At 44.0% G+C, this 69,794-nt stretch overlaps 1 protein-coding gene across 2 annotated transcripts; it reads left to right on the plus strand.

The window, feature by feature from the left end:
* Window positions 1-33,291: 33,291 nt before the first annotated feature.
* PPP1R3B (protein phosphatase 1 regulatory subunit 3B) lies at window positions 33,292-48,617 on the plus strand. Of its 2 annotated transcripts, none has more exons than XM_003271422.4 (2): window positions 33,292-33,520; window positions 43,210-48,617. In XM_003271422.4, the coding sequence occupies exon 2, from the start codon at window positions 43,227-43,229 to the stop codon at window positions 44,082-44,084; it is 858 nt and encodes a 285-aa protein (XP_003271470.2). In that variant the 5' UTR covers window positions 33,292-33,520; window positions 43,210-43,226; the 3' UTR covers window positions 44,085-48,617. The 2 variants fall into 2 exon arrangements, with proteins under 2 accessions (XP_003271470.2, XP_003271469.2); XM_003271421.4 differs by lacking the exon at window positions 33,292-33,520 and adding an exon at window positions 34,171-34,304.
* Window positions 48,618-69,794: the final 21,177 nt, after the last annotated feature.

A 69,794-nucleotide genomic window follows, 5' to 3' on the forward strand; every position in this document is an offset into this window, starting at 1 on the left:
TTTAAAATTTTTGTACAGATGGGGTTTTACTATGTTACTAAGGCTGGTCTCAAACTTCTGGCCTCAAGTGGTCCTCCCACCTCGACCTCCCAAAGTGCTGGAATTATAGGTATAAGCCTCCACGCCCAGCCCTTTATAATATTTTTTAGGGAATTTTGGCTTTTAAAAATGGTTATTGCATAGAAAGATCCTCTCTTCTTTTATTTCTCTGCTCCCTACTCCCTTTTTAAACTTGAAAAAAAAAACAACCAAACAAAGTATTTACATTGATATTCATTCACACATTTTTCTAAGTCCTTAGGGATATTCAGATGAACATTTTGGTGTTAGGGAAAATAAGACTTTCTTCCAAGCCTTTCCTTGAAAAACACAAATTTCCATTCCACATTGCAGCAGGTGATGAGACAAGATGGTGGCACCTTAGCTCACGTAGGCAATGGAGATGAGAGACTGTCATTGGTCTGATGTGGCTGGAAGGCTGCCTGACAGCAGGGCCTTGGACCAGATGGCTCTCCAGTGACCTGACTCTGCTGTACTGCATCCCCAAGTGCAGGGGACAGAATTAGAGCAAAAGCTATTTACAGACAAACACTACTGTAATGTCCTATCAGATGACTTTCATGCACGTCCGTGTGAAAAGACCACTAAACAGGCTTTGTGTGAGCAATAAAAGCTTTTAATCACCTGGGTGCAAGTGGGCTGAGTCCAAAAAGAGAGTCAGCAAAGGGTGGTTGATTATCATTAGTTCCTATAGGTTTTGGGATAGGCGGTGAAGTTAAGAGCAGTATTTTGCAGGCAGGGGTGGATCTCACAAAGTACATTCTCAAGGGTGGGGAGAATTACAAAGAACCTTCTTAAGAGTGGGGGAGATTACAAAGTACCTTCTTAAGGATGGGGGAGATTACAAAGTACACTGATCAGTTAGAGTGGGGCAGAAACAAATCACAATGGTGGAATGTCATCAGTTAAGGCTATTTTTACTTCTTTTGTGGATCTTCAGTTACTTCAGGCCATCTGGATGTACACATGCAAGTCACAGGGGATGCGATGGCTTGGCTTGGGCTCAGAGGCCTGACAATGACGACATTGTCCATGAACAGAGGGAGAGACAAAATAGACAAAGGACTCCTGAAATCATGAGTCAATGATCTGCACATTAGTATAAGATCTGGATGAGATATTTAATCCCCACTTTCTGTGATTAGAAACATACCCACACACACATACACATCCCCTTAACTCTGAAAACAATAGAACCATGCTTAGAATGCCACCTTCTATCCCTAGAAAGACTAGCCAAGAACACCCGAGCCAGTGTAGGCACCCAGGAAAAAAGCCTTTGAAAGGAAGTCACACCATCAAAAGCCTTCATAGACCCATTGCATAGCACTAAAGGCAGCAAGTTTTGTTTGTTTGTTTTGTTTTGTGTTTTTGTTTGTTTTGAGACAGAGTTTTACTCTTGTTGCCCAGGCTGCAGTGCAATGGCACGATCTCAGCTCACTGCAACCTGTGCCTCCCGGGTTCAAGCACTTCTCCTGCTTCAGCCTCCCCAGTAGCTGGGATTACAGGCGCCTGCCACTGTCAGGCCTCTGAGCCCAAGCTAAGCCATCATATCCCCTGTGACCTGCACGTATACATCCAGATGGCCTGAAGTAACTGAAGAATCACAAAAGAAGTGAAGATGTCCTGTTCCTGCCTTAATTGATGACATTCCACCACAAAAGAAGTGAAAATGGCTGGTCTGTGCCTTAACTGATGACATTACCTTGGTGTTCTGGGGGGGGGGGGGGGGTGGGGGGGGGGGGGGGGGGATCCTGTTCTGGGGGGGGGGGGGGGTGCTAGGGGAGCTTGAGGATGAGCGGGGATTACCTTGTGAAATTCCTTCTCCTGGCTCATCCTGGCTCAAAGGCTCCCCCACTGAGCACCTTCTTACCCCCACCCCTGCCAACCAGAGAACAACCCCCTTTGACTGCAATTTTCCTTTACCTACCCAAACCCTATAAAACGGCCCCACTCCTATCTCCCTTCGGTGACTCTTTTCGGACTCAGCCCCCCTGCACCCAAGTGAAATAAACAGCCCTGTTGCTCACACGAAGCCTGTCTGGTGGTCTCTTCACATGGATGCGAGTGAAAGCCACCACACCCAGCTAATTTTTTGTATTTTTAGTAGAGACAGGGTTTCACCGTCTTGCTCAGGCTGGTCTCAAACTCCTGACCGCAGGTGATCCGCCCACCTCGGCCTCCCAAATTGCTGGGATTACAGGCATGAGCCACTGCGCCTGGCCAGGCAGAAAGTTTAAAATTGGATTTTAATGCTATTTAGGAAATGAAGAGTGAGGTGTGTAAAATGAAAATAAATCTTGGGACCCCAGAATCACTAAGCGAAGGGAAAAGTCATGTTGGGAACTACGGCAGGCAAACCTGCCTCCTATTTTACTTCTAAATAAGACTGTTAGAAAGATAAAAAGCTACATGCCTCCCTCACAGTTTGCCCACAAAGGACAAAGGACAGACAGAACTCAAAGTGATTCCTCTGAGGCCTGCCTGAGGCAAATGCATATCTGATAGCTTCCTCTGCCCTATTGTTTTCGTAAAAATGCAGATTAACTGAACCAGACTACTTTGTGTATTCAGTGGAAGGTTGATCAAGAACTCAAAAGAATGCAATCTCTTGTCTCTTATCTCCCTATGACCTGCAAACCCCCTGCTTCAAGTGTCCCACCTCACCGGATTGAACCAATGTACATCTTACACACATTGATTGATGTTTCATGTCTCCCTACAATGTATACAACCAAACTGTGCCCCAACCACCTTGGGCACATGTCGTCAGAACCTCTGAGGCTGTGTCGCAGGTAAGTCCTTAACCTTGGCCAAAATAAGCTTTCTAAATTGACTGCTACCTATCTCAGATATTTGGAGTTCACAGGTGCAGTGCCTCCACAGAGTCACCCTGGGCCACAGGAAAGATCTGAGTGGCAGGTTTGAAATAAATAATATTCACTTTCTTTCTTAGATTTCAAAGTGCATCATCACTGTGTGTGTATGTGTGGCTGAGAAAGAACGCAGTGCTGTCTACCAATTCCCTCTGGGCTCATAAGCAAGTGCTTGTTTACAGGAAAAGAAAAAGTGGCTCTTTAGAGCCTTATATTGATGAAATGAGCCATACTAAGTGTATCATTGATCAATTTCCTGACAGCTCTGAATCAAAAGGTCAGAATCAAAGAGAGAAGGAAACTGGCTGGGGAAGAGCCAAGCAGACTTGACCCAGGTGCTAAGTGCGAAGTCGTTACCTCTCTGGATTCCCTACAGTGAGGAAACAGAATCCCATTTGTCACCTCCTGGCACTTATTTCTGGACTCATAGATGTTTGTCACCAAAAGGATGCTGAACAGTCTCTAGTACCTCTTTATCATTTTGTTAAGGAGGAAGCTGACCTCCAAGTAGATTTTGGGATTCCTATGAATTTCTCATAGTCTTAACAGGCAATGACTAAGTGACAGAGCTCAGGTGTCCTGGGTTTCAGCATGTGCCGTGCATAGCAACAGGGAGAGCAGGGGTGTCAGGGGAGAGAAATGAGCCCCAGTCTCATCATGTGGCAGTAATGGGGGATGCACCTTTTCTTACATTAATAGAGATGAACAAACACTGCTCTAGTACATTCACATTTTAATCTTCCTGAAAACCGTGCTTTCCCATTTTGAAGATGCAGAAACTGAGGCTCCAAGAGCAGAAGTGACACCGAAGTCACCTAGCCTGTAAGTGACCCTAAATTTTATGCTGCTGCTTCCCTTTTCTTGTGCGTCCCTTATTTCAAGAAATAGACCCGAGGTGCAGGTCCATTTCCTACCTAGACATGCAAACCTGACAAACACAAAAAAAAAAAAAAAAAAAAGAAAGAAAACCAACAGAAAGCACTTTATATCTATTCTTGACCAGCCATAGTGAGGCTAGCCCATCACACACACACACACATTCACTTAACTGTTAAAACAATTTAACAATATTTAGAATGCTTGTCGTACATCAATTTCCTAAATGAAGGTCAATACTTACTAGTATAAATTGAAGTGAAATTCTTCAAGGAACGACACGATTCCATTCTGATTCGAAGACTATTGCTACTGCCATATGTTTCTTTAACTTTTAAGAATGTCTTGTCTTTTTGTTTTGTTTTGTTTTGTTTGAGATGGAGTTTCGCTCTTGTTGCGCAGCCTGGAGTGCAATGGTGCGATCTCAGCTCACCGCAACCTCTGCCTCCAAGGTTCAAGCGATTCTCTTGCCTCAGCCTCCCTAGTAGCTGGGATTACAGGCATGTGCCACCACGCCCGGCTAATTTTGTATTTTTAGTAGAGACGGGGTTTCTCCATGTTGGTCAGGCTGGTCTCGAACTCCCGACCTCAGGTGATCCACCCACCTCGACCTCCCAAAGTGCTAGGATTACAGGCATGAGCCACCGTGCCTGGCCAGGAACGTCTTAAACTCACATTCTTTGGTAGAAGAATAAGATTAAGCTGCTATCATTCCTGCATTCTACTGGCAAGTGTCCATACTTTAAGCTTTCTTTTTAAGTTATGGCTTATCTCAACTTCCCTGGCTTTTCCTGTTGGAAATGAAAGCCTGACTCTAGGCAAGCTAGAAGCGCTGGTGTGCAGCACATTTGCAGCCTCTTTGCTCCAGAGCAGAGAATTAAAACTGTCAGATGCAGCCCCTGTGAGGCTGGTTCCCGGACGCCGGCCAGGACAGCAGCAGTGACTATGAACCAGGGTGCTTGGTCTCAAAGCTGTGCTCAGAGCAGATTTATATCATGTAAATGATTGTTCTAATAAAGAGATTGGTACATTAGCCAAAACTCAAGGACATGCAAGATGTATTAGGCAATTTATAGTCCAACAAGTTTCCTGTGGCGAAGGCAGTAGAGAAACATTCCCAAAATGAATGTCATTTTAATTCTTAATCTAAAAAGAATTATCATAACCACCACTGGTTTTCCCCACTAAAATTAATTCTGCATTATCATCTATAATGGAGCAGGACACTAGAAATCTGTGATGACCTTCTGTCCCTGTTGACATGAAGAGTTCAGCACCTGCTCAACAGTGCAATCACACCTCTCAAATGTACAAAAGTTGCATTAATTCCTTGGAATTATATAAGCCTAGGGATCTGGCATCATTGTTTAGACTCTTTCAGTATATGCTCGATCTATAATAATTGCCATGGTTAAAAAGAATCTTCAATGCTTGTATATTTTTAACTGCATTTAAAATAAAAAGGAAATGGAAAAATATTTTATTACCTGCAGAACCATGATTCCAAGTAACTGCAGTGTTATTAAAAATGGTGCAATAAAATTCATAGTAAAAAAACATAATTACCAAAAGAAAAAAACCTGGGCATGGTGGTGTGAGCCTGCAGTCCCAGCTACTTGGTAGGCTGAAGCAGGAGGATTCCTTGAGTCTAGGAGTTCAAGCTGTAGTGTGCTATGATCATACCAGTGAATAGCAACTACTCTATCCTGGGCAACATAGCAAGACCCTGTCTCTTTACATTGCAGTAATATAAACATTCAAGTTTTTTAATTAGAAAAAAAGAGGCACAGAAGTCAATACAGGTGATAGTGGCTTCCGCTGGTAGAAATTACCAATAGTAGATGATACTCAAGACCTTTCTGTGTTCCACTCTGCAGAGTATTGTCTATCATCAAGGCTGCTGCTGGCCCCTCTAGGAGCTTTTGTGTCCACTAGAAAAAGATGTTCCTCTGGCCTGCCACAGCCTGTGGAAATGCTCGCTCTAGGGGGCAGAGTGCCAGCCAAGGGTTACCCCACAGATGAAGGAGCCTTCAACTTAAGCCAGAACTTTGTGCAGAATGCAAAATATGCACCCCTCTGCTGGCCCTGTCTGTAGAAGTAAAGAAGTTAAGAAACAGATCAATAAATGACGGTCTATTGATGTGATGAAATACTAGGAAGTCATCAAAATTGTGTTTTAAAGAATGTTTAATAGCCAGGTGTGGTGGCAGGCGCCTATAATCCCAGCTACTCAGGAGGCTGAGGCAGAGAATTGCTTGAACCCAGGAGGTGGAGGTTGCAGTGAGCCGAGATCACGCCACTGCGCTCCAGCCTGGGTGACAGAGCAAGACTCCATCTCAAAAAGAAAAAAAGAATATTTAAATATTTAAACTGCTCTTTAAATATATCAGGGAAATATTTGTCATAGAATATTAAGTTAGAAAAGTAGATTATAAAGCCAATGATACAGTGTGATCTCAACTTTATGAACTAATTATCAGTTGTAAATAACACGAGAAGGTTTAGAATAAATGTTAATTATCATCTCTGGATAGTGCGATTGTGGCTAACTAATGATTTTGCTATTGATACATGTGTGCATTTGAAAAATTTTCTTCAATGGGCAGGAATTATTCCTATAATAAAATAAATTATACATAATTTTTAAAATCTATGATTCTATCTGCTTTTCAGTCAGGGAAGTAATACCATCTACTTACTTACGTTGAGCCATATTCTTTCCAGTTAAGAACACGTTGGGATGTTAAAGCCATAAGAAAGCAATTGATTATTTCTCCAAGGCTGTGATCTCCTTAAGGATGTGCAAGGAACTTATGGTGGTTTAAAAAGAAAAAACTTGCAGCTTAAAGCAGGAGGTAAGGGTTTGAATTCTACTTCCAGTAGCCATTAGCATATGACCTTGGAAAACTACTTAATGTCTTTGATTCTGTTTCACCTTTTACACAATGGGGTTAATCTGCCTATCTTAAAGATTGCACTGAGCATAAAAGGAACTCATGGAACCATAGCATAGGGCCTGGCACTTAATAGATACATAATAATTGCAGTCTTATTACAATGATCTTGTATACCACACGTCCCCTAGCCCGCTGCTTTGCACATATTAGGGGCTGAATAAATGATATGATCAATGGGTTGCGTTAGACTTTGAGGAAGTCTGTCAGTTTCAGGAAATCCAAAATGTTATATAGCTGGGTAAGCCCTACAGAAGTGGCCTTATTAGAACAGACCCTAGGTTGTGTTAGCGAGCACAGAGCCTCTCTGACAGATCACTTCTCTACTACCTGTGTGTTTGGGCACTTGTTACGTGTGCTGATATATGGTTTCAAACTCCTGGGGCTCTTTGCCCTTCATGGGTGGACCTTTAAAAGCATGGTTCTCTCTATGTGGGAAAGGAAACTCAGAGCTTATGAACAAACCTGGACGTGAAGTCTTACAGCAATCTCCAAGGCCAGCACTTATACTAACCCGATTAATACGAGAGGGACCTCCACTGGAAACTCAACTGAATAAGCAGATTTAACAGGGGAAGGACTTTTGTAATGGTGCCAGGAGGGTATAAAATATTGGGCCTGCCTCTCCCTCAGAACGCAGAATTAGAGTATGTGTATCATGTGGTCAGGAAGCGCAGACGGACAAGACTTAGGAAAAGCTAGGTAAGCTGTTCAGAGCCATAAAACAGCTTTTGTAGCTCAAGAGATTCCATTTCTTTCTTTCTTTTTTTTTTTTTTTTTTTTTTTTGAGATGCGGTCTGGCTCTCTCGCCCAGGCTGGAGTGCAGTGCCGTGATCTTGGCTCACTGCAAGCTCCGCCTCCCAGGTTCACGCCATTCTCCTGCCTCAGCCTCCCGAGCAGCTGGGACTACAGGCGCCTGCCACCACGCCCGGCTAATTTCTTGTATTTTTAGTAGAGACAGGGTTTAACCATTCAAAGGATGGTCTCGATCTCCTGACCTTGTGATCTGCCTGACTTGGCCTCCCAAAGTGCTGGGATTACAGGCGTAATCCACCGTGCTGGGCCTTAAATTATTTCTGTGCTGCTACTTAGATACGTAGACTCAGACATTTCACCATAGAATCCTAGCAATTTTTATATCATCTCTGTGTTCTCTCTTTTCCAGTCATTTTTGCTTATGTTCATTTTTGCTTATGTTCATTTTTTAAAATATCAGCTTATCTGAAAAAGAGTGATCAGCATTACGGGACATGAGCAGAGCTATTCCCCCAGGCCATCCTGACATCCCTTATCATGGAGTAAATTATAGATGGGGAGGCCACTTCCCCCAGGAAAGGGATGTGTCAGGACAGGCAGGGTTGGGTTCACTGTAAACCTAATGAAGTCAAGTAAGGCCAGGCACGGTGGTTCATGCCTGTAATCCCAACACTTTGGGAAGCCAAGGTGGGAGGGTCACCTGAGGTCAAGCGTTCCAGACCAGCCTGGCCAACATGGCGGAACCCCGACTCTACTAAAAATACAAAAATTAGCCGGGCGTGGTGACAGGCATCTGTAATCCCAGCTACTTGGGAGGCTGAGGCAGGAGAATCACTTGAACCTGGGAGGCAGAAATTGCAGTGAACCGATATCGCACCACTGCACTGCAGCCTGGGCGACAGAGAGAGACTCTGTTTCAAAAAAATAAATTAAAAAATAAAGTGAAGGGACCTCTCACTTACCTGGAACTCTCCCTTTACAAAATTTTGTATGATGAATGTATTTGCTTTCCTGCATATAAGGCTCCCAAACTCCATAAACTCCAAGCCCCACAGCCCTGGATCTACCACTGGTGACCGGGCAAATCAAATGACAGTGACAAAGGACAGACTGGCGGAGGGATTGGGGTTTGTCCGCATGAGGGGGTGTGGTTTCTGCTGGAAGGTTTTGGCATTGCTTTAAGGTTTTAGAGCTCTTCTTGTACAAACCCCAGCACAGCAAGAGGTTATTATTGGATTTGTATGATTTTATCTATTGATGATTGATATCTGAACAAAGCAAAAATGTTTCTTTGGTGTCGGGTGCAATACTGATTCAGGCCATCCTCAAGATAACATGAAGCAGGACTGGAGCCTCAAATAACAACCTCTCCCTAAGCAGCACTGAAGAAGCCTAAAAAAGAAAAACAAGAAAAGGTAGGCAGTGTCTCCAGGAGCCTAGCGCTCTTTGATTATAACCCACTGAAGCCACCTGCGTCCTTAAGAGGAGCGGGGTGCTCAGGTGGACAGCTGACTCATTAGAAACTGGGCCTCATGTGTGGCGTGGGACACTCCGTTGTTGGCATATCATTTTCTCTTCCCCACGTGGGCAATGCTGTGGTGGGTCTGTATGGTGGGGAATGAGGGAAGGGCTGGTGAATATCTTAGAATAACAAACAAAACCCTGTACAGGATTTCTCAAAACACTAAGCCTTTGTTTTCATTGATTGACTGATTGATTGATTTTTTTTTTTTTTTTCTCTAGAGATAGAGTCTTGCTCTGTCACCCAGGCTGGAGTGCAGTGGTGTAATCTCAGTTCACTGCAGCCCTGTACTCCTGGGCTCAGGGGCACTGATTCATTAACAAACTCCTGCCTTTGGAATATTCTGAGAAACTCTTAGCTCTGCCTTTCAGGATTCTAGCTGTAGCATTAAGAAGAGGGTCTTATGGAAAACAAAATAAGCAGGGTAAAAGGTAAAGTTGTTTTTTGTTTTTTAGAGATGGGGTCTTGCTCTGTTGCTACAAGTATATGCCACCATGCCTGGCTAAATTTTTTTTTTTTTTTTTTTTTTTGTGGAGACAGGATCTTGCTATGTTGCCCAGGCTGGGCTAAAAGTTTTATATTCAATATTATTACAACTAAGTATTTTATGTACCCAAGAAGAAAATACATTAAAACACTAACAATAGTGGTATTAGGAGGTGGGTTTTTAATTTTCTAAACGTTCTTCAATATACATGTATGAATTTATAACATAAAAGGGATGTCATACACTTGGAAGGCGTGCATTTTATTAGTTTTTGTCCCCAGCACTTGGCCTACTGGAAAGCAACCAATACATACTGTTTGAAATGAATAATCCATACATAAATGGGTTACTGGCCTTCTTAACAGCGCTTAGTGGAATCCACTGAATTTGCAAGACCAGCCTGGTAGAAGACAGCTGCAGCTCTCCTCACACTATTTTAATCAACCTTTCCTCCATCTAATTATTTTTGTGGCCATGGGGTCCAGTAAGAAGGTAAAAACCTGCAGACTATACCATGATGCCGCTTCAAGTGACAATAACAAAATTCATGATTTTCTAAAATTGCTAGGATATTTTGAATGACCCTGGTTCTTATGCTAAGTTGATGTTTAATTCTTCAGCTTTAAAAACATTATGATTAATCATTTGCACAACGGAAAAATATGCCTCTTGTTTCAACCAGATAGGTCAGTCAGTAATCAAGTTAAGCCAAGTCAGTGACATTAAAATTCTGATTTAATTCTGACCACCTGAGGGTCGTCTCCATGGGATACTTTGGCCTGGTCAAACTTGTGTATATATGTTAAATACTGGATCCTGCGAAGAGAAGGAAACACCTGTCTTGGGGTGGGGGGTGGAGACAAGCTGGCACGAGGCTTATTCAATTTTCCTCATCTTGCTAAGATCAATGGAGGTCACCGCCCTGGTGATGTGGAGACCATGCCAACCGCCTCCACTGCTTTTTTTTTTTGAGGTGGAGTGTCCCTCCGTCGCCCAGGCTGGTGTGCACTGGCACGATCTTGGCTCACTGCAACCTCCACCTCCCGGGTTCAAGCGATTCTCCTGCCTCAGCCTCCCAAGTAGCTGGGATTACAGGCATCTGCCGCCGCGGCCAGCTAATTTTTGTATTTTTGGTAGAGATGGGGTTCTGCCATGTTGCCCAAGGTGGACTCGAACTCCTGAGCTCAGGCAATCTGCTGGCCTCGGCCTCCCAAAGTGCTGGGATTACAGGTGTGAGGCACTGCGCCCAGGCCTCAAGCTCTTTTTAATCTGTTTGTCTCCTCTTGTCGTGTTAGTCCTCTCCCCATACCTTTCTCCCTCCCAGTGCTCCTCTGCCTTGAGTTGGTTTCTCTCTGCTTCTGGCTTAGGCCTGGTGCTTATGGTTGGCGCGTGGCCACTGTCATTCCCTGCAAGCCACACACCAAAAATCCACAGTCCAGGTGAAGAGCCATGCAGTTGAAAACATCCCTATGGTAAATCTGGGGACTTGGCCGAATCTTGTTTATTCCGATCAAACCACACAATGCCTAATGTAGGCATGATTTAGCTCAGCCCCTGGTTTTGATGTGAGGCACTTGCAGCCAACAGGTTGCCTAAGCAAAGCCAGCCAGTTTATGGCAGCATTGACCAGGAGCCCAGTGGGAGCCCTAGGGAGCTGGTTCCTTCTCTTCCAAGTAATGAGCAACTCCCATCATCCATGGGTGACTCTGGAAAATCTCAAGCTCTCTCTGGTGGTTCAGCAACTGCTCATGTCCCTCAAGGTGATGTTTAATGGCCTTTTTCAGCAACAGGGGCCATCTGCCATAGATATGCAAAGGCACTATTTAGTAGGATGCTGATAACCAAGAACTCACAGTAGGACAAAGCTGGCTGTATTTTCTAAAATGGTCATAAAATGTCCAGACCTTCATGCTATTCCAAAATCCTGCAGTTCTCCGATCAAGAGGTGGAGTCTTGGCCGGGTTCAGGCTCACGCCTGTAATCTCAACACTTTGGGAGGCCAAGATGGGAGGATTGCTTCAGGCCAGGAGTTTGAGACCAGCCTGGGCAACTTAGGGAAACCCAATCTCTACAAAAACTTTAAAAATTAGTCGAGCATGGTGGTGCACACCTATAGTCCCAGCTACTCAGGAGGCTGAGGTGGCAGAATTGCTTGGGCCTGGGAGGTCAAGGTTGCAGTGAACCATGATCAGACCACTGCACTCCAGCCTAGGAAACAGTGAGATCCTGTCTTAAAAAAAAAAAAGGAAATGAAAAGAAAAAGAAAAAAGAGTTGGAGTCTACATCCTCTCGCCTTCACCTGGGCAGGCCTTTGCGACCTCTGAGGGTGCGTCAAAAAAGGCTGACAGTTCTCCCTCATGTCCTCTCTCCCTCTCTCTTTCTCCATGTGCCTCTGGAGCTCTAAGCTGCCGCAGAAGAAGCCATACTACTCTGACATGCAGAGACGTAGAGACAGAGAGAGATGTCAGACATATGAGAGAGTGAGCCTTCAGGTGATTCCAGTCCCAGTTGCTGTCTGACTGCAGCTACATGAGAAACCCCAGTAAGGGCTGGAGGTGAGAACAAGGCACACACATTGTGGCTTATGGAGAAGGGGATGATGGACTGGAATGAAAGCTGTCTTTACAGAGGAGGTACAACTCGAATTGGGTCTTGAGGGATGAATAAGAGCCCACCAGAAAAACAGAGGAAGAGGCTCTCTGGGTAGACATAGCAGCCTATGAGGCTACAGATGAGGTGTGCGACAGCCACCAGAAGATGCAAGGGTTCCTGGGGTTGGAAATAAAGGACTTCATCTGCAGAGTTAAGAAGAGACAGCAGCAAAAGGAAGCACCATATGATATTCTTTTCTTTTTTTTTTTTTGGAGAGAGAGAGTCTTGTTCTGTCACCCAGGCTGGAGTGCAATGACGTGATCATACTGCAGTCTCAAATTCCTGGGCTCAAATGATCGTCTCACCTCAGCCTCCAGAATAGTTAGGACCACAATTATCCATCAGCATACCTGGATAATTTTTTTTAAATTTTTCAGTTGAGACGGGGGTCTCACTTTGTTGCCCAGGCTGGTCTCGAACTCCAGGGCTCAAACAATCCTCTCATCTTAGCCTCCCAAGATGCCGGGATTATAGATCTGAGCCACCACGCCCTGCCAAAATGTGACTTTCATTTGAGAAAGCTCATCCTGACTGCAGAGGAAAGGGCGAGGTCGGAGTGGGGATTGGTAGAAATATAGGCAATGCTGTGGAAATACTCCAGGTGAGAGAGGATAAAAGTACCAAATTAAGGCAGCAGCAGTTGAGATGGAGAGAAAGTGGCAGCGGGGAGAAGGGAGGTGGCTTGAAAAGGACGTGGTCACCTGCTAGGGGTGAGAGGGAAGAAATCTGCGGTGGATCCGGGTTTGCAGCTCAGGCAACAGAGTGGTCAGTGGTGTTATTCACGTGGCTTCAGACTGCAGGAGCATGTGCCGGGTGGGAGGCACATGGACTCCTGCTTTTTCCACCGGTGTATGAGCTTCTGGGGACGACGTATGCTTCTCATCAGCAACAGAGGCATTTTTAAGTCCAGAAAAGTGAAGAGCCTTGGAATAGCAAATAAAATGATGAAAGAAGAGGGTGATGAGCGAATTTGGAGGGCTACCACCCTTTGAGAAAGGAATAGAGAAAGCAGACCCTGGAAATAAGAGTAGGAAGAGCAGAGGAGCCGATGACAAGTCTGGGACCCAAGAGCCAAGGGGCATACCCATCCCTGGGCTAAGGAATCAGCTCTGAAGGAAGCTCGCCTCTGGATGGAGTCTAGATGTTTCTCCCTTGCCTTACTGTCTGTCCTTCTGCAGCTATTTAAGGCACAACATTTGAAGAAATGTATGACCCAGCACCGATCTCTGGTTTATCATTTAGGGACAGTCATAACTGTTAAGTTTTTCAAGTTAACCCATTGACTTTAAATGGTTTTGGCCAGGAGTTTGCTTAATTCTTTAGGTAGTCGTCAGAATTTTCAGTAAGAACACACTTAAAATGCAGGAAGGAGAGTGTTGTGGCCTTTGGATGTGGCCCAATTGATACAGTAACCAGATCTGCAGGTATATGCAAATTCCTCAGGGGCACACAGGACCAGAGAGCTTGCACATTTTTTAGAATACTAAGGAATCCTGAGAGCTGCCAGCACTTAATTAATATTGATGCTCCCTTTCCTAGAAATGCTGGGCTTTGAAAGCACCTTAGATGTCATCAACTGCAACCTCTAAAACTTACAGACTTTGGATGGTGTCATTAGAAGGCAGGGGCCAAGGGACTTTAATTCCACTGCAAGCAGAACAAGAAGAGAAACTTGATTCTATGCAGAGCTGACCTCCAGGTGGATATAAATTATTGATGAGGACTCAGTCTGATGAATTTGGGGGTAAAGATGGATTGGCTGTAGATGAATCACAGACTTTCTCTCAACCACAGCGCCCGGGGCTGGGACTGTCATTTTCCAGATGAGGAAACAAATGACCACGGAAGTCAAGCAACTTGCCAAGGTCAAACCCAAGTTAGAGCCAGAGCTGGGATGATTCCTGGGGCTGACCCCTTGCTGGGCTCGTTTCCTTCCGCCCGCCCAGCCATCTCTGGTTTTATCTGATGTGTCTGATGTCAAACGTCATGAATGTGGAAAGCAGAAGACCTTGTTCTAGGCTGACAAATGCTTGCAGTTAGGGAATTTTTTTTTTTTTTTGTCAAGCTTTTCCAATGTCTACCAAATGCACCTGTGGAATATGCAAACAAAATTCCTGCTGCATCTGGGACAATGTAATATATCTTAGAAACTGAGTGATTATTGTGTCCTTAAAACAGGTTTGGAAAATTAAATAAAATTTTATCCACAGAGAGAATGTAATTGTGAACTGCCTCCCAAAATCTAATTCTTTTATTTCTCAGGATATGGATTATAGCACCACAGTGTGCTACAAGGAACTCACCAATTACAGCTTAAAACTTCCAGGCTTGGCCAGGTGTGGTGGCTCACGCCTGTAATCCTAGCACTTTGGGAGGCCGAGGCAGGTGGATCACCTGAGGTCAGGAGTTCGAGACCAGCCTGGCCGACATGGCAAAACCCTGTCTCTACTAAAAATACAAAAATTAGCAAGGCGTGGTGGCACACCCCTGTAATCCCAGCTACCTGGGAGGCTGAGGCAGGAGAATTGCTTGAACCTGGGAGGCAGAGGTTGCAGTGAACCAAGATTGTGCCACTGCACTCCAGCCTGGGCAACAAGAGCGAGACCTCATCTTAAAAAAAAAAAAAATACTGGTTCAGTGCACCCTTCAGCAGGTATCTGGATGTCAGCCTCTGCTTGCAACCGTGCACTTTGACTGCTGCCCTGCTGCTGCTCCTTCTCCTCAAAACTTTCCCTGCTCCACAAGACCCCTTGTTGATTTAGCCCAGTGCGCTTTTTTGTTTGTTTGGTTGGTTGTTGTTGTTTTTTTTTTTCTTTTTTGAGACGGAGTCTCACTCTGTCACCCAGGCTGGAGTGCAGTGGCACAATCTCGGCTCACTGCAACCTCCGCCTCCCTGTTTCATGCGACTCTCCTGCCTCAGCCTTCCGAGTAGTTGAGATTACAGGCGTGCCGCCACACCCGGCTGATTATTGTATTTTTATTAGAGAAGAGTTCACCATGTTGGCCAGGCTGGTCTTGAACTCCTGACCTCAAGTGATCCACCCGCCTTGGCCTCCCAAAGTGCTGGGATTACAGGCATGAGCCACCGCATCTGACCCCCAGTGTGCTTTTTACAGGCTTTGTTTAAAAAAATGTAAAAATCAGGAAAGAGAGAGAGAGGCTTCTCTGTCTCTTATATTGAAAATGGCTCCCACACGCTCTCTCCTCTGTGCAAGCCTTTCTTCTCTTGGCTTCCATAATATAGAATAGCAGAGTTTTTCTCTCAAGGACTAAATCTGATGATTTAGAATCACTTACTAGAGCACGATGTGGAGAAGGATTTTGAGGCAAGTCCAAGCTATGTGGAGAAAACGGATCAATTAGTGATGTCTGCAGTGGGCAGACCATGTGGAAGATGGCCCCTAGGATAGAGAGGGGTTAAAGAAGGAAGACAGGGAAGAGACGGAGGCCAATGGTATGGTGCACTGCCGAGATTCCCCCTCAGGACTGAGGCCCTCACTCTCCCAGCTGTTGGGAGTGTTGCTGGTTGATGGCTGTTAGCTGAGTCTTGAGCCAGGAACTGCGCTCAGCAGCAGAGAACAGCCTTAACCCAGATCCCAACCTGGGGCATCCACATCCACTGACTAATCAATAGAGGATATAAAGCCCTGACCCCACCTTGGCCTCAATAGGTCAACCCTGAAGGACTATCCCAGCACCAGAGCTTCCCGTGGGATCCTGTGAAGCTTTAATGGCACCACAGTTCAACAACTACCTTCTATCCAGTCCTACTTTCTTCTTCATAGGTGGTGGTCTCAAAGGAATTCCCTAATAAACTTCTTGCAGGCAACTGCACATGGCAGGGTCTATTTTTCAGGTGACCCCACCTAAGACAGCTAATAAAGTTGCATCTATAACAAAAATAATGCTGTGAGCAACTGAGGCTCAATTCTTCCAGGACCCCTCAAAAAACTGTAAACCTCAGCAATGACCTATCATGGAGCCAGAAGGCTGGGGTGTTTATCCAGCAGCTTCTGTCCTTCACTGGTTGAGGATGCTCCCAACGCTGTATTGTCCTGGCACTTCTAGCCTATCTCTAGGGGGCCAGCCCAGAGAATGCTGTCAGGCAGAGATGCTGGAAGATACCAGCTCAAGGGGACTTGTCTGCAGGCAACTCTAAGAGTGGACCAATGGGATCTGGGCAGAGAACACCAACAGCATCTGCTACAATTCCCCCTCCCCAAGAGTCGTCTATGGCTCCCCATTTCCTATAGCAAGGATCAAGCTCACAGAGCAGTTGTCAGCCACTGACGTGACTGGTTGGTTGGAAAAATGCAGCATTTTGACATTCTAAATTTAAACAGGGCAATCACATTCACAGACTTCACACATTTGCTACTTACGCAACCTCTAAAAACTTTAAAGATCTGGACACTTGGTCTAGAAAGTATGTCCAGATTTTTTTGACTACACACTTGGCAACATTTGTGACCTGTTATCAAGCGAGCTTTCTAATCCTGTGTTCTTCTAATCTACTTCCTTCCACACAGATTGGTCAATCTTGTGTGTGTGTGTGCGTGTGCATGTGTGGTGTGTGTAAAACAAACAAAATTCTAATCATGCAATACTCTTCCAGAAACTTTCCACTGACTAGATCAACTTCAAATTCTTTGGTAAGGAAACAAGGGCTCCCACTATCTGGCTAAACCCTTTACAAAGATATATCATACATAGTCATGCCATCCCTAGGTACTCACGGGGGATTGGTTCCAGGATCCCCGCAGATACCAAGATCCTCAGATGCTCAAGTCCATTAAATAAAATGATGTAGTATTTGTATACAACCTATACACATTCTCTTCTATATTTTAAATCATCTCTAGATTACTTCTAACACCTAATACAATGTAAATGCTATGTAAATGGTTGTTATACTGTCTTTTTAATTTGTATTATTTGTATTGTTGTATTGTCATTTTTCTATTTTTTGAATATTTTTGATCCATGGTTGGTTGAATCAGAATATTTAGAACCCATGCAGACAGACAGCCATTGTGTTATATATTATATATAAAAGAATATATCTATCTTACCCTTTACTAGGAGAGCCAATCCTATAACTCTCAGTCTAAGGCCGAAGGCCTGGGAACCAGGAGGGAGAGTCGGTGCTGGTATAAGTCCTAGAGCCTGAAAGTCTGAGCATGTGATGTTGAAGTTGAACCCAGGAGGATAAGGAAGAGGCTGCTGGGGAAGGAAGATTGCAATCAGAGCTATCCATTCCCCACGCAGAGGGCGGGGAAGCTACAAAGGCTGTGTTCACACTACGCATCAATAGATACTTAGCACACCTAGGGCAGAACCTTTAGCCTGGGTCCCCCCGAAACAGGCTGAATGTCCAGCTTCCACGTAGTGTAAACAGCAGCAATGCCAAGAGACATGTGCGTGGAAATGGTGGCCTTTAAAATCTTTGAAGTTCTTGGGGAATGTTGGTGACAGCTGGACATTGAAGAGCCTTTGGTGGCTCTCAGGCTGCTTCTCATTGATTGGAGGTGTCTCTAGGTCAGCTCACACAATTTTCGATTTTTATGGCTTAGTAATAGCTTGTTGTCCATTTTCAAGGATTAAGCCAAGTGGCGTTGATGTGATGATTACAGACATAAGTGCCCTGCCCATTACTGCAATTAGCACTCTATTAAAACGTACAGCATTTGTACAGACAGCCTGAAGCTTCATAAGCTAAAAGGTAGGGCAACATTAAAATGTGGCCAGGAACAAGGAGACTGTATTTTTCTGAAGAGGGCCAAGTTCCCTAAACAGACCTCTGGCCAACATATGTGACTTGGCAGAGACGCATCTTTGCTAGAAAGGGCTTTTGTGAACAGCTTTCCATTTTACCATCTACACAGTAACCAACTGAAGGCCATTAGTCATTCCATGCAACACTGCTGTGAAACATGTGAATAATCTCACCATATTGCAGTTTGACAGAAGTTATAATGCAGGTCACTGACAGATCTGAATTCCAAGATTCGACCTTTGATCTTTTGATGTTTCTCAGCATCTTCCAGACTGTTGTCTGATATCTGCCTTGAGAGGCTTCAGGAGAAGAGATATGTTGCCAAGCCCAGTAGTTAATGTTTGGTTTTATAAACAATTAAACAACCATCTGTTGGTCTGCTTCAGCGGCTGTGAAAGCAAGGCTTAATTGCTGTAGGGATCAAAATGGACATGATACGTTTGGGTGACCGCATTTTGGGTTCCTCCAGTAGTTCCAGTCATCGTACTATTAAAGAACTTAACATATGGGCCTGTAGTGATTTGTTGACAGTCATTCCTCTCTCCAGTGGTGAGCATATCACTGCAGCAATCCTGGCTTGTCCACTCCACATCCTCAGCCCTGACCAAGCATCTGGCATGTAAATTGCATCAAATCAATGAGTGAATAAATGTGGATACTATAAAGATAAAAATCCTTTATGTTTAAAAGAAGAGTTTTCCCTTTAAAATCTGCATGAAGTGTTCATATGAATGGGTTTCTTGCTAGCACCTGTGCTGGTGTAACTGATGCACTTGTGCCTTGTCCCTGTGTGTCTGTGTTTGTGCAAGGATGGCCTATTTTGGTATGTCTTGGTTCCTTTCTGATAAGCCTTAAACTGGTCCGTTGAATCTCTCTCATTTGATTCTGCTTCTTCTACTGTGGTTTGGCTCAGTGCTTGGGTGGAAGAAGGCATTCTTCTGCCTGTCCTGCTATAGAAAAAAAATTGCTCAGCACATAATCTGTTAGTTTCTCTCCTTGTTCTCTCAAGGCCTAAGATTGCACAGAATTGAATCATGCATAATGTATTTTCCAATTCTGTTAGGATTTCCTTCCTAAAATTTCGCTCATGCTCACTGCTATGATCTGAATTTTTGCATGCCCCCAAAATTCATATGTGGAAGTCCTAGCCCCCAAGGTGATGGTATTAGGAGATAGGGCCAAGAGGTGGTAATTAGGTTATGGGAGAGCAGAACCCTCATGAGTGAGATTAGTGTCCATACAAAAGGGGCCAGAGAGAGCTCCTTTGCCCCTTCAACCACACGAGGATACAGCAAGATGGCACTGTCTACGAGGAAGCAAAACTTCCCAAGACGCCAAAGCTGCCTGCACCTTGATCTTGGACTTTCCAGCCTCCAGAACTGTGAGCAATAGATGTGTGTGTTATTTACAAGCCACTCTGTGGACAGTATTTTGTTATAGCAGCCTAAATGGGAATAAGACACTCATCTATATTCATTCTCATCTCTTTCCCACCTTTCCATACACTAAAATGCAGGGTTGCAAGAACCATGAGATCTTGGGTCAGTTTCTGAAGTGCCAGGTTAAATAAAGCTAGCCAGAGTCCCACAATACAGGATTCCGCTGAGCCTGTTTTTAAAGAAAATTTTAAGTTTAATTTTTAGTCCTGGGGTACATGTGCAGGTTTGTTACATGAGTAAACATGTGCCATGGTGGTTTGCTGCACCTACCCACCCATCACCTAGGTATTAAGCCCAGCATACATTAGCTATTTTCCCTAATGCTCTCCGTCCCACCACCACATCCCCCAACAGGCTCCAGTGTGCTGTTCCCCTCCCTGTGTCCATGTGTTCTCATTGTTCAGCTCCCACTTATAAATGGTTTTTGGTTTTCTGTCCCTGCTTTAGTCTGCTGAGGATAATGGCTTCCAGCTTCATCTATGTCCCTGCAAAGGACATGATCTCATTCCTTTTTATGGCTGCACAGTATTCCATGGTGTATACATACCAAAGCTCTAGAACCAGAAATACCATTTGACTCAGCATTCTCATTACTCGGTATATACCCAAAGGAACATAAATCATTCTCTTACAAAGATACATGCACGCCTATGTTCACTGCAGCACTATTCACAACAGCAAGGACATGGAATCAACCCAAATGCCCATCAACGATAGACTGAGCCTGGTTTTGATCCCAGAATACTTTTGTGATGACCTTCTCTCAAGAATAGCGTCCTACCCAAGCACTTTGGAGAACAATAGCTTACTTGGCTTGTTGTTTTTCCCTGTTTCTTTACATGATCACACCTTTTCTCCAATGTTTCTCTAGAAACAGTATTTTTCCTGGGTTTTCCTGTATCTAATTTTGGTCATCTCTTAATCAAAAGTGTTGTTTAAACAAATAGGTATTCAATACACTGATAAAGGTCTTTAGGGCCAGGCGCGGTGACTCACGCCTGAAATCCCAGCACTTTGGGAGGCCGAGGCAGGCGGATCACGAGGTCAGGAGATCGGGACCATCCTGGCTAACACGATGAAACCCCATCTCTACTGAAAACACAAAAAATTAGTTGGGTGTGGTAGCGGGTGCCTGTAGTACCAGCTACCTGGGAGGCTGAGGCAGGAGAATGCCGTGAACCCAGCAGGCGGAGTTTGCAGTGAGCCGAGATCGCACCACTGCACTCCAGCCTGGGTGACAGAGCAAGACTCCGTCTCAAAAAAATAAAAAGGTCTTTAAATATTTGCCAAATAGAGAGAATTAGGAAATCTTGAGGCCCCTGTGCCCTGTAAGGAAGGTGGCCACGACCCATGTCCTGCTTCCCCTGGGAGAAGGAGAGGTGGGCATCTCTGCCAGTGAGTGGCACAAGTGTAGAGTCTTCTGACTCACTGTTCTGTAGCTGGAAGTGGCCACAAAGGCACTAGGCACATTTGTCCCAATGGAGGTTTTTCCACAATCCCTATAGAACCCTAAACTCGGCCGGACGCAGTTTATTACATGCCTGTAATCCCAGCACTTTGGGAGGCCGAAGTGGGTGGATCACCTGAGGTCAGGAATTCGAGACCAGTCTGGCCAACATGGCGACACCCCGTCTCTACTAAAAATACAAAAATTAGCTGGATGATCATCCTGGCTAACACAGTGAAACCCCATCTCTACTAAAAATACAAAAAATTAGCCAGCCGTGGTGGCGGGTGCCTGTAGTCCCAGCTAGTCGGGCGGCTGAGGCAGGAGAATGGCGTGAACCCGGGAGATGGAGCTTGCAGTGAGCCGAGATCGCTCCACTGCACTCCAGCCTGGGCAACAAAGCAAGACTCTATCTCAAAAAAAAAAAAAAAAAAAAAAGATAGCCGGATGTGGTGGTGGGCACCTGTAATCCCAGCAACTCGGGATGCTGAGGCAGGAGAATCGCTTGAACCTGGGAGGCAGAGGTTGCAGTGAGCTGAGATCATGCCACTGCACTCCAGCCTGGGTGACAGAGTGAGAATCTATCAAAAAACACACAAACAAACAAACAAAAAACCTAAACTCATGACCTTCCAGTGATCTGGGAAGCCTTGAAATTTTCCTTACTTGTTTCTGCAACATATCATCTTATTTATAAAAATGCCAGATGACACATATTCATGTTTTAAATTAGTGTAAATTCAAATTAAAGTTAATTTTTGTTTTGGCAAGATGTCATTGAGGCTGGTATGATCCCCTCCGGGAGGAAATACTCTATTTTGAGATCTAGGGAGTTCTCAAGGCACAAAGGTCAGTGGGACATAGGATTCACAGCCAAGATGACAAACATTCCCCCCCTCCTGATCACACTCTCTCCTTGCAAGAGTCACTTGCTTCACACACCATGTGACAAGTGCCAGTCCTGGCTGGGGGCCCTGCAGATAAGAAGACAGGGCTCAGCCACTCAGGAGCCAGCACTCCTCTCAACTCCCACAAACCATGGACCCAAGTGTGACACACTCTCTGCACATTGAGCTCTGGGCCCCCAGGTGTGACAAAGCCACAGATGTCAGTGATGTCTAGCAGCCCTGGCCTCAAAGTATTCACCCACACTAGACAAACTTCTCACAGCAGTTTTGAATAAAATGAATTCCTTTCTGGTTTACTATAGAATTTCCCACCTCCACTGTGTTTATAGCAGGCTATTTGTTAATTTATTTCCCATGCTGTTTCAGGACGTGGGTGTACTTGAGAACTGTTTAGGGTAGAATTTTTTTCCATGTGTGGCTTCCTCCTGGAAACAGAGATATTTGACATCTGTTCATCCATTGTGTGGCCTTTCCCTTGCACCCCACACATACCTCAGAAACCTGCCTCCCCAAGTGTCCCCTCTCATGGTTTTCCTCTCTACCTCCCCAGACTTCCTTCCTACCCGCCCTGCAGCAGCCATTCGGGGAGGCTGTAAACCTCCCCTCCTGCAGCCAGAGCTGTAGCCACCATGAGTAACCTAATTATCCTCTCTTTACCTCCCGCCTGTGAATGAGATGGTTGTCCTAGCAGTCAAATTGAATTAAGGGCTATGTTTTCAAAATCCCAAATTTATTCTTCTGAGGCCCAGTGATGGCCCTATAATTCAATCTAGCAGACTGGGGAAGAAAGCCAAGGTGTCCCCACAGTGAGACCATCACTCTCTTTCATCTGCTCACTCAGAGCTGCAGCCTCATGTGGTATAAACAGCCTAAACTTTAGGGTCAGATCTTACTTCGAATCAAGATTCTGCTACTCACTGCTGTGTGATCTTAGGTGAGTTACGTAACTTCTCTGAGTTTCACTTTTCTTACCTATGAAAGGGGGTTAAACAAAAATACCTCCCTTTCAGGATATTGGTGTCAAGTATGTAAAGTGTTTTGCAGCAAGAATACTCAAAAAGTAATAGTCCTTACTGTTTAGATTGAGAATGTGGCACATAAACAAATAGTAATGAGCTGACCAGAGGGTTTTCACCCGTGGAGGCCATGGCTCCTGCTTTGCTCAAAAGGCACCAGCCACTTTGTCGATGGCAGAGACAACGTCTCACCTGGGTTGCTGACACTGCCCACAGCCACACCTTCCAAGGCTGATGCACATCCCCACAGCGTGCCCAGTACATCACGAGGCATCATCTTGGAGACTTGAACTTGAGTGTCTCCTCACCAGTAATGACCCGACAATGAGTTTGTTCTCACCTGGTACCAAGTGAACTGGTTTTCTAAGCCCTGAACACACCATCCTGCCCTCCTTACTGCTATCTTATGTAGGGGAAGGGAGAGAGACCATCGAGACCCCTGGAAAGGTGACATGGTTTGGCTGTGTCCCCACCTAAATCTCATCTTGAATTGTAGCTTCCATAATTCCCACGTGTTGTGGGAGGGACCCGGTGGGAGATAACTGAATCACGGGGATGGTTTCCCCCATACCGTTCTGGTGGTAGTGAAGAAGTGTAAGGAGATCTGATGTTTCTATAAGAGGTTTCCCCTTTTGCTTGGCTCTCATTCTCTCTTGTCTGCTGCCATGTAAGACATGCCTTTTGCCTGCCGCCGTGATTGCGAGGCCTCCCAAGCCACGTAAAACGGTGCTGTGAGTCCATTAACCCTCTTTTTCTTTATACATTACCCAGTCTCGGGTAGGTTTTTATCAGCAGAATGAAAACGGACTAATACCAAAGAGCTCCAAGAGAGAGGAGAAAGTCTCCACAAAGCCCAGCGGACACCTGCTTCCGCATGTAGGTTCCGAAGCCCTCGCGCTCTCTGGCAGTCTTTCCTGAGCAGGAGGCAGGTTGGAGAGTGTCCTGTACCTTCCAGAAGCGGGCTTGGTCATGGCCGAGGTAAAGGCAATGTAGGGGAATTATTAATTTCTTTTCTCCGTACTTGGAAACACGTATTTGACAATAACAACTGGTGGATAATAAACTCCGTACTAACCAACACTGGCTATGGATAATGTAGTGGCTATCGTGTAGATCTGCCCTGTGCCCGTTTCCTGCTCATTCTCCTTAATTTACTGACAGAAAATGTTCCTCAACAGAGTGGTGAGCATGTAACCAGGCTGGGTCATCCCTTTGTCCACAGTTATGCAGCCATCAGTGTCCCCCCTGGGAATTCTGTACACTGACGACAGGTGGAAGTTGCCCTCTATCTTCTCTGCTCTTTAAGTGGGGTTGATGTTGGCCCAGAGATGCGAGCAGCCATGCTCCTTGGGATATGGAGAAGTTAATCCTAGGCCCAATTCTGCCCCTGCCTTCCTGGTATTTGGTTATGAACCAATTCATTTCTTCTTCTGGTTTGTTTGATTAGGCTAGTTGGAGCAGGGCTTCTGTCTTTTGCAACCTAAAGGGTTATGACTCCCCTAAGGAGAGAAGCTATGAAATCTACAAACGCAGGAGATGATTTTGCCCCTTGAATTTGGACCAGTGTTTGATGAAAGGATGTCAGGTGTCATGAGCCAAGTCTGCTTGCTTAGAAAGGAAGTTTTTGTTACTAGAGCCCTTAAAAGTCAAACTTTTCTTTCTTTCTTTTTGTTTGTTTGTTTGTTTTGAGACAGGGTCTCACTAAACATCCCAGGCTGGTCTTGAACTCCTCAACCTCCTGAGTAGGGGGGATTACAGGGGTGAGTCACTGTGCCCCTGCCCAAAGTCAAAATTTCTAAGAACTTTGAAAAACTGGCTAAAGCATGTCTTCTGTATCCTTGGACTTTTCTATAACGAATACCTTGAGTTTTCCATGGCTCTGAGGTGCTATGTTGAAGGTGTGCCTCTGCATATTGTTGGAAATTCACTGACTTTTTGATTACCGGGCATTAGCTGGCCTTTGGCCATTCCACAGGCTTCGGGCCCTGCCACTCACAAACTTCTTCATCGTGGTGAAGATGGGATCACTTGGGCCTGCCAATAGATCTTGTCCATCAGTGTCAGCCTGGTGGGTGATGCAGAAAAACCAGGAGCCTAGCTGGTCCTAACACGAATCGTATCTGAATCTGTGACTCTAGACAAGTGATGGCTCTTTTCTGGGTCTCTTTTTTCACCTGTAAACGAAGGATGCTAGCCTAGAAGATGTAAGAGGCCTTTTGACTCTAATAATCACCAGTTTTTCAATATAATTCATAAATCAAAGTCTTGGCATTTGGAGTAAAATTAAGGGACAAAGACTTGCTATGTGGAGCTCTACCACCTGAGCAAACACTACGCCCACAAAGTAGAAATTCCCAGGGGCAAGGCAAACAATAGGACCACCCTTGCAGTGGGAGATGAGGTTAAAGAAGTCACTGGGAGACAGACCTCTTTTCTCAGCAGCAAATAACACTCCCACTGCCAGATTAGAGGATCGTTACAACCAAAGTTAAAACACACAGAGAGATGGGGAGGCATAAAATTGGCATTTACATACAACTTTAGAATCTCATCAAGAAACTAAATTACCATGGTGGATAAGATACAATAACTACTCTTTTGAGTACTAATCAGTCTGATTGGTGTTTTATGGTAATAAAACTAGGGGGTATTAGGAACCAAGGTCATTTGCACATGAAAGTCGACTTGGCTGAATATGAAATGCTTTTAGATGCTACTCCATTGTTTTCTGACTGTAGTAGTACAAAGAGGTCAGAAGTCAGTCTGGTATTTGTTCTTCCGTCAACAACTTGTTTGGGGTTGGGGGTGGTATTTCCTGTGTGGATACTTTTAGCACTTCTTTTTTTTTTGTGGTCTTTGTAACTAAAAAATGTTGTGAATATGTGTCTAGGTGTGGGTGTTTTAAAATTGATTTTATCTGGAATTTGTGAGCCCAGTCAATCTATGTACTCCAGTCTTTTTCCAGCCTCAAAATGTTTTCTTCAACAAAGTCATTATCACTTATTTCTGTTGTTCTGGTTTCTGGATTAGTAATACTCTTAAGCCTTAAACTGAATTCCCATTCTTTATATTTATCAGAATCTATCACTTTTCTTGGTTAACTATTTATGTTCGCTTATCATGTCTAACTCTATGCTCTTTTCCTGTAAAAGACCTCTCAAGGTTCACCTCCAAATCAACATTTCCATTTTCTACACTGTCAATTTTGCTTCTTTCCACCTCCATGAGGGATTTTAATTCTTTGATCGCATTTTTTTTTGCCATCCATTCTTATCGCATCTCTCTTTGTATCTTGTCTTCCTAACTTTTCATCTTACCTCTGTGTGTGGTTTTCTGTAATTCATAGACCATCTCTTCCTGCAATCCCAGATGTTTTTAAAATTTTCTTGTGTTTCCTGTAGTAAAACTGTTTTACAGGGGGAATTTGGCAAACTGGTGATGCCCCTGGAATAGTCACCATGCACTTGATAGTTTACAAATGTGTCAGCATGTAAATTTGTGCTTCATTCTCGTATACCCCAACATCTTACACTGGAGGGAAAGGCAAGTCTTTGTTTTCCAAGGTCTTGGCTCTTTTAGCCCCAAAGTGGTGCTAACAGCTCCTTCATGTTCCAGGAGCCTCTGGAGAAACTGCTTCCATAAACCATTTGGGAATTCTGGGCCCTCCCAAGAAGGGGCCAGAACTGTCCAAGAGTGGGGGGACCTCCAGCCTGGTACTTCTGTGGAATTATAGAAAGATCCACCCCAGGAAGGGGGTGAATCCCCAGAGTCTGTGAGCTGTGGGACTGAAGTTCCTGCAGGTGGTAGGACACCCCATCTGAGTGCAACATTCCGGAAGAGGCTTCTCTCTGGGGGTGCATGAGCTTCCTGTCAGGCCTGCCAAGTGGGCATCACCAAAGCCTGCCTTGAGCAGTAGCTCCAGTGGGTGGTGAGGACCTGACCTGCGCAGAGGCTGGGCTGCAGAAGTAGCAGTGCTAAGGGCTGTAACCACAGAGTCGAGGAACAAAGGGCCTGTTCCCAGCTGCATAAGCCACATAAGCCAATTGACATTAAGCTTCTTGCTGGCCTTAGTAGGTGGAGGGTTAAGATCCAGATTTCACTGTATTTAGAATAATCAAGAAATGTGACGTTTTTGCACTTGGGTTTTGTGGAGCAAGTCATCTTGATTATACATAAATACTGTTCCAGGAAATCCTCAGAATAACGCTACAAGCAGGCATTAGTATTCCCATTTTGCACATCTGGAAGCAGAGGCACAAAGTTGGCAGGTAATTTCCCCCAGGTCCACAGCTCACTGAGGCAGAGTCAGCATACTCATCCAAGACCACTAGGTGACTGAGATCTTACCCTACACTTCATTATCTCTAGGGCATGAGGGTTATGTGAGCCTTCAGATTTTGTCTTTCTTCCTAGGAATTTCAGCAGGAAGTTAAATCAGAAACTTCCTCACTTGTTTTGCAATCGGTTCCTTCTTTTCATAAACCATGTTTTGGGATTGTTCTCAAAAATTGACAAACGATGCTGACTTATAAGAGGGGAGAATGACAAATAGAATTGCTTATTTACTAATCTTACAAAATTATAAGAGAGAAATTTCTAGATTTTATAAACTAAGGAGGAATACTTTTAAAAAGGAGGAAAGAAGAAAAAAGAATAAGGGTTAAACTCAAGGGAGAAAGGATAAGTTAGTTCTCTTTTTGGAGCAAAGGGCCACAAGTACAATAAGAGACAAACAATCCCCCACTTGGGAGGATTTTGCATTTGACAATGACCAAAGAATTAACAGAAAGAAAATGGGAATGGTGCCAAATATCTTTGTTAAGGCTGAATATATGGTTATAGCAATCTCTAAGGTTTAGACGGAAATAATGGCAAAGTTTGGCTTTGTATATTTTATAGTCCTGGCTATCTACCAAGTAAGACTCATACTAATAGTGAGTTATCAGGTTGTTGTTTTTGGTGAAGAATAATTGTATAACAAACTCGAGTAGCCTTTATAACAAATGCGCTATTGTCCTGTGCATTTTATTATATAGTAGGTGAAATAACCTCATTAGACAACGGCTGCCCCTCTGCCCTCTGAGATGCGTGTCTCCTCAGGCACACAAGCCAGGCGAGAAGCAGTGAAGGAATAATCTCAACGTGTGTGACCTCCTAGTTTTAACTGCTCTATTTCAAACTCCAAAATAGCCTGTGGCTCTGCATGGAGAAATCTTTAACATGAGTTTTGAGAAGGAAGAATGCAGTCTTTAAGTCGTGATTCCCTAGAGGATATCAAATAATCGTAAGGAAAACCATGAAGTCAGTTCACTTCTGACTCGAAATTTCACAGAAAAAGAGGAGTGACAGAAAATCAAAGGCTGATGGAAAACATAGTGGTGTATACTTAGGACTCATTGTACATAAATACTTAGTTTGTTTTCCTTCATCTTTCAAGCGAATCGTTGCTTTCTTAATATAAATATATGTCATTGTATGGTTGTGAGTATGATCCAGGCAGTTTTGTAAATATCAGGATGGAACAAGCTGAAATTGCTTATACCTACTCTGAAGCGCTTGCAGTATCAGTCATTTGATTCCAGAGGCATGCAAGAGAAACACCCCAGACCTAACGCGCAAGGCATGCAATAGCCAAGTGGTTAGTTACAGTCCTAAAAGCAGCTTGACATATTTGTTTTCCTCACAAAAATGCAGGCCACTTGTCATGAAATTCTGCATGCAATTTTAGTATGCCTTGCGTTATATGTATATAAAGTTACATGTTTAAATATAATTTATGACCACACTAGTTATGAACAGAGGATGAATAAGCAAAGAATATAAATATATACTGGTTCTGCCTAATGGTATTTAAGCCTTTGGCAAGGTGGCATTCCCTGGTTTCTAGCCTCTCCACCTTCTCCCTGACCAGCCACCACTTAACATCATTTAAGTCGACAATATGGGTTATGAGGCCCTTATTCATAATACAAATTGGCTGTGTACTCTGAGACTCAAAGCTAAAGCACTAGATAAGGTGTGCCGCTATTTTTACCCAGGCATACAGTAAATGATTCATTCGTAAAAATTCTCATATGGCTGTTTCCAAGATGAGATATAATTTTCCCCAAGTCCACAAACCAAGACCTTATTGAGATTATTTAACTTAATTTTCCCCAGCAGCAAGAATGAAAGGTCAATACTAAACTTTCGAAAAGGTTAGTATTCAAATCTGGCAATATGCATCCAGCCTGAAGACTATCTATACTCTGTAGGAAATAGCCAGGAATGTGGACAAAATTTAAATATGAAGATGCTTATTGAAGCATTAGTTTGGTGCAAAAGTAATTTTGGTTTTTGCTCTTGCCTTTAATGGCAAAAACAGCAATTACTTTTGCACCAACCTAACATATTTACAATAAAGAAAATTTGGGAAGAAAAACCTAAATGTCCCACAATAAGAAAATAGTTAAATAAATTATGATCTCTCTATGTGAAAGAATATTATGCAGCCATTAAAAAGCATATGGCAGGAAAACTGTAATACTAATATACTCAAAGTGAGAAACAGTCATGAATAAAAATCAAGATATTAAACTATATCTACACACTATGATTCACATAATATAATCTTTATGCACAGACTAAACACTGAAAGAAAATACAGTGAATTATATTGGTAGTTATCATTGGGTAGCACTAATTCTATTTTCATCTTTATATTTTTCTGTATTTTCCACAATGTCTAATACTAATACAATCACTTTGAACAACTTAGGTTTGAACTGCGTAAGTCCACTTACATTTGGATTTTCTGCTGCCTCTGCCACTCGTGAGACGGCAAGACCAACCCCTTCACTTCCTTCTCCTTCTCAGCCTACTGAAAGTGAAGACAACCAGGATGAACACCTTTATGACGATCCACTTCCACTTAATGAATACTAAATATATTTTCTTTCTTTCTTTTTTGAGACAGGGTCTTGTTCTGTCACCAAAGCTGGAGTACAGTGGTGCCATCACAGCTCACTACAGCCTTGACCTCTCCAGGCTCACGTGATCCTCCTACCTCAGTCTCCTAAGTAGCTGGGATTACAGGTGCGCGCCACAATGCCTGGCTAATTTTTGGATTTTTTGTAGATACAGGGTTTCACCATGTTGTCCAGGCTGGTCTTGAACTCCTGGGCTCAATAAATCTGCCCACTTTGGGCCTCCCAAAGTGCTGGGATTATAGGCATGAGCCACCATACCTAGCCGACATATTTTCTCTTCCTTATGATTTCCTTAAGATTTTCTTTTCTCCAGCTTACTTTATTGTAAAACTACAGCATAGAATACATACAACATACAAAATATGTTTAATTGACTGTTGATGTTATTGGTAAGACTTCAGGTTGACAGCAGGCTATTGTAGTGAAGTTTTTGGCGGGTCAAAGTTATATGTCGATTTTCAACTGCACAGGGGGTTGGTGCCCCGAGCCCCCACATTGTTCAAGAGTCAACTGTAATCATAAAAAAGAATAAACAACAGAAATCAAAGAAAATATATGACGCTCACATAAAGCACTGCACAATATGTGAAGTTGTAGAATAAAATCAGTTCTGTAGTCACACAGATTTCAAACAACTGATCCATTTATCAACCTCACTCTGGAACTCAAAAGCCCTCAACGGTAAGAAAAAATGCCCTAATGGGCTCTAGGAGCTTTGGTGTGTAAAATACTCAAGATCTTCTCACGTGCTAAGGACACATTGTCTGCAGACAGAGGCTTGTAGAGTTCCTTTGTAAGTATTCCTCTGCCTGTCCCCATAAAACATGACCTTGCAAGTCAATGTCAGTCAAATCTGAAAGAGGGGCAGGGGGCCCCAGGTAACATAATGCGCCAGAACACGTCTGCGGCTCTGACAGGTGCAAACAACTCCACTCGGCTAAATATAAATTGACTTGGGCAGTTTGGAAGCAGTCTTTCCCACTTGCTATTCTGATCAAGCAAAAGAATGTTCTCTTCTTTAGTTCTGACTCCCAAGGCTGGTTATTTTTATTTAGATTAATTTTGCAGTCATTTTCATTCAACAAGAAGCAAGTTAGAACTCAAAAAAAAAAAAAAAAAGATTTCTCTTCCAAAATCTCCAGTGAGAATAGGACTAGCCTTGAGCTGTTTTTGAAATGCATTCAGTTGAGAAGGAGGTAAAACATTCGCAATCCTTTTTAAAACTTTCTGGATGAACAGAAAGCTGATGTGAACACATGTATAAAGGAACATTGTTTAATATTTAAACCAGAAAGAGGACCTAACTTTTAATCAGCAGAGTGGAAATTCTTTGGATACTTACCGAACTCTGCGTCTTTGCCAATTCCTGCCATGTTCCCTGACATGACCCTTTAACTCTAACTCCTCCTCCAGGATCCCAGTGGTCACATGTATAGGATCATCTTCTGGTCATCCCCATTCCCCACCCACTCTGCTGCTAAACACACAGGGTCTTCCTCTTAACTCCCCTAACACAGAGACTTACCTTAACATACATTTATCCCAAATCAATATTTTTTAGCCTATGAGCTCCTCAGGGGTAAAATTATATTTCACCTATTTTTCCACGTTCAGCACCCTGGCTTAAGGAGTTTCCTTAGTAATATGTTGTCGAATAAACAAATACATGAGTGAATGAAGAGATGACTGAAGAAGCCACACATGAGCCTAAATGCAAGGAAAAAGATGGACAGTGCTACCACTAATAGCCATGAAAAAGAACCGTTCATGGAAGAAGAATAATTTACTATGCTTAGCCACTGCTGTTTTCTGGTTCCGTTTTTTTTTTTTGGTTGGGGGAGGAGAGTTATTAAATAGAATTAAAGCTGAAACCCAATGGCAAATATAATAGAAAGAACTTGGTGTGCATTGACTGATGCACGAAGCATTGAAATTTTCCATTTTCACTTTCCCTCTTTGTTGCCATAAAATGAGAGTGTGAGGCAAGATCGTGTCTGAGGGTGGGTCCAGCTCTCAAGCTCTGGAGCTCTGGACTGCTGGGTCTCCTGCTGAAGCCGGCCTTTGAGCTTGCATCTCAGTTCTATCCTGATGGCAAAGACTGTTCTCTTTTCAAACTCATAGATGCCACCCTCCTGCCTACTAAGGCTGTGGTGTGCCACGACTAAGTTTAACCCCTCTCTCCTGGTCTGAAATAGTCATCTAAACCACAGGGGAAATTATTGACTACGGTTTCCTAGATCTATGCAAGAAAAATGCTTCCAAACCCTAATGCCACAAAGCTGTATTTACTTGTCCCAACTCTTTCCCGGTGTGGTTCGGATTACCCTTTGCCTGCATACATTTTGCAATACCTGTTGGCTCTTCATCTTTGCCCACTCCTCCAGCATGCTCACTACACCTGAGAAACTTAGCCAGTACTTGGCTTAAAAATCTTCAACCTACTCATCACCTAACAAGAGAGGGTTTAAAGTTGGCAGAGGGAATATTGCACAGAAACGCTATTTGCCAACCACCTACCAATAGCTGATTTCACAAGTGGTCTCTTATCAGATCTGCCCATCAGAAAAGAAGGAAGAAGATTAATGATCACTCTTCAGACACCACGACTTCCTCCGGCGAAGCTCTCTGTAGAGCTAAAGGTTTGTATTGGATTATTGTCACCGATTACTGTTTTAGGCTTGCATTCCTAGTAAAATTGAAGCGGAGCCTATATCCCTTAGAGTACAAATTCCCAAATGCCATATTCAACATAATGAGTTTTCAGAAAGCTAAATATATCCAATGGGAAAGACTGGCCTTTACATCCTTCCTGCATTTCGTTGTTACTGCTATTAAAGAGTACTTTAAAAAATAAAAATATAAGGATAGTAACAGAGGACGGCAGGGTTTGTTTATTTTCATGTCTTTCTTGGCAGTTTAAAAAGTTGGCAATCCTATATCAATTTCTAATTTTTTTCTAAAACTTTGCTGGTCATTAAAATTAGAAAACTGGTAGCCTTATGCCTAAAGTGGCTAGTTCAGATCAAGTTCCATGTAAACTGAAGAAAGGAAGAGCCTCTGATTCAAACTCTTTAAGGTCATCATTTTTTTCTTTTTCTAAGATCATTTTCTATAGATCTCAAGGTGCATAATATGTATCATGGAGGCCCTTTAGATTTAGGTAGTGATTATAATCGATTCAAGTCAGGAAATTTCTTCTAAAGTATACCTACCTGTGAAACCCTTCATATCTGGGGCGCTCTGTGCCACGGGTGTCAGACTTTTGCAAAAGCCCTGTCATTCTAACGGGACGCTCTCCTGTAGGAAGTTGCCCTCTGGTGCCCGTCCTTGGGCTTCTGATGAAACGGCGACCCACCACCCCCTTCCCAGACCCTGGCCCGCAGCCGGATCACTCCGGGCGCGCTGCCGATCACGTGGCGAAGTGGTGCTCCCCAGCGCCGTGGCTGCGCGCCCACTGGTCGGTGGCTGGAGTCCCGGGCGCGCCCATTGGCTGCGGGGGGCGTTCACGTGGAAGGGGGCCTGGGATGGAACCCGGGGTCCCGAGAGGTGGCCAGAAAGTTAAAGGGGGCAGCGCGGCGGCGGGGAGCTCGAGTCTCGGGTGACTGCTGGAGGGAGGAGGTGAGCGCGCAGCTCTCGTGCACGGACGGACGTGGCCGCCCGCGGGGGGCGCGAACCCGAGCCCGGCGCCCAACTCCTGCCGTCACGGCCGCTGTCCCTGCTCCCCCAGTGCGGATGCTGCCGCTGGCTGGCGCGTCTGCCCTCCGGGCTTATGAGCTGAACCCGGTACGTAGCTCCCCTAGCCTCGAGTCCGAGTGAAGGGCTGGGGACAACAAGGCGAGGGCGTGCAGCGGGGACCCGTTTGGGTTCCTGTCATCTACATTTTCACCGTGCGACTTACACTGGCACACCGGGGCTGGAAAACTCTAGGGAGCTGGCCCCAGGGAGCTGTTGCTTCAGCGTGGAGAGGGCGATCCAGGGACCCCAGCTGGGAAGCGCCTCCCGGGCCCACGTGCTCCACCGCGCTGCTGGGCCGGGCTGCGACCGTGACCAGGGAGCTGCGGCTGCGGCGGCTGATCCCTTTGCCACCTGTTGTTCTGGCTTGCAACCTAGCGCAAGTTCCCAGCCCCGGGTCCCGAGAGGTCTGGAGACCTCTCCAAAGTTGGGTAATGGGATTTGGAGCTTAAGGACAAGCCGCTTCGTCTCTCTCTGGGCCTTAGTTTCCCTAAAAAACGCGAGGAAATATACTTGGTAGGCTCTCAGGCCACCGAGGGCGACGGGACCTAGGACGATGCCTGTCCCGGGCCGGCGGAGGCCAGGCGGCCGCGCGGGGGTGCTGGTGTCGCGCTGCTTGCTCCGGCCGGGGTTGCCCCTTTGCCGGCCCCGCCCGGGTGCGATAACGGGCTCCTCCTCCTCGTCGTCTTCCTCCCCCCGCCGACATCTCCGGGAAGCCAGCCCAGGCCCTGCCTCCCGGACACACCGACGCTCACGTAGTCGCCCTTGCCACAACCCTGCAGGCTCTCCGATGCGGCGAGAGAGCTGGGGAGGGGGCTTCTCCGCGGCCCAAAAGGTGGGTGCAGCGCCAGGCCAAGGAGGCTTGTATGGAGGTTGGGGGCGGAGTACAGCCCTGGCCAAACTGGACGGAGGGGAGAGGGTCGGAGAGTTAACTTGAGGGATCCTCCAGCCTGGAGAGCACTGGCCTGTTCCTGCCTCTCTTTGGAATCCAGAAAAAGGGGTGTGGAAGGCACAGTAGATGCAAAAGAGGGAGTGGGGGCCGGTAATAACTTACTGGAAGATTTGGGGCCTGTCAGAGCATTGTTTTCTGAAAAAGAAGAGAAAACAGCGGAAAGACTAGACTTGAGAACTTGGAGACTTGGAAGGTGTTGGAACTTGTGGTCTGAGTGGCGGGGCCTGCCTGGGAGACCCAGGGTGCAGCAGAAGAGACAATTAGAGCTTTGGTCTGGGAGGAAGAGGAGGAGAGGAGGAAATGTTTCCTTGCGCAGAGTTGTCGAGGAGCCAAAACTAAAGTGAAGACAGCTGGAGGACTTACCACAAAAGTACAGTTGAGGTATTTAGGGAAAAAAGTTAGTGGGAAGAGAAGCAGCACCAGGGGTGGGTCGCAACATACAATGTCAGGGCCAGCAGGGACCTTGGAGGGGTCCTCAAGCCCAGAGCAGCTGAGCGACTCGCTCAAGTAGCAAAGCAAGGTGCAGACATTCTTAGCCTAGTGCCCTGTTTTCCCTCGTACGTTTTTAGACGGCAGGGGCTGTGTCATTTGAACTTGCCTCTTTCCTAGAATATGCAACCGCATTCACAAGTATCAATCTCCAAGATGCTTTGGATGATGCGGACACGATCGAGGGGTACACGGAGGCTTTAACGCTGTGAATAGGCCCCCATGGTCTGAGTACAAAGGGGAAAGACATGCACTCTCTTCATGCTGGATCAGTGAAATCTTTTGGAAGGGAACACAGAATTGTTGGAGGGAGGTAGATAGCCATGTCTTTAAAAATGACAATTATAACCTGGTTGTGAATGTCTACTGAATGCAGTTTGGCAGCTTTCAGTGTTCCTGGTGGGTTGCTTGTGCATCTGATTTTTTTGTTTGGTTTTGTTTGTTTGTTTTGAGACGGAGTGTCCCTCTGTCGCCCAGGCTGGAGTGCAGTGGCGCCATCTCTGGCTCACTGCAAGCTCCGCCTCCCGGGTTCACGCCATTCTCCTGCCTCGGCCTCCTGAGTAGCTGGGACCACAGGCGCCCGCCACCACGCCCAGCTAATTTTTTTTTGTATTTTTAGTAGAGACGGGGTTTCACCGTGTTAGCCAGGATGGTCTCATCTCCTGACCTCGTGATTCGCCCGCCTTGGCCTCCCAAAGTGCTGGGATTACAGGCGTGAGCCACCGCGCCCGGCCTTTTTGTCTTATCAGGAGAGAGAGAGAGAGAGAGAGAGAGAGAGAGAGAGGGAATGAGAGAATGGAGGGGATAATGTCGTGGCCCTGATACAAAAAAGATTTCCTCCCTATGAAAGGTACAGCCAGGAAGTCAGTAGCTCAGCTGCCTGAAACCGTGAAGGTCATGGGGTTATTTTCTGTGCAGGTCTATAGTTACCACCATGGCCATCTAACCTTGGCCAGCTGTCTTGAGAAGGTGTGTTGTCATGAGTGGAACAGAGAAAGCATTTATGCAAAACTATCTCCATGATCTGTTAGGGTTTGCCCTGTCTTAGCCGTGAACACTGAAATCTACCCTCAAGCATGGCCCATTCTGTCACCAGGGAAACTGACCCCTGACCTCTGAGGCATATCTATGGAAGCAAGTGTTAGAATTCATGCCGACCTGGGAGCAGCACTCATACACTCTTATTTTTATCCTGCAACTGGTATCAGATCCTGAGTCCTGCTCTCATGGTTCAAATATATGCCCATAACTTCTGGTTCTTTTTTCTTCCCCCTGGCCAACTTTGGTGACTCATATTCCCTGGCCTGGGAAAAGGACAGAGCTGGAGCAGCCAGGGAGTCTGTCAGGAGAGGAGGCTGGGCTGCAGCCTGGTGCTTCCTGTGTTGGAACAGATCATTTTCATGTCATTTGTAAAAGAAGCACCTGTCCAGGTGCCTTCTTTTCAGGACCTTAATATTACCTTGCACATCTCAGTTGCTAGGAGTACTTCTGCATGGCGGCAGCCATCCCTGTCACAGTCCGCTGGGGAGTTCCTGAGTAGGTCAGGAAAGCCCACACCAAACCAGCACTTCGGTGTGCTGATTCTTGGAGAGTGACCGGGTAGATAAAAGCTGGAAGCTATCTGTGGGACAGGCAAGGTGACTGACAGTCGAGTCATACCCCAGATTGAGGCCACACAGGTTAATGTCCTCACCTGCAGTTATGGTGACACACAAAGTGAAGGGATTCTAGACTGGGGTTGCTTGTGCAATGTCCCTGGGGTAGTAGTCCTGCTGGTAACTCTTGGGCCATCATAACCTTACTTTTGCCTTTCATAGAAGAATCTTGCAATAGCAGTTTGGCTCCTGCCAGTGCGGGCAGCATTGTTTAATTAGCTCTGGCTCTGACTAGAGCCTGGCCTCTCCAAGCCGGACTTCTTCTGCTTGTTCTTACAGCTTGGTGATAAAAGGGATCTCAGGGGCAAATTTATGCCACTGGGTTGAAACAGTGAAACTCTACCAAGGTCTTCAGCTAAGTCTCTTCAGCGTGCGGGATTAGAACTTGGGACATTGGTTCTAGTGGGCTGTAAGTGTGTAGATTCTCTGATTGATCATTTTGCTTTGGAATTCCGTTTCCACAATATCTTGAGAGTTTCCAAGCCTTTTTCTAACACGCAGGAAAGCACGTAGGAGGTTGGTTTGCAGGCTTGTTGGAGGTGCAAAGAGAACTTGCAGATGACCTGTGCTGACAGGTAAGGAGGAAGCTGTGAAGAGGAACCCCTCCTCCCTCAGTTCACACCCAGATTTTTCAGGATGGGTAGAGTGGGGGCACTGCGATGCCAGACATAGCCTCTTGTTTGGTTTTTATACTTGTTTAAAAACGAGGCTGGGCACGGTGGCTCATGCCTATAATCCCAGCACTGTGGCAGGCTGAGGGGAGCAGATCATGAGGTCAGGAGTTCGAGACCAGCCTGACATGGTGAAACCCCATCTCTACTAAAAATACAAAAATTAGCTGGGGTTGGTGGCACACGCCTGTAATCCCAGGGGTAGTGGCACTGCAGTCCCAGCTACTTGGGAAGCTGAGGCAGAAGAATCACTTGAACCTGGATGGCAGAGGTTGCAGTGAGCTGAGATTGCGCCACAGCACTCCAGCCTGGGTAACAGAGCAAGACTCCGTCTCGAAAGAAAAAAAACTAAAAATAAGACAAAACAAAACAAAAACACTACCTGTGTTAAAGTTAGAGCTGACGGTATAATTCCAACACAGTTTTGCAAGGGACAGGATTAACTAAAATTTAGATATTTTGTAAGTATAGAATTTTTTTTTTTTTACAATGAACCTGTTAGTCAATCCATTGAACCTCTGCAAACCTACCTTGCCTAATTCAGTCAAAACTTTCCTTTCCCGAACAGTTACATGGCTATAAGAACAGATAATTGAAAGCAAATTTGCCCTTAAAATTTTCACTAGATTGATTTTCTTAAAGGGGAAACAGTGAGACAGATATCCTTTAAAATGAATGTTTAAGCACCTGCATTCTGGCCATAAGTTATTGTTTTATTTGGTTCTGAGTATGTGTATTTCTCTGACTGGCCATCTGTAAGGGCTTCTTGCATCCCAGGGAAGTGCTGTACTTTTGGAAAAATGGGGTCAACTCTGATGTGTTTGTCCTTTCACCTTTTTTTTTTACATGTTTGGTTAATCACAATCAGAAGGTGAAAATGAGAGATTATTTATAGAACTGAACCAGTGGTCCCAGCTCTTTACAGAAGACACTTGGCATGTTGCCTGTCACTTCTCAGGGTTGGCCATGGCTGCTCGAGAGTGAGTTCCCCAACACGTCATCACACATCTACACCTGTGCCATAAGGAGGGGAGATAGGTTGAGGGGAGATAGGTTTGGGGACTCATCTAGATCCTGTGTTCTGTGATTCTCAGACTTGAGATTTTAATCCTAGTTTTGTCACTCATTTCCTTAATTTAGTCCATTGAAACTGTCAAATCAAAATATAAATTTGCCATGGTAATTAGAATGATAAAAAGTGCTCAGACTTTGGGAGGCTGAAGCGAGAGGATTGCTTGAGCTCAGGAGTTTGAGACAAACTTGGGCAACATGGTGAAACCCTGCCTCTATAAAAATTGAAAAATTAGCTGGGCATGGAGGTGCACACCTGTAGTTCCAGCTACTTTAGAGGCTGAGGCGGGATGATTGCTTGGGCCCAGGAGTTTGAGGTTCCAGTGAGCTATGATCGCACCACTGCACTCCAGCCTGGGCAACACAGCAAGATCCTGTCTCAGGAAAAAAAGTGCTCAGCTTTAGTGAGGCAGTAGTGTTGGGATGGGTTTTTGGATATCTTAACATATTTGAGGATTTTTTTTAGGTTCATTTTGTTCTGATGATAGAAGCAATATTATTTTAGAATATATAAGACAATACAAACCGGGATACCAGAAATTCCTCAAATCTTGTCACCTAAGTATTCTGATTTTAAATATATATCTCTAGTCTTTTTTCTCTGCATTTACATAATACAGTTGACCCTTGAACAACATGGGGTCTAGGGGAGCCTAGCCCCCACACAGTCAAAAATCCACATATAACTTTTGACTCCCCAAAACCTTCACTTCTTTTTTTTTTTTGAGACGGAGTCTCGCTCTTGCGCCCAGGCCAGAGTGCAGTGGCGTGATCTCGGTTCACTGCAAGCTCCGCCTCCCAGGTTCACGCCATTCTCCTGCCTCAGCCCCCCAAGTAGGTGGGACTACAGGCACCTGCCACTGCGCCCGGCTAATTTTTTGTATTTTTAGTAGAGATGGGCTTTCACCGTGTTAGCCAGGATGGTCTCGATCTCCTGACCTCATGATCCGCCCGCCTCGGCCTCCCAAAGTGCTGGGATTACAGGAGTGAGCCACGGTGCTCAGCCAACCTTCACTTCTAACAGCTTACTGTTGACCAGAGTCTTATCAATAACATCAACAGTCGATTAACACATATTTTGTATTTTATTTGTAACATATACTGTATTCTTATAGCAAAGTAAACTAAAGGAAAGGAAGTGTTAAGAAAGTCATAGGAAAGAGAAAATACATTTACTATTCATTAAGTGAACGTGGGTCATCATAAAGGTCTTCATTCTCATCCTCTTCACATTGAGTAGACTGAGGAGGAGGAAGAGGAGGAGAAGGGGTTGGTCTTGCTGTCTCAGGGGCGGCAGAGGCAGAAGAGAATCTGAGCAAAAGTGGACCCGCAAAGTTCAAACTCATGTCATTGAAGGGACAATGGCATTTTTCCCCACAAGTCTAGTTTCTACGTACAATTTTATCTTCCCTCTCTCTCTTTCTATCTCTATAGACATAAATATAAATATACTATACTTTTTTTCATTTCATTGAATCTTTTTTAAAATAACGGCTTTAATGATGATATAAAATTACATCACATGGGCTGGACATGGTGGCTCCCGCCTGTAATCCCAGCACTTTGGGAGGCCAAGGCAGGTGGATCACCTGAGGTCAGGAGTTTGAGACCAGCTTGGCCAGCTGGTGAAACCCTGTCTGTACTAAAAATACAAAAATTAGCTGGGTGTGGTGGCAGACTCCTGTAATCCCAGCTACTCGAAAGGCTAAGGCAGGAGAAATCACATGAACATGGGAGGTGGAGGTTGCAGTAAACCGAGACTGTGCCGTTGCCCTCCAGCCTGGGTGACAAGAGTAAAACTCTGTCTCAAAAAAGGAAAAAACAATAACAATAAAAATAAAAGTACATCACATGGATGTGGTATATTTAATTGAACCAGGTACCTGTTAATGGTCATCTAGGTTATTTTGTCATCTTTTTTCCCCCTATAATGTGGCATTGAACATTTTCGTATCTTAACCTCTATATGTTTTTAATTATTTACTTAGGATAAATGTCTCTATGTGATATTAGAATAAAAAATGATAAAAAAAATTAGAAAGGTGGTGCCAATTTAAACTAATGAAAATGTTTGCATCGGTTGGACACAGTGGCTCATACCTACAAATCCCAGGCATTTTGGGAGGCCAAGGTGGGAGCATTGCTTGAGTCCAGGAATTCAAGACTGGCCTGAGCAACATAGTGAGACCTCATCTCTACAAAAAATATTTTTTAAAAAGTAGCCAGACGTGGTGGCTCGTGCCTGTGGTCCTAGCTACTCGGGAAGCTGAGGTGGGAGGACCGCTTGAGCCCAGGAGGTGGAGGCTGCCATAAGCCATGTTCATACCACTTCACTCCAGCCTAGGTGACAGAGTAAGACCCAGTCTCAAAAAAAAAAAAAAGAAAAAGAAAAAGCTTGCATTATCTTTTCAATTTTTTTCCTAATTCAATAAATAAAAAACAGACATTGTTTTTCATCTAAATTTCTTAAATTAATAATAAGGTTGAACATTTTGCATATTTATAGGCCACTTTTAAAATTTTTTTCAAGAATTTTCTATTCATGTTCTTTGCTTATTTTTCTATGTGGAATATTTGACTTTATTATTGCTTTGTAAGAACACTTTACATATTAAGGTATTAGCTCTGCTGCTATGCTTATTGTAAAATATTTTCACAGTTTGTCTTTAGTCTTTTTTTGTTTTACTTATCATTTTTACTTATAGAAAATATAGTTTTTGTTAACTCAGATTTATTATCCTCTTTTAGCATGATTCTATTTGCTTTTTATTCTTATAGAGCTAATTTTTTACTTGTGGAAAAAACAAATATTCACCTATATTAAAGGCTTACAAATACGAAATTGCTGGTTGTTTTTATTTTATTTATTTTTATGTTTTGAGACAGAGTCTTGCTCTGTGGCCCAGGCTGGAGTGTGTGATCTCTGCACACTGCAACCTCCACCTCCCGGGTTCAAGCAATTCTGCTGTCTCAGCCTACAGAGCAGCTGGGACTACAGGTGCCCACCACCACGCCCAGCTAATTTTTGTAATTTTAGTAGAGACGGGGTTTCACCATATTGGTCAGGCTGGTCTCAAACTCCTAACCTCAAATGAACCATCTGCCCAGCCTCCCAAAGTGCTGGGATTATAGGCGTGAGCCACCACCCCAGCCTGCTGGTTCTTTTTAAAAGAGTGGTATCCTGAGATTTAAAAACCTACCATAAGCTTAATGAAAGCAGGTTTGTGTCTATCTTCACTATTGAATCCCAGTATCTTGCTTGATGCCTGGCATATAGGAAACACCTAATCCTTATTTGTGGGATGAATCCATTTCTTTTTATCAGATTATAGCAAATATAAAGCCACAATAAGATGTCACATCACACCCGTTAGGATGGCTATTTTCAAAAAGTCCAAAGAAAATAAGTATTGGCAAAGACGTGGAGAAAAGGGAACCCTTGTCTCTTGCTGGTGGGAATGTAAATTAGTACAGCCATTATGGAAAACAGTAGGGAGGCTCCTCAAAAAGCCATAACTAGAACTACTATATGACCCGGCAATCCCACTGCAGGACATACATCCAAAGGAATTGAAGGCAGTGTATCAGAGAGTTATCTGTACTCTTATGTTCATTGCAGCATTATTCACCAAGCCAAGATACGGAATCAATGTAAGTGCCCATCATTGGATGAGTGAATAAAGAAAACATGGTATATAAACACAGTGGAATACTATTCCACCTGAAAAAAGAAGGAAATCCTGTCATTTGTGCCAACGTGGATGAACCCGGAGGATGTTAAGTGAATAAGTCAGGCACAGAATGACAAATATAGCATGATCTCACTTATATGTGGAATGTGAAAAAGTCAAACTCATAGAAACAGAGAGTCCCAGTGGTGGCTACCAGAAACTGGAGGTGGAGGGACTGGAGAGGTATCCTTTGGCCAAAGGATACAAAATTTCAGGTAGACAGGAGGAATAAATTCAAGAGATCTGATGTACAATATGGTGCCTATACTTAGTAATGATATGTTATATACTTGAAAATTGCTGAGAGTGGATTTTAAGTGTTCTCACTGCAAAAAAAGTGTGATATAATGTATGTTAAATAGCTCGATTTAGCCATTCCACAGTGTATACATATATGGAAACATGTTGTACACCATAAGAATATACAATTTTTACTTCTCAATAAAGTGTGGGCAGAGAGGCTCACACCTGTAATCCTAGCACTTTGGGAGGTCAAGGCAGGATCATGGATTGAGCCAGGAGTGTGAGACCAGCCTAGGAAACATAGCGAGACCTGTCTCTACAAAAAATTTTAAAATTAGCCAAGCACGGTGACTTGTGCCTGTTGTCCCACTTACTTCGGAGGCTGAGGTGGGAGGATCGTTTGAGCCTGGGAGGTCGAGGCTGCAGTGAGCTGTGATCGTGCCACTGCGCTCCAGCCTGGGCGCAGAGCGAGACCCTGTGTCTAAAAATACATAAATAAATAGTATCCCTCAGGACAGCTATCTGTGGAAGACACCTTTTTAGTCAAATAGGTTTGGGAAATTTTAAAACAGTATATGCCCTTTTAATTATCCTCTGTGGCACATTCGCCAACAGAAGGCCCCAAGAAATGCTGACCAAAAAAACCTGTGCATTTAGTTTTAAAACTAGTGGGTTTCATACTCTTTTGTTTGTTTTAACCTTGAACCACCCCCCGCCCCCCACCGCATCTCGTCCCCCGACAATATAATCTTCCCTCAAACCTGTGTTGTGCTGGACCACACCGGGGTTCATCCTGACCTGTCGCTGTGTGGGCATAGATAAAAGGAAATATTGTTTGCCAGTCCCTGCTGGAATAATGCCTTCACACATCTGTCTGATCTGATTGCTCCGCTGTTTTCTTTCTTCTCTTCCCTTTCCAGGGTTCTAGCCTATTCATCTAGCCCCATGATGGCCGTGGACATCGAGTACAGATACAACTGCATGGCTCCTTCCTTGCGCCGAGAGAGGTTTGCCTTTAAGATCTCACCAAAGCCCAGCAAACCGCTGAGGCCTTGTATTCAGCTGAGCAGCAAGAATGAAGCCAGCGGAATGGTGGCCCCGGCTGTCCAGGAGAAGAAGGCGAAAAAGCGGGTGTCCTTTGCAGACAACCAAGGGCTGGCCCTGACAATGGTCAAAGTGTTCTCGGAATTCGATGACCCGCTAGATATCCCATTCAACATCACCGAGCTCCTAGACAACATCGTGAGCTTGACAACAGCGGAGAGCGAGAGCTTCGTTCTGGATTTTTCCCAGCCCTCTGCAGATTATTTAGACTTCAGAAATCGGCTTCAGGCCGACCATGTCTGCCTTGAGAACTGTGTGCTCAAGGACAGGGCCATCGCCGGCACTGTGAAGGTTCAGAACCTCGCATTTGAGAAGACCGTGAAAATAAGGATGACGTTCGACACCTGGAAGAGCTACACAGACTTTCCTTGTGAGTACGTGAAGGACACTTATGCCGGTTCAGACAGGGACACGTTCTCCTTCGATATCAGCTTGCCTGAGAAGATTCAGTCTTATGAAAGAATGGAGTTTGCTGTCTACTACGAGTGCAATGGACAGACGCACTGGGACAGTAACAGAGGCAAGAACTATAGGATCATCCGGGCTGAGTTAAAATCGACCGAGGGAACGACCGACCCCCACAGTGGACCGGATTTGGGAATATCCTTTGACCAGTTCGGAAGCCCTCGGTGTTCCTATGGTCTGTTTCCAGAGTGGCCAAGTTACTTAGGATATGAAAAGCTAGGTCCCTACTACTAGTGACTGCAGGTGACAGGGCGTGGCGGAGCTGCCGCAGACAAGCCTAGCTCTGCTCACTGTGCAGTGGAGATGGAAGGCCAGGAAGGAGCAAAGTGGAACTTCCATGAGGCCCAGTTTGGGAAAATAAAAGGATCCTCTTCACTTCTTTCTTAAACCAGCAAATCCAGCCAGGTTCAGATTACACAACCCGTGTCTCACTCAAAGGAGCGGTGGTGGCTGGCTCACTTTCGCACTGTGGCAGCCACGAGAGTCTGCAGGTCTGTGCTGGAAAGGATATGGATGGGAATGAAGCCTGTGCCAGTGCTGATGAAGCTGGAGGAGGCTCTCCTTTGCTCTCCACTCAGATGTGGGACATCAGTCGCCAAAAGCCGCTCAGCCCCAGTCACCTTGCGTCGGACCTTCACTGTTCATCGTGTTCATTTTTGGGTGCTCTCTGCCAGCCAGGCCTTTCCTGCAAGCTGCTGTGCTTCCCCGTCCACGTGTATCTCTGTGCTGTGACACACTGACCTGACCTACATTTCCAATGCAGCTGCAGAAGAGAAATGGGATTGGCTCTTGTTTTCTGCAAGTTCATCTTTTGCATTTTATGTTCTTCCACAATTGATCTGACGTTCAGGAAAAGATAATAAAGGCAAATTAGTTTGTGGGTGAGACAGGCATTTCCTCCCCCATCTTCTTGACCCCACAGATATATTCCAGCGGAGAGCAACACACCAGTCATTGAAACCCACTGGCTCCTGTGCGGTGTCACAGATTGCAGGGTTCTGACAAGGCAGGATAGTCATGAGTGGGGACACTTTCAGCTTCTCCTCTTGCCTTCTGGGGGAGCTTTCTAAGTCCCCACAGTTACCCTGAGTCACCGGAAAAATCTGATTTTTCCCCGGAAAGCTCAATGACTTTAACTTGCTTGGCTGGTTTGTCTCGTTCTTTATGAAAGAATTTTGGGGCCGGGTGCGTTGGCTCATGCCTGTAATCCCAGCACTTTGGGAGGCCAAGGCGGGCGGATCACGAGGGCAGGAGATCGAGACCATCCTGGCTAACACGGTGAAACCCCGTCTCTACTAAAAATACAAAAAATTAGCCGGGCGTGGTGGCCGGCACCTGTAGTCCCAGCTACTCGGGAGGCTGAGGCAGGAGAATGGTATGAACCTGGGAGGCAGAGCTTACAGTGAACTGAGATCGCACCGCTGCATTCCAGCCTGGGCGAAAGAGCGAGACTCTGTCTCAAAAAGAAAAAAAAAGAGAGAATTTTGAATCTCCTTTCCCGAAGAGTCATCTTTTCTGTTGTGTTTAGGACATTTGATTTGCATATCCAATATCTCCTCGAAATCTTCAGAAAATGGTTTTATCTTGACTGTGATTTACAATATCTAGAACACTTTACCAGCACCCAGGGACACGGACTCGGGTGTTCTTATTTATGGTGTGTATGTAAACAGATAGGGGAGAAAAACCTCACCCAAGTTCTTATACGTTATTTTAAATGTTTGCCAACTCTGAAATTTCAGAGATTCATTGTTCTTAACCATATTGGACTAAAGTCTGTTGGTTAGTGCTGTTGTAAAAGAGACCTCCGGGGTCGAGCATGGTGGCTCACGCCTGTAATCCCCGCACTTTGGGAAGCCAAGGCGGGCAGATCACCTGAGGTCAGGCGTTCAAGACCAGCCTGGCCAACATGGTGAAACCTCATCTGTACTAAAAATACAGAATTTAGCTGAGTGTGGTGGCAGGCGCCTGTAATCCACCTACTCGGGAGGCTGAGGCAGGAGAATCACTTGAACCCAGGAGGTGGAGGTTGCACTGAGCTGAGATCATGTCACTGCATTCCAGCCTGAGCGACAGAGTGAAACTGTGTCTCAAAAGAGAGAGAGACCTCCGGGACAATCATTATCAGATAGACCCCAAACCTGTGATTTTTCTTGGGCAAGATTGGTGTTTACTTAGGGGTGCTTTAAAAATATATTTTTACATGTGTATTTGTAGGAAGTTTTTTTTTTTTTTTTTTCTATTTTTGTTTGGTTTTGGAGTTTGGTTAAATGACTATTTTATTTTCTGTTTTGCCTGATCTTACTAAAGTGAAGTTTTCCTAAGGCAAGCAAGAAGAGGAATGGAAGCACAGTTGCCTGGATTTGGAGGCACAGCTGTCAGGCTTTTCAAGCTAAGAGTCTTGTGCTTGGATTTTCCAGATTAATTTGAAAAGACCTCCCATTTGTGGCTTTGTACATAACTAACAGGCAGATATTGAGTGCCTTGGCTCCTAGAGTTTTGTGGTTGGGTTAGGTTGTTTTTGTTGTTTTGTTTTGTTTTTGTTGTCATTTCTGAAGTTTAAGATGCCTTGACTTTTTAAATGCTCTTAAGGCTATTCGATGTAATTCTTATTCCTAAAACTGGCTGTTCTTAGCCTGAAATCTAATGCTTTGTTTTTTGTACCTCTCCCAGGTGGGTAACACTCTAGGATTACATGATAATGTAATTTTAGGGGAAATCACATTTTTACCTTATGCTGTTACTGGGCAGAACCACGTTTTATGTAAACATACCAGACGTCGGGTAACAGACAGTACTTTAAATGTTACAAATTTGGTGATCAGAACTATTAACAGCGTAAATCGAACTCACATGGAAGCAAAACTGATTTCATGTAGGTCCTGAATTTTACTTTGCATTAAGAAGTGCCCTCCCCACAATGCAGGAAAGGCACAGAGTGCACTGTCATTGACATGTTACCCGACTAAGGATCATTCTGTGTTCATAAGAAAAAGGCCTGAAGTGACTCTGTTGAATAAAGTCAGTTTAATTTTATCTAATAATGATCTTAAGACATTCCCATGTCAAAATTTGAAATATGGTAGTTCAGTGATAACTATCTCTTCTAAAGCAGCCATAAACCCTCCCCACTACCCATCTTTCTCCCAGCTCACCCCGGCTTTTTTTTGCTGGGGGTGCTGGATGCAAGCCCCCAGCCAGCACACCTGGGATGCTCACCCCGCCGCACAATTCAGAAGGCAAGTCCTCACCTGCTTGCAAAGACCCTTCTTCTCCAGTAAAAGAGTCTACTTGCCTGAGCGTCCTTATCAGGGCTGTCATTCAGTGATCTATGGGGGTCTGAAGAATACTGCCTTCCATCTGTCTTCTGTTTACCACTCGCTCCTCTGCTACCCACCTGCCGCAAACAGTCTTTTTCCTTTTGGCCCAGTTCTGTCCCGTGAAATTCTCAGATGGCCTCAGGAGCTGCACTGATGGATTCTCTCCTTGTTTGACAGCTCATCATCCGTAGATAAGCCTACACACTTCAGAGGGTGGCAGTTTTCTTACTTGGAGACTTCACTGCACCTTACTTGTAGATTTGCCTTCAGACAGCTCTTGGTTATGGTAACAAGTGGCCCCCGAGTCCCAGAATCTTTCCTGGGTTGCCCCAGAAAGACCAGCCACCTGTCACAGGTGCAGTTGTCTGGGAATAGGGAAGCAACTTCATTTTTGTTTTATATTTATTCCCTCAAGTGCCCTGAAGAGCATTTGCAAACTGAGTACAATAAATAAGCTGGATTATACAAAGATATTTAATAACTAAGCTTTCAGTATCTATTGAAAGACATGAAGCATTTGAGTGGGTTTCTTTATTTAAAAGATTATTCTACTGGAGCTGGTGAGAAATAATGGAGCCGTGCAGTTCTCCAGAAATTAAAACAATGTCAGAGTCAATGGTAGAATTTAATTTACCTTTAAGATTTCATTTTAATGGTGGTAAAATTATATATTTGGAACTGTTCGGAGATTGCTCTGTGGTTTTGATCTTTTCAAACCATTTTCTTTTTGAGAAAAGGCATTAGTTGTAGTCACACGGACATTAAATGGGCCATATATGCTTATCAATCAAAAAAGTGTTCATTTTTTTGGAACTGCCCATTTTCTGGATCTTCTCTCTCAATGGATAGGGGATGAAAACCTTGGTTGCCTTTTATTTGTTTCCTCTTCTAAAATTTCTCACCTGAATGTAGTCCTGGGAGAGTCCCAATCACATCTCTCCTGACATGTTCACTGAAATCGGAGACAAGAAGTTACATGGATAATGGGATCTTGCAGGGTCACACAAAGACAATTTGGCAGCTTATCTTAATTTCCTGCAGTGAGACAACACATCTGGAACGGAGAAGGACAGCTGTTGTTACAGGCAGTTTTTCCTGGTCATGGCTGTAAAGCTGTGCAACCCACGTTGTAAAGCCGTGAATGTTTTCAGTCTTGTTGAGGAGTTTTTAGAGACTGCTAGGCCTCTGAGGGCTTTGAGAGTGCAGCTGTGATGGTATTTCACTTTTACTTCAATGTGAATGTAGAACCAAGGACTCATCTTCATTTTATACCTAAAAGTGCCTTGTCAACAAATTTCTGCATGTTTTAAAAGACAAATATTTTTGTACACAGAGTTCAAGGGGAAATGCACTTTAAAAATCCCAAGAATGGATGTTCTTTGTGTGGTATGAGAGGTTGGTTTGTATCTCAAAAGCAAAAATGTAATAAAGGAAGACAAAACAAAACTGAAACTGTCTTTCTATTCTTAGAGCCAGAGTAAGTGGAGAAACATTTCAAATCGGTATGTTTCCACATGTACATCTTAGGTTTCCAAAGAAAAAGCTTGGAAATGGCTGAGTTAAAGGTGCAAGGCAGATAGGAGATAATTGCTTTAGCATAGCTGAGAAGGTAAGTGCTAGGGAAGAGATACAGGAGCTTGTGTTATTCTGCACCCATTTTTAATGATCCTAGGTCACAGGCATTCTTACCCTGTCGTTTGCACTTGAAGTACAGTCCAGACAGATGTATTCAAACAAAAGCAGGAAAACTGTAAATGGCTATCATAGCTTTCAACTGCTTGAGCAAACAAACTGTAAGCAGCAAAACAAAACAGCCCCTGATAGGTAGTGGATAGTCACCCTAAGTGAGATTTCCAGAGCTGCTTTTTTCCAAAGTTCAGGACGAGATGCAGGCAGAGTGGGGTGGGAAGCTGCATCTAGAAGTTCCATGTCAACAAGTCCTCAGCCACCCTGGGGAAGTGGGCGGTGGCTCTAGTGGAAAGGCAGAGTGTATTAAAGTTTAGCAGCTAACACTAAAGTGAGCTCCGTACATAACTTTCTCCAGATTTTTACACTCTGCCCACAATTTGCCTTCACAGACATGGGAAGGATGGAAACGTTAACTCTGGTTTTTGTGAATGTCTGTTTGAGGTTCAATGAGGTATTAATAATCATTACCTAATCGTAAGTTGTGAGACTAACACCTCAGGAATGTCTGGAATAAAAACAACGTAAGAAAAAGAAAAACACTTTTCTAGAGCAATGTCTCCAGAATGGCAAATGTCCAGCTCTGAGTAATTCAAATGAATATTGACCACTCGGCTTCCATATACAAAGCAGTGCCAGGTGCTTTTCCCGCAACCCCCACAAAGGACATTCACATGTTCTGGGTAACGCCTCTGGTGAGCATGGGGAGCCACTGGAAGGTATTGGAATTCAGGAAGTCTGGCTTCCAGTCCAAGCTCTGCCACCGACCTCTTTGGCCTCCCATCTCCTGTTAGTGGCTCTACGGAAGGGGCCCTGAGCATGTTTAGTAGGAATAAGGTAACCAGAGGCTCTAGCAGTGCCCTGAATGCTTTTGAGAGTCAGCCAACATGTTAATTTGTAAGAGGTTTCTAAATTTAGACTCTCATAAGAAGCACCTTATACACTATTTGTGTCCTCTCCAGGAATCACGGGAGTGAATCACATTCCAGACACTTGCTTGGACTTCATCACATCCTCAGTGACTGGGCTGGAAGAAATATCACAGAGCTCTCTTTTTATGGGTAAAGAGAGGAAGGTGGCTGGGCACAGTGGCTCACATCTGCAATCCCAGCACCTTTGGAGGATCGCTTGAGGCTAGGAGTGTGAGACCAGCCTGGGCAACATAGTGAGACTCCATCTCTAAAAAAAAAAAAAATAATAATAGCTGGGTGTGATACCGTGTCTGTATACCAGCTATTCAGGGGGCTGAGGCAGGAAGATGACTTGAATCAGGAGTTCGAGGCTTCAGTGAGCTGTGATTGTATCACTGCTCTCTAGGCTGGGCAACAGCGTGAGACTCTGTCTCAAAAAAAAAGAGAGAGAGAGAGAGAGAGAGGGAGAGAGAGACAAATGCCCTGAGTGAGTTTCTTCAAGCCCCAGAGTCCATCAGTGACTGAGCCAGGAGGACGACACAGGTCTTTTTTCCAAGAACTGTCCCTGTGAACCAGAATCAACCTCATAGAACTGAGACCAAGATGATGATTCTCAAAAGTTATCCCTCATGCTGGAGAGATACAGTTCCCAGGAGAGGAGTGAACACAATTGTTTTTCTACAGGAAAAGCCACATTCCTCCCGAGGGCTTCCTCAGCATGTACTAGGACCACAGACCGCATAGAAGTATGAAAGTTAGAATGAAATGATGTGGGTCTCTGAGGGCCTGATTAAACCTCAGGATAAACTGGTGGAAGGAAACCACCAAGGGAGAATGGCTACAGGGGCATTCCAGGAGAGAGGCAGAATTCTTGGCCACAGCGTTCCCTTCCACCAGAATAGAAACACTGTGTGGCAAGGAAAGGCATTAACTAAACCTCATTCCTTCTTGTCACCTTCCCTTGGAGGAGAAGAGAGAGAGGGAACCTCAACAGATGCCTTTTGCTTCCTGCATGGGATTCTCTGGTAAGTTACATGCTTGCATTGATATTGTTCATTCCACAAACACTACTTTGCCTCTCCAGCACTGGGGGACCCGGGGCTGGGCCTTCGATTTGGCAAAGGTAGGATGAGGATACAGAATTGTCAGCATTCTTTGGGGCCAAAGACATCGATAATGATCCAAGATCCCAGCCCTCTACCCAAAGCTACAAGATCAAATGGCCAGGTTAGGGGTTGGCACCCTTTATCCTGTAAAGAACCAGGTAGTGAATGTTTCCGGTTTTGCGGGCCACATGTGATCTCTGTCACATATTTGTTTTTATTTAAAAGCCCTTTAAAAATGTAAAAACCGGCCGGGCGCCAGTGGCTCACGCCTATAATCCCAGCACTTTGGGAGGCCGAGGCGGGCGGATCACAAAGTCAGGAGATTGAGACCATCCTGGCTAACACGGTAAAACCCCGTCTCTACTAAAAAAACCAAAAAATTAGCCAGGCATGGTGGTGGGCGCCTGTAGTCACAGCTACTGAGGAGGCTGAGGCAGGAGAATGGTGTGAACCCGGGAGGCGGAGCTTGCAGTGAGCCGAGATCACGCCACTGCACTCCAGCCTGGGCAACAGAGCGAGACTCCATCTCAAAAAAAAAAAAAAAAGTAAAAACCATTCTTAGCTCATGGGCCATACCAAAGCAGGACCAGGGCAGACTTTGTCCCTCAGGCCATGGTTCGCCAACCCCAAGCAAGAGTCACATAGGAAGAGAACTGAGAGCAGACTTACTGAAGTCTTGAGGCCACAGGTTATTTTCAGTGGCTTGCTTTCTTTTCTTTTTAAGATGATCATATAATTTATGATCTAAACTGGGATGCTTTCGAGAATGAGTGAGGCTCCTGTGAGTTAGCCGGGAGCATCCGGTGTATACTAGGAACACCTTGGGCAAACCTGACGGCACGATCCCTGTCCGAGCTCACCTCTCCTGGTCCTTTGGGATCTTCTTAGACCTCTCGAGAGCTCGGAAAGCCCAGGCTGCTGTGCTGGGAATCAGCTCTGGCTGGATTGTCCTCTTTTTGGATGGGTTATCATGGAGTGGTGAGCCGGGAATCAGTTCTGGCTGGACTGTGCTCTTTTTGGATGGGTTATCAGGGAGTGGTGATTTAGTCTGTGGTTTAGATTTGTTTTTATCGGTTGGTTTTCTTTCCTAATTGTAGTGCTGGTGGCCAAAAGCCCTCTGGAAATTTCAGCCAATTCACTCTCAACAGTAGCTTCTTTAGGAGGAAAGGGGTGATTCATGGTTTGGGCTTATTTCCTACCAGTGCTTTTCCCCCACCTCTCCCCCGTGGCCAACAAATCGAGGCTGGCCAAGCTCCCGAGGAAGCTGCTCATTGTGGACAGAGACACTGAGGCTGGATTGCAGTATTCCAAAACCCAAGTCCCCAGAAAGTAACATCAAAGCGCTCCTAGGAATTTAACTCCAGGGTCTCAGCTCATCTTTCTCTAGCCCAGCAAGTTCAAGAGGCCCTAATTAAGCACCGCAGGAGACCAACGAGGTAGAAATTCATCTCTGAAGTGCTCTCCCCGGGCCTGGCCCTAAAGACCCCCTGCTTTCCTGGTGGCACCATGAGGGCAGGCACACATGCTCTTCCTTTTCATCTCTGTTGCCTCCTCTGGCTGGTATTTACCGTTACTCCCATGCTGAAGGTGGGTCTGTAATGCCGAGGATCCTAACATTAGTGCTGAGGGGTCTTGGAAAGGTTTCAGGAAGCTCCCGATATATCAAAGGGGAACACTTCACCACTAAAGGAGGGTTAGTTTTCCAGCGTCCATCCAAACACCACACATCACCACCTGCACTGCTAAAGCTGATGAGGAAGAAAAACTGGTCGCTGCTTCAGCCGGGCTCCCTTTCAGAGTCACCGTGTGGATTGCCTTCTGGTCAACATCTTGGTTTCATTTAAACATGGAATTAGCCAGGTGAAATTTCGCTGATTTTATTATCATCACACCATTTTATTATAAATTATTATATTATTAATTTTTCATCATTAGTCAAGTATTTATTGAACCTGTTACTGAAAGATTTCTCCCAATTTTTTTTTTTTTTTCACATAGAGTCTCACTCTCTCACCCAGGCTGGAGTACAGTGGCACAATCTTGGCTCACTGCAACTGCCACCTCCCATCTCCCAAAAATTTTCATAAGATCTTTTTGAACACTGCTTTGCACATTTGCTCATGCAACTAAGTATTTGTTCACACAAATTTTCCAGGCGCTTTCCTCTTTGATTGATCAATCACCTCACCACCTTGGGATCTCATCACTTCTGTTGGTCACACACTATATTACACACACAGACTTTGAAAACAAACATTTTTTAAACAGTGTTTTCTCCAGAAAAACGTCCCTCTCACCCTGGTTGATTTTCCTGCTTTGAAATGTCATGGCTTTGCCCCAGGCCTTCTGTAAGGCAGGACACACTCTGTCCTCCCTGGGCAAGCAATATTGAATAAGTGACGTTCTGCTGTCGGTGGCAGGAGCCAGACAGACAGTGACAGGGGGCATTCATTCCAGCCCTCCAGGACACCACTCACGCCTCATCTCAGCCTCTGCACTCCCTCCCCAGACAGGGAATGCAGAGGCCCAGGTCTCCAGCTGCAAACTCAGTCCTGTGCAGCTGAACTCAGACAGGAGCTGCTGGTGGTTTTCTAACATTTTAAGAAGCCATGGAATCTGTTCTTAAACCAAATCCAATGTGAAGCCATGGACAAGTAGGTAGAAAATAGTGCCGGGCGTGGTGGCTCACGCCTGTAATCCCAGCAATTTGGGAGGCCGAGGCTGGCGGATCACGAGGTCAGGAGATCGAGACCATCCTGGCTAATACGGCAAAACCCTGTCTCTACTAAAAAATGCAAAAAAATTAGCCAGGCGTGGTGGCGGCCACCTGTAATCCCAGCTACCGAGGAGGCTGAGGCAGGAGAATGACATGAACCCAGGAGGCGGAGCTTGCAGTGAGCCAAGATTGCGCCACTGCACTCCAGCCTGGGCCACAGAGCAAGACTCAGTCTCAAAAACAAACAAACAAACCAACAAACAAAAACACAGAAAATAGGCTACTCAGGATAGAAATTGCACCCATTCCCCCTCCCTGAAGCATCTCCTGAGAGCCCTAGGGCCCCAGAAATGTGAGTGCAAGCCCTTTCCTTCCAACACAAGAATTGCACTCTCCTGCCTTCTAGGCCAATGAATGTGGTTGAAGGATATCCTACAGAATAAGGCAAAAGCAAGTGAACAAGCAAAACCTCCGTGGGAAGGACATACAGCTGCGGACCCCAAAATAAATATGGACTCTGGTTATGTTTTCCTTCTGTTCTCAAGGATAATTACCATGTCTTTTCACACAAAAAAATTGGCTTGTTCACACAGAACCACACTTGAGCTGCCTATTATACATATGTGATTTATATTTACTTTCATACATTAAACTGCTTGACAGGGCAACGTCTATTCCACACTAATAATAACACATAAGACAAAATTACAGAGTGCCTCTATGGGCAAGGGTACGACTGGCACTAAGTACCCTATGGGAATGTAGAAAGAGAAAGCATGTCATTGTCACCAAGCTATTTAGAATCCTCCAATAGTTATTTTAGTCTTTGCCCAAATTATACATTTTTTACTCCATTTGTTTGCATCTAAGACCAGAGAGTCCTCATTTCCTTTTTACAATTTAAACTGTTGTTTTGAAATAATGCTAGATTCACATGCATTTGTAAGAAATAATACAGAGAGGTTCCATGTAACATTGACACAGTTTTTCCCAATGGTAACATCAGGCAAAACTAGAATACAGTATCACAATCACGATATTGACGTTAATCCAGTCAGGATATAATTTTTACTTTGTTTTTGAGAGAGAGGGTCTCCCTGTCACGTAGTGATGCGGTCATGGCTCACTGCAGCCTCAACCTCCCAGGCCCAGGCAATCCTCCCACCTCAGCCTACCAAGTAGCTGGGACCACAAGTGTGTGCCACCATGCGTGGCTAATGTTTTGTATTTTTTTTTAATGTAAGTAGGATTTTGCCACATTACCCAGGCTGATCTCAAACTCCTGGACTCAAGCGACCCTCCTGCCCCAGCCTCCCAAAGTGCTAGGATTACAGGCATGAGCCACTGCTCTCGGCCCCAGTCAGGATATAGAACCACAAGGATCTTTCATGTCCTTCATAACCACAGCTCCTCCCCTCTCCCCGGCTTTTCTCCTCTCCCACCCCACTCCCACCATGGTCCTTGACCCCTGGCAACCACGAATGTGTTCTCCATTTCTTTAATTTTGTCAGTTCAAGAATGTTATATAAGTGGAATCCTACATGTAAACTTTGAGGATTGGCATTCCCCACAGCATATTTCCCTGGAGATTCATCCAAGTTTGTCCATGTATCAACAATTTGTTCCTTTTCATTGCTGAGGACGATTCCACAGTCCAGATTAATAATATACTGATGAGCGTTTGAGTTGTGTCTAGTTTGGGTTTACTATGAATAAAGCTATTATGAACATTCATGTACAGTTTTTTGTGCAAATACACATTTTCATTTCTCTGGGATGGATGCTCAAGAGTGAAATTTCTGGGTCATATGGCAGTCTCATGTTTAGTTTTACAAGAAACTGCCAAAATATTTTCTAGAGGGGCTATACTATTTTACAATGCCACCAGTAATGTATCCAGTTTCTCTGCATCCTCATCAGCTTTTTGTGTTGTCACTGTTTTTATTTATTTATTTAGAGACAGAGTCTCACTATGCTGCCCAGGCTGAACTTGAACTCCTGGGCTCACACAGTCTTATAGCTATGCACCACCACACCTGACCACTGTTGTCACTACTTTTTATTTTAGCAATTCTGAAAGGCGTGTAGTAACATCTCATTGTGGTTTTAATTTACATTACCTCAGTGGTTAATTATGCCAAAACTTTTTGTGTGCTTTTTTGCTGTAGGTATATCTTATTTTGTGAAATGTATATATGTCTTTGGCCCATTTTCTAAGTAGACTGAGGTTTCTTTTTCACTATCGAGTTTTGAGACATCTTTATATATTCCAGGTGCTAGTCTTTTGTCATACGTGTTATTTGAAAACATTTCTCTCAGTCTGTAGCCTGCCTTTTCATTCTCCTCACATGGACTTTCTCACAGTAAAGTTTACTTTTTATCTATTTTTTCCTTTATGGGATCATGCTTCTGATGTCAAGTATAAGAATTTGTTGCCTAGGCCTACATCTCAAACATTTCTTCCTTTGTTATCCTCCAAAAGTTTTATCATTTTACATTTTAAATTTACAAATATGATGCATTTTGAGTTAAATGATAAGGTGAGAGGTTTGGGTTGAGGTTTATTTTTTTGCCTATACATGTCCACTTACTTCAGTACCATTTGTTGAAAAGGCTTTCTTTTGCGTCTTTGTCGAAAAGCAGTTGGAGATATTTACATAGGTTTATTTATGGGTTCTTTCCTATTTATATAGGTTAATTTATGGGTTCTCAATTCTGTTTCAATTATGTATATACCTATCCCTGAACAATACCATACTATCTTGAGTACTGTGGCTATATAGTAAAACCTACTATGAGATAGAGTAATTCCCCAGACTTTATTCTTTTTTTTTCAAGTTTTTTTTTTTTTTTTTCTTGAGACGGAGCCTCGCCTTCTCACCCAGGCTGGAGTGCAGTGGTGCGATCTCAGCTCACTGCAAGCTCTGCCTCCCAGGTTCATACTATTCTCCTGCCTCAGCCTCCCGAGTAGCTGGGACTACAGGTGCCTGCCACCATGCCTAGCTAATTTTTTGTATTTTTAGTAGACATGGGGTTTCACCGTGTTAGCCAGGATGGTCTCGAACTCCTGACCTCGTGATCCGCCCGCCTCAGCCTGCCAAAGTGCTGGGATTACAGGCGTGAGCCACCACACCCAGCCCCAAGATTTTTTTAAATTCTAGAATTTGTGTCTTTTCATATAAACTCTAGAGTAGTCTTGTCTCTGTCTACAAAAACTGTTGCTGGGATTTTGATCAAACTTGCATTACATCTGTAAATCAATTTGGGAGGAACTGACCCAATGTTAAGTCTTTTAATCCATAAACATATATGCCCCTCCATTTATCTAGGTCTTCTTTAATTTCTTTAATAAGCATTTTGTTATTTTCAGTACAGAAATCCTTCACATAAGTATTTCATTTTATTTGGAGTGACTTGTGTTCTAATTTTGGTTTCTGGATGTTCATTTTTATAAATAGAAATGCAATTAATTTTTGTATGTCAATCTCGTATCCTGCAGGGTTGCTGGATTCACTTATTAATTCTAGGAGTTTTTTTAGATTACTTGAGGTTCTCTATGTAGATAATCATGTCATCCGAAAATAGCAGCAGTTTAATTTCTTCCTTTCCAAAGTTTACAGTATTCATTTATTTATCTTGCACTCTTGCAATAGCTAGAGTTTCTAGCACCATGTTGAATAAGGGTGGTGAAAGTAGACATCCTTGCCTTGTTTCTAATCTTGGACATGAAGCAATCTTTCACCATTAAGCATGATGTTACCTGTAGGCTTTCAATAGCTACTCTTTATCCAGCTAAACAAGATATCCTTTATTCCTAGTTTGCTGAGAGTTTTTATCACGAGTAGATGTTGGATTTTGTCGAATGCTTTTTCTGTGTCCATTGATGTAACTGTGTGATTTTTTCTTTCTTTGCAGTGGATTATATGGATTGATTTTTTAATATTCATCTAACTTTGCATACTTGAAATAAATTTTGTCATGGTGTTTAAGTGTTTTAATATATTTCTAGATTTGATTTGCTAATATTTTGCTGGGGATTTTTGGATCCAAGTTTATAAGCCATATTGGTCTTTTTTTTTTTGTATCAGTGTAATACTAGCCTCATAAGATGAAGTGATAAGCATTCCTCCCCTTTTGTTTTCAGGAAGAAATTGTGTAAAATTGTTAAATTTTCGCCAGGTGCAGTGGCTCACGCCTGTAATCCCAGCACTTTGGGAGGCCGAGGTGGGCGGATCACAAGGTCAGGAGATGGAGACCATCCTGGCTAACACGGTGAAACCCTGTCTCTACTAAAAATACAAAATAATTAGCCGGGCATGGTGGCGGGCCCCTGTAGTCCCAGCTACTCGGGAGGCTGAGGCAGTAGAATGGTGTGAACCCGGGAGGCGGAGCTTCCAGTGAGCCGAGATCACACCACTACACTCCAGCCTGGGCAACAGAGCAAGATTCTGTCTCAAAAAAAAAAAAAAATTTTTTTTATTTAAATGTTCAATGGAATTCACCATGGAAACCTGGGCCTAGAAATTTCCTCTTTGGGAGCTTTTAAATTTTAGTTGAAAATCTTTATTAGTTATAGGACCTAATAAGTAGTATTTTCATTAAATATTTTTGCACACTTCCTCATACATTTGAGCACTCAATAAATATTTAATCAACTGGTTTTCTCAGTGGATTTTGCAAAGACTCTTTCTAAATTAAATGTGACATCACAATAATCAATCATATAAACTAATTCTTAGTAAAATAAAATGCTCTCATCTACTGTGCAAAGTTCTTGTCCTGTTTTTTGTAGTTTCTAATAGCTTTGATATTTTAGGCAAGTCAGAACTTGCCTAAACAAACGTTTCATTAACAAACCTTTTTTATGTGTGACGTACTCTGCTATTTTCTACTCTATTCTATATTATTTAAAAAAATACTGGCTGCAACTCATTAAATTCATTTCAGGACCCACTAATGGGCTACAACCTGCAATTTGAAAAACAGTGTTTTAAATATTGTCTCATGTCCCTTCTACTTCAGATATTTACTACCAAATGTGTCTACTGCTTTTTTCTCTCGACTACAACACAAAGCGTATTAGACACCTACAGCACTGTTTTTTTACAATTTATTTTCAAATCACTTCCAAAGTAGATTTAAGATAGTTTACAATAAATGCAGAGTTATGTTTTAAGGGAAAAGGGAAGAATGAGAAATGATGGAGAATGTACTTTCCCACTTTTCAGGAATTAAAAGAAAAGTAAAGTATCAGTAAATACAGGTATCAAGTTATGTAGTCTAAATTATTTCTCACTGTACTTTGTTAAAGGAGATCAGAATTTCAAAGATCAGAAGAGGTTGCTGACAGTGGACTTGTCCAGCCATTGCAGCCCTCCCTCCATGGGAGAAAAGAAAGAGGTCTTGGACAAATGTGGGACTCCTGTGGTCTGGAAGAAAATCTGAGGTAAATAGACCATCTCTCCACCACCAGAGCCTGAGCCTGGCTTATCCCCCTAGCTGGGAAAGCAGCAGCTATAAGTGCTGTTCGCTATTCTTCCTGTAATTACAAGAAAAAGAAAAAGACAAAAAACAAAACTCACTGAGAAAGAGAGGTTTGAACTGTGGCCAGAGAACGGTCTTTCCAGTGTTATCATAGGACACACTTTTCACTCTGTTTTCCCTGTCACTTTGCCATCCTTCTGACATTTCCTTGTCACTTTGCCTGTTGTTCAGGATGTGGCCATGATTCATAGTTTTCATGAGGTCCAAGACAAAAAACTGTAGAACCACAGATGTGAAGAGATCGTGAGCTCCAACCTCCCCATTTTACAGATGCAGACAATGAGGCCCAGAGAGGTTAGAAGACCTGCTGAACGTTGAACAGAGAGTTCATGGCAGAAGCCAGCCTACACCTATGACCCTTGCTGTCCTCCCAAGCCTGGATGTCCTGCTCTTCAGCTCTGAGCTTAAAGTAGTACAATTCAGCAGTAGGGTCATTTGCCCACCTATACAGAAGTCATTCTCACATCCCCTTCTGTCAGCCTATAAATCAGAGGCAGGGAGGGAGAGAGCATATGTGAAAGAAAAAAGGGCTTTGCTTCTTCTCCCTGGCTTAACCAGTTCAGAAATTTACAGATTTCAGCCCTATCTAAAATATGAATTAGTGAGGTAATGGAACACTGTAGAAAAATAGATGTGAGCCTTTACCCAGTGTTATGGTTAATGGTCCAGCTGGGAAAAATCAAACCTTGTCACCGGCTAGTAATCACCTACTAATTGCAAGATACTGTGGGTAATTACATAAGCCTGCCATACTGCCTCTTGCCCTCAAGGAGCTTACAATCCGTTTGGAAGTGCAAGCAAGTACTCCTTGACCAAGTGACGGGATGTGTGAGCTCATAAAAGGTAACCAGTCATCCTTGACCATAGAAACACACTTATTTTCCAGTTGCTGATTTCAACAGTGGGCAAAACACAGGATCACTCGATGTCTTGAATTTTATTCCAATGTCATGCTGCCCACTAGGACCAAAATCAGGGCTGTGGGTTTCACAAAGCTGCCAAAATTTTACTCACAACTGCACACAGTGGGTGGGTATCTAGACTATGTGGAAGCAGTTACTACAACCATTTCTATTTCTGGTAGTTATGGGTATTTTGCTCCCATCTGGTGGAGGCTGGAGACCATGTTCCCTCATAAACATGACAGCAGTAATGGCATTAAAGCATTACAAACTGTACCCCTGTGGGTGAGCACCTGTTTGTATCTCTTAGAGGGGACTCCAGTGGCATTTGAGTGGGACAAGACGTTGTCATGCAGGACTGCCTTGTGCACTACAGAGCATTTATATCCCTGGCTCTTGCTCACCAAATGTCAGTGGGCCCCAGGCATTGTGACAATGCATAACACCCCCATGTTTCCAAATGCCCTTTGCCAGAAAAACCAGTGTTCTATTTTTTCATCTTCTTTCATCAGGCATGATGCATGTCTAGACCAGTTGACAAGCATTCTGCTGATTTAGCGACATTAAAGCCAGCACTGATAGCCTTATTCCCTCTGCAAAAACCAAGGCTGACGTGCACTGCAGGATGCACAAGCACCACCCCTCCCACCCTTCTGGCCATGATTACCATCCTGAAGTAGACTTAGAGATACTGAAGACCCTTGCATTTCAATGTTGATATCATCCTGACAGATAGGCTGTCTTCTCTGTCTCCTAAGGTGAAACAAAGGAGTAACCTTGGCAGGTAATGTCAATGTAGCCTTTGCTTACTTCTTCTTCTAATTAAGAAACAAAAATCTGGCTTTCTTCCTCTCTTTCCTAATTCAGCCCAAGAGTCACTGAGCAGGCACAAGAAAGGGAAGTGACGGTGGCCTGGGCAAGAGTGGTATTGGAGCAAGATGGCAGAAGCAGCTGGTGGCACCTGGCAATGGCAACAATTATGAGGATAGACTCAGAGTAGGGTGAGAGGCCCCTCGTGTAGTCGAGAGAATGGCTACCTACAGGGGCAAGCAAATAAACATACTAAGGATGCTGCAACCCCAAGACGTCAAGATAGAAGTATAGATGTAAAGGTGTATGTGTGTATACACACCTTTGTGTGTTTGCATATACGGACAGATAAAAATATGTCTATTTCCTAATTCTGTCCACTGAGAGGGCCCAGGGAAGCAATACTCCAGTAGCAAAGGGCCTACTTTGCACCTAGATCTTGGCTTCTAAATATCACTCTCCATGAAAAGGAACTAAGGCTCTTCAAAGAACTGGCTGATCTAGACCTGGAACAGAAAAAGTACCAGATATCCTGGAAGGGCTTTTGTGAGGAAGTTCTCAAAGAATGAGAGGCACATGGCAAAAGGATGCAGAATCCAGCTTCACAGGAAACCAACTGTCCAAATCTGGGTCAACATGAACATGAAAGTAATTAATGAGAGTAAGCTTTGTAACCCATTGAATAATAGAAGAATACAATGGATGATAACACATTTGTCTGTAAAAATGGGAGATGCAAAAGTTCTTCCTTACAATAGAATGCCAATTTATTAATGTAAGGGGAATAATACAATTAGAAAATTACCATTTGGCAAACCACAGTAATAATTAATTCCAGCAAGAAACATCAAAGAGTTCTAAAACAAGGAAGCAAAAATGGAATGAGTAATGGAATATTTACATAATACTTACTAACTACAAAAGAAAAAAGATGGGGCAGACACCATCTTAATGAAGCAATCAAAGTTACCATCACCAATGGGGCAAAATGACATCAGGGGTTATTTGATAGTGGGCAGTGAGACCACTGCATCACTTCTGTGACATTCTTGTCCAAAAGGCATGACCTGGTCTAGTCCTGAAAAAGCAGAGGACAACCCAACTTGAGGATCATTCTACAAAATGTAACCTTCATAAAGGTCAAGGGCATGGAACTCAAAGAAAGATCCAGACAGAAAGAGGCTAGATCATAGGATCATGATTTGGACCCATTGGTAGCAAGCATATCATGGGTAAAACTTGAAAGGAGTCTCAACGAAAGGCATACGGGGACCGGGTATGGTGGCTTATGCCTGTAATCCCAGGACTTTGGGAGGCTGAGATGGGAGGATCGCTTGAGTCTAGGAGTTCAAGACCAACCTGGTCAACATAGCAAGACCCCATCTCTATAAAAGAAAAAAAATTATAAATTAAAAAAAAGAAAAGAAAGAAAGGCATATAGGAGTTTTTTGTAGTAGTCTTGCAACTTCTCTATAAATTTAAAATTGTTTCAAAATAATTTTTTTAAAATTGAGACAGATTAATAATTATAGACAGCATCTTATAGAATATAAAGATGACGTAAATATATGTCAAGTATATGTCAGAGTGCCTCAAAGTGCAGTCTGTAGACAGATGTTGGTCTGCAAACGGTTACCCTGCCACATCAAGAGGTGAAGCTTGCACCATAATGTGTGTCAACCTCCTCACCAAGCACACTGTAGTTTGGCGGACAGGTTTTTAGTGCCTGACTTTCTCCACGAAGAAAGCAGTATGTTTACAGTTTGCGCCAAGCTCCTCAAGCATCAGAGACGCACACTTTGAGTAGCGCTGGTGTAAATGACAATTAATCATGAGTTGAGCTTCATAAAGGGGCATGTTAAATTGGAGCGTTCTCTCCAGTTAGAGTCACAGTTAAAAAATAGTCATAATCACCGTGGTGAAACCCTGTCTCTACTAAAAATACAAGAAAAATTAGCCGGGCGTGGTGGCGGGCGCCTGTAGTCCCAGCTACTCGGAGAGGCTGAGGCAGGAGAATGGCGTGAACCCGGGAGGCGGAGCTTGCAGTGAGCCGAGATCGCGCCACTGCACTCCAGCCTGGGCAACAGAGAGAGACTCTGCCTCAAAAAAAAAAAAAAAAAAAAATAGTCATAATCATATGACGCCCAGGATCCCAGTTCAGAACATACTCATGAAGGCATTTTGGATGAAAAAGATGGACTTGGCACGCACATGACCCAGAATGGACCATAAATCAGCCCAATAACATCATGGACCTTTTTGTTCAAGATTATTTCTATCTATCGGCATCTCTACAGTCCTCAAAGGAGAAGAATGCCTCCCACACTCCCTTAGTTCATCATTGATTCTTCACCAAATGAACACCAGTGAGACTCTTGCAATAGAGAAGAAAAGGTAATAATTTAAGACTCATTAATGTTTAAATGAGTTAGTAGAGAGGAAAAGCTGTTTCATACAACTTTAGGAAAAACATCTCTTCATCCTAAAAGACATATTTCTTCAAGTGCTGGTGTCTAGCAAACTGGAAAACAAATGTCTGCACATGATTTTTTTTGTTTTGTTTTTTAGAGGTGGGGTCTTGCTATGTCACCCAGGCTGGACTGCAGTGACTATTCACAGGCACGATCATCACACACTACAGTCTTAAACTCTGGGCTTAAGCCATCCTCCTGCCTCAGTCTCCCAAGTAGCTGGGACCACGGGCACATACCACCATGCCTAGCTTTTACTTGATTTTTAAAGTTCTTGGCCACGTGTTTCTTAACAATTATCTTTAAAATCATCTTTGTTGGCACGTTCTTCTCGGGCAACTGGAGACAGTTCTTCCTACTAGTTTCACATTTTACCTTTTTGGTGAGTTCTACCTGCCCATTCCACACTGACATGAGGATTTTTTCCCCTTTCTATCTTTTTTTTATTTTTATTTTTTAACTTCCTGTGTTATGCACCAAACCATACTGCTCTGCTCCTGTTGCCAAGAGCTTATGTCACCAGTGTAAATAAGATCACCTGCTTTGTGTGTTGCCGTTCAGAGTGGCAGGGAGTTCAAGATCCAGTGGCTTCGGCGTAGCACTGCAGGCTGGTATACATGGCTTTTTGGACCATCCAAGTCTACCAGAAGTAAGGCACATTAAAGAAATTGGCAGGATCTTCAGTGTCAGCCAACATTACCAGCAACTGCTGCACATTCCGGAAGAACATCAACATCCCTACTTTGACCCACACGAATCAATCATCCTTGCTGCACCAGTTCTTCTGTAGCACCTGGAAGTGCTGCCAAACAAGGGGCTGACTGCCCAGGGTTGGCTCTTCCAGCCAGTATAGTTTGTCCTGGGTCTCCAGAAACTCTCTCATCAGCACTAAATCTGCAAATATGAGTAACATACACCTGGACAGAGCCCTGGAGGGGCCAGAGAGGTTTTCAGTGATCAGCAGAAGTGCTGAAAAATGGACGGTCTTGCTGCAGGTGTGGTGGCTGCCAAGGCAGGCAGAGACCTTGGGATAGAGCCACATCTGAAGGTACATTTTCATTTCCAAACTTAAAAAAAGCACGATGTTTCTTGATGTAGGTTCTCCATCATGTGGCCTCTGCCTATTCCCATAGCACATCTCTGCTGGCCACTGCCACACACTGTAGACGTCCACCAATACCAAGTTGCTTGGTGGGCCCCACACACCCCATGCTACTTCCCACCTCCAGGCTCTGCTCATAAAATTCCTTCTGCCCTGTTGACTAGAGGCAGTGCCCAGCATGGAGTAGCCACCTACGCATGATTATGGGACTGAGCTCATGAGACTTCAGGTCGCTTCTCTTCATGTGGAATCTCGCTCTGTCTCCCAGGCTGGAGTGCAGTGGTGTGATCTCAGCTCACTTGTCTCCCAAGTTCAAGCAATTCTCCTGCCTCAGCCTCCCGAGTAGCTGGGATTACAGGCATGTGCCACCATGCCCAGCTAACTTCTTATATTTTTTTTGTAGAGATGGGGTTCACCATGTTGGTCAGGCTGGTCTCGAACTCCTGACCTCAAGTGATCTGCCCGCCTCGGCCTCCCAAACTGCTGGGATTACAGGCGTGAGCCACCACACCCGGCCTCCCTGCTCTTTAAGGCTTCTCCTTGGTTCATTTCCCACAGACGTGAGATCTGACCTGTCTCAGCATAGGCTAAGCCTATCCCAGAGGCATAGATGCTGATCAGAATTGTAAACTGGAGAAAATAACACATTGCATGAGATTAACCAACAGCATGAATATAGCTTCTAGGAATATCTCAGGTAATGAATGAAATTGCCTTATCCAAATTACAAAAATATCCAGGGTGTGATAATATCTGTTTCTGTGAACATAATGGTCCTTAGTTGCTATGGTAATCTTCTCTGTTGACCTGACTCTAGTGGATGAGGTTATCAAGGCCCTATCACTTCCCAGCATCAAAGCAATCTTCTAATCTGCCATACAAACTAGGGCACTTTTGAAGGTCAGAAGGATTGCTATTTATAATACACCAATGCGACAGGTATAGATAAGACAGTTCCTGGCAAATTGAGATACATAGCGACTTTTCCTATCAGACTTTAAAGTATCTCACATAAATAGTTCCTCCACAAGTGTTTGCTGGATGAATATATTTGTTTTTTCCTCCCTTGTTGTAATTTAAGTTTCTTAAGAACAGAGGTGGCTAGGTATGGTGGCTCACGCCTGTAATCCCAGCACTTTGAGAGGCCGAAGTGGGTCAATTACCTGAGGTCAGGAGATCAAGACCATCCTGGCTAACACAGTGAAACCCGTCTCTACTAAAAATACAAAAAATTAGCTGGGCGTGGTGGTGAGTGCCTGTAATCCCAGCTACTCGGGAGGTTGAGGCAGGAGAATCCCTTGAACCCGGGAGACAGAGGTTGCAGTGAGCTGAGATTGCACCATTGCACTCTAGCCTAGGCAACAAGAGTGAAACTCTGTCTCAAAAAAAAAAAAAAAAAAAAAAAAAAAACAGAGACAATCTCTAATGTTTCTTCTAGATTACTCATAGTAATGGATATATCATAGCCACTCAAAAATATCTGTTAACTGTCTTATGACGACATGTTCTTTCCAAGTGAAAATTCCCTATGGGTAACTGGAAATACAAGAATAGAACTTTGCTGAGAAGTTAAAGCTAGAATATTTGGGTAGGTCTTTAGAGGATATAGGGTTAGATGGGAATAGAAACCCTCCCAAGATACTATAGATACCTAAGAAAAATCAGTGAAGCGATCTGAAATATATCCACGGGAGGATGAAAGCCTCCTGTTGTTTGCTGAGCTAGAGCAAGAGAGAAGTCATGAGCTTTTACTAATCATTGTATTTTATAGTGTGGGAAGGGAGAAGAGAAGACTGGAGATTTTTTTTTAGCCAGAAAAATATAGTAATAAAATGGCTAATTTTAGGTAACATCAGCCTTTGGCAATAATACTTGAATGCAATAGAATAAAAAGACAGCTGGGTGCAGTGGCTCACGCCTGTGATCCCAGCACTTTAGGAGGCCAAGGCAGGCAGACTGTTTGAGCCCAGGAGGTCGAGGCCAGCCTGGTCAACATGGTGAAACTCTGTCTCTACAAAAAAATTTAAAAATTACCTGGGCATGTTGGTGCATGCCTGTGGTCCCTCCCAACTACTTGGGAGGCTGAGATGGAAGGATCACTTGAGCCTGGGAGGTCAAGGCTGCAGTGAGCCGAGATCACGCCACTGCACTCCAGCCTGGGCGACAGAGTGAGACCCTGTCTCAAAAATTAAAAAGAAAAAAAAAAAAGAACAAAAAAGAATAAAAAGATAGACTCTTCCATAGTTGACACAGGAAAGAACTGTGGAGCACCAGTGACTCCTACTGCCTCATTTTACAGATGAGAGAATTAAGGCCCAGGGAAGTTAAATGACATCTAGTTACCTGTTCACCTTCTGGAAAATTCTTGCTGTGAGAATTTGACATTGGATTAGCCATTGGTGAGACCTCAGCAGTCCTGGGGAAACTTCAGTCTTCATTCCAAGGTATGGCTATAGTTTTGCCCCTTTAGATAAGAAACTAGAAACTTTTGAAGTTTTGCCAAGCTAAGGGCCTTCTTCTTGTTTGGTGACTCTAACTCCCACGAGGTCTAGGTAGCAAATGTGGATCTGTTCTCACAAGCAGCAGGAGAAGTGGAAAGAGGGAGATGGCAAATGGAAGTCATAAGCAACAGTGCTGCCAACTGGCCTTCCCATGTGTGAAAATGCAGCCCTCGTCATCGCTGGCCCACAGCGTGTAAGATGCTGACATGTGATTTAGACATCCCCAGAACCAACTGGAGAGGTCGGTCTCAGAGTAAATTGACGGCATAAATTTATGACAAACCACAAAGCTCCATTTTAAGTCCTGTTATAGTTTCAGCAGTGGCCAGAAATGTCACTTTTGCGAGGTCACTTTATGTTTGCAAGGCTGTCCTGGTATTTCAGGAATTCTCGTTGTCACAGAATTATGGGAAGTAACACCTTGGACATTTGCACTTGGACCACCGCAAGATTAAATTCATTCCCCAAAGTTACGCACTGAGCCTAAAGGAAGGCATATCTTATGCCCATAACCTCATTCTAAAGCCATTTCTGAGAAGATCAGGAAGGTGAATTCTTCCATTGGCTGTGTCCCAAGCTGTCATTCTCAAAAGGACTGCCGTAGCACACTGAGTCGGCCCCATGCCTCTTCCTGTGTTACTTTTTTTTTTTCCCAAGCAGGATGATTTTTCCACCACAATTATTTAAATAAAAATAATACAGGCTGGGTGCGGTGGCTCACCCCTGTAATCCCAGCACTTTGGGAGGCTGAGGCAGGTGGATCATGAGGTCAGGAGTATGAGACCAGCCTGGCCAAGATGGTGAAACCCCTTCTTTACTAAAAATACAAAAATTAGCCAGGCACAGTCGTGGGCGCCTGTCATCCTAGCTACTTGGGAGGCTGAGGCAGGAGAATCACTCAACCCAGGAGGCAGAGGTTGCAGTGAGGCAAGATCGCACCACTGCGCTCTAGCCTGGGTGACAGAGCGAGACTCTGTCTCAATAATAATAATAATAATAATAATAATAATAATAATAATAAGACAAGGTGTAGATGAGGGAGGGGAGCTGTGAACCCTTAGAGATTCCAGAAACTGACAAGTTTCTTGTGCCAAGAAGGCACTGACAAGAGGCTTAATTTACTTAATGAAAACTTATGGATTGATGAATTCTTGGGAGAAGAGGCCCTGTGTCCAATTTACCATGCTGTTAATACAGGGCTAGGCATGGTACCGAAGTGGCGTCATGGAAACTGAGTTCTGCAAGGAAGTCATGAATGGAAACAACCTTTTCCGCCCACCTTGGACAGATTAGGCAGGGAGACAATTTTGGTAGGTGGGAAACATAAGCTGCCCAACTCCAGAGCACAGGCTCCCAAGATGGATGACTATCATACCCTTGACTTTTCTCCCTTTGTAGGAATTAGTGCCTTATGATTGAAAAAAAAAAAAAAAAAAAAAAAAAAAAAAAAGAGTGACCAGGCCAGGATCAAGGCACTCCTAAGGAATGGCAGGCCAGCAGCACGGACTGAAACATGATAGATCTGAGGGAAGCAGGGTTAGATAGAGTCAGAGATCTGGAGAACACCACATTAAGAACCAGAGATCCTGGCTTTATTATCTGAATTTCATTATTGGAAAATATCTGGGAATTAAAGATATCAATGATACTTGGATACTCTAAGGTTCATGGTCCACAAGCAAAATTTTGCTGAGAGATTTATTTCTGGTTCCTGGCCACGAGAAACCAACCATAGAATTAGCCTAAGTCATTTCAGGAAGAGATCTCAGTTCATTCTGACTTACTGAGGAGCAAGTAGAGGTAAAGACAGGGACAGTGAATTGCCCAAGATCACACAGGGGGTTAGCAACAACAGGGACCCACAGTCCAAGCTCATGACTCTCAGACAAAAGCATATCTTCCACATCCACAAGACTCCCTCCCTCTGGAGCCCCCTGGACTGCAGGCGTCTCTTGGATGTGGATGCTCCTCCTACATAAGGGAATCAGAAGGGTAAATATTCAGGGTGTATATTTACATGACCATGAACCATGTTACTTTTGTCTATGAGGAAGGATGGATAAAAACTGTATCTACCCCATTCTGATAAGAAAAGGGGCCTTCAAGTCAGGCAGATCTAGATTTTAGTCTTGCTTCCAAACACACTCAGCTGTGTGACTGAGAGACAACTCACTTGATCCCTTTAGGTCTCATTCATTGATTTGCAAAATGAGAACAATACTTGCCCCTAATGTAAAGGTTTGGGGGAAGGCCAAATGAGATAATGTATATGTAACATTTAGCACCGGGCCTTGCAGAGAATATATAAGCAATTATTATTACACTTGACTCTTGAATAATGTGAAAGTTAGAGATGCTGAACCCCACCATGCAGTCAAAAATCTGCATATAACTTTTGACTTCTCAAAAACTTAACTATTAATAGTTGACTTCTGACTGGAAACCTTGCCAATAATATAAACAGTCAATTAGCATATATTGTTCATATGGATTATATGCTATATTCTTATAATAAAGTAAGCTAGAGAAAAGAAAATGTTATTAAGAAAACCATAAGGAGAAGAAAATACATTTAAGCACTGTACTGTATGTATTGATACCGTAGGTTTCCATTGCCTGTTCACAAGATGAATAATGTGTCTGAAATGGTGGCAACCACAAATGCAGAGCTCAATCTATGGTACATATCAAGCAAGTCAACTTTTTCTTATCATGTCATGAATTTTCTTTGTTTCTTGGGAGCAATTTCAGTGTCACTAGGGGCACTCTATATGGATCTCATGATATTTTTCAAGGTTTATGGTATTACACTAAAAAGAATGAAAAAGTTTGAAACATTGCAAGCATTGCCAAAATGTTACACAGAGACACAAAG

Source organism: Nomascus leucogenys, chromosome 4, assembly GCF_006542625.1.
Source record: "Nomascus leucogenys isolate Asia chromosome 4, Asia_NLE_v1, whole genome shotgun sequence".
Lineage (NCBI taxonomy): Eukaryota > Metazoa > Chordata > Mammalia > Primates > Hylobatidae > Nomascus > Nomascus leucogenys.

What these genes read in the sequence shown, in the direction of transcription:
- PPP1R3B (XM_003271422.4), top strand. Translation starts at nt 43,227, where the DNA reads ATGATGGCCGTGGACATCGAGTACAGATACAACTGCATGGCTCCTTCC.